Here is a 72,089-nt window from a genome sequence, read left to right as displayed (position 1 = left end):
CAGCCCATTCTCTTCCATCCTCCACACCACTTAGGATTTTCTACACCTGGGTCTACTCCTGGATCAGGGGTCTCATCAATTCCTCTGGACATATCAGCCTTCCCTTTAAACACACTGCAGACCATATAGAGGAAGCTTACCAGATAAAGTATCAGGAAAGTGGTCTCTTTAACATTAATTGATGACTATTAACATGACAGTAACATTGAACATGCTAAAAAAGTGACATCAGTTCAAAGGAGAAAAAAAAAAGGAAAGGCTGAAAGGCCTTACCCCCTGCTTCTCCTTTAACAAATTGGTGCAATTACTAATAAGCACCCAAAACATGTTATTGGAACTACGATGCAGGGTAGGACAAAGAAACCATAAACCATACATATCTTGAACCAACTCCAGTACCTTTGTAAACTCCCTATAAATCACTATCACCACATCCAGCAAAATAGCTATTCCAATCCATGCTCCTCTACTGTAAGAGCTACTCATTAGGGACAATACTGGAGCTATCTCTGGATAAGAAAATAAACCTAAGGACCAGAAAGGTATTAAAACCTCAAAAAAGCCTAGGGACCAGAGATACATGAAGGTCTCTACCCAGAGAAACTTTATGAATTCAAGCTACTGACTACTTTATTCTAATATAGAGTAAGTGAAACCAAAATGCAATCAGTACCAGTTTTTTTTCACATTCCTGAACCCCACACTGGGCACCACCAAGAAATGTATCTGTCCTGGTTTAAGGCAAATTTTGGAGGAAACTTTAAAAGGGGTCCCTCTAGAAAGCAGATTCAAGTGGCCCCTCTCCCCACTGGTTTAGGAAAAGATTTCCTTGGAGAAAAGTGGAAAAAAAAGCTGCTTATTTAACAAGCAAAGTATTCACAAACATAAAAAAAAAATAAAAAAATTAAACAATAAAACCTCTTGCAGTTCTGAAGATATAGGAAATTCAGAAAGTCCTTGTCATGGGGTGTAGCTCGGCTTGCTGAGTCTCTTATCAGTCCCTCTGGCGCTGGAAAATGCCATGTCCCAGGCCCTGGTGGGCCACAGGTGTGAGCTCCTGGGATTTGTCTGGGGTTTCACTCCAGAGTAGGACTGATCAGTTCCAAGAAAAAGAAGGGCCATAGTCTTGGGAACTTCTCTGCCTCAGCTAGCTGAAAACTAACTAAAAGAAAAGGAGAGCTGTCTTCCATGGTCCATGCTGCAGACAGCACTGTCTGTGAGAAGGAAAGCTCTTATCTCCTTGTTTTGAATACAGTCACCTCAGACATTCTACTGCTTCTCCTTCTCCCCACCTTCATTCTCAGATCTAGTTTTAAAGATGCAAAACTTATTTCTGGGTTAAACAGATGAATGGGGATACAACTGTCACGATCCTCAAGGTGGGATTTGTGATTCTTTTATTTGGTCTTAGAGTACAAAGGATTATCAGCAAACCAGGGACTTAAACAGCAAAACACACTTTATTGAGTGCTCATCAGCACTAATATGCGATAGAGGGAAAAGAGGAGAAAGCAAAGCATAAGTAAAAGAGAGTAAGATGATTATAGCTACCAACATCCAAGTCCACTCAGCCATCCAGCGACGCAGAGTCTTCTGTCTGTTGGGGAGATGTCAAAGTTTTGGGGTATATTTTACAGTTTTTTACAAAGCGAGGGGCACAAGGCCAAAACCAGAGGAGACTGATGACCACTGCAATGAGGCCCATTGCTCAGGGGGGCAGGTGTGGGGTACGAGTCTCTATTCAGCAGCAGGAGTGAGGGCAGCGTATCGTGGCAGCACAGCAAGCACACCTGCAAACAATCACTTGGCAAACATCCACCTCAACCAGGCCAGAGCCCCTGTACCAAGTTCCTTGTGATGTTCAGGGTCTTTCCTTGTGGCAGTCATGAGACAGATGGGAGAATCTTCGGACCGTCTCTTACAACAACTCAGCACCATAAAGTGCTCCAGGACACGCATTTATGACTGATGCAAAAAATGCATAACACATAAAGGGTTAAAATCTCTCGTTGTAATCTCTCTCCAGACACCTCTCAAAGTCCTGAACCTCAAGACAGGGATTGGGAGAAAGATGTCCCATTTTTCCAAGGGAAAATCAGATTTGAAACCATCTAAGGAAACTGAACATATATGAATTCATGGAACTCGACAAGATGCATCCCAGAGTTCTGAGTAAATTGTGTGTGTAGTTAGCAAGCCACTCTCCACAATATTTCAAAAGCCATGGCACTACATATGGTGATTAAAAAAGGGAACCATTACTCCCATTGTTAAAAAGGGTAAAACCAAAGATGCTGGGGATTACCAACCAGTCACGCTCTCCTCTCTGACCAGTAAGATCATGATAAAGATCTTCCTGGAAGACATGTTGTTGCATTATATTAGGAATGGTAAAGTACGACACAGACTCTCTAGCTGGGTTGCACAAGAGAGCAAGTTTTATTATTCCTGGTCTTCTTTTATAGACAGGTCTGAGAAGGTTTTACCAAGAGGTAACTCTCATTGGTCATTAAACTAACACATCACCATCATTGGTCAATTAGGAACTACATCCCTTGACTGTTTCTTGCAAGTAAACAGCGAGGATCCAAACAAGATCTGAAAAGGCTGTTTTCCATCTCCAAGGACTGTTCAGATTCCTTTTTATGATTTCCTGGGCCACATTTCTCAGGCCAGTGTGAGAAAGTTACGTGACTTGGTTTCACACTGACACTGTGCTCCCTGCCTGCTTTCTCGCATTCAGCATCCATAACATGTCAAGGCATATGGCTGACAGGGAGGTGAATAGAAACATCCAATATGATGCCCTTCAAAAAAGGGCAAATTAGGCCTGACTAGGCTGGTGATCTCCTGCAATGCAGTGGCTGTATTGGTGGACAAGAAAACAAACAACTAATGCCATATGTCTTGACTTCTGCAAGGCCTTTGACACAGTCCCACACAACATGCTTGTCACTAAATCATTGAGATAAGGGCTCAGTAGACAGACTATGTGATGCATAAGGAATAATTTGGATTGGCCATATGCAAAGAGCTGCAGTCAATGTCTCAACGTCCAAATGAAGATCAGTGATACATGGTGTCCCTCAGGGGTCAGTATAGGGCCGTTCAATGTCTTTATTGATGACACAGACTGTGGGATTGAGAGCACTAAGCAGTTTTTTAGATGACCAAGTTGAGCAGTGCAGCTGAATAGACATGAGGGAAGGGATGACATATAAAAGGATTTTGACAGTCTTGGGGAGCTGTCCCATAAAACTTCATCCAGTGCAATGAGACAAAGGGCTGAACACTTCTCCTATGAAGAAAACTGGAGAGATTTCAGGTTGCCCCACTTGAGAAAAAGAAGGCTCCAAGGAATCCTGATTATGGCCTTTCAATATAATAAAAGATGCTTATATGAAAGACAGAGAAAGACATTCTAAGATGGCCTGTGGTGACACAAGGGGGAATGGTTTTAAAGTGAAAGAGACTATTTTTCTCTCTAAGAAGAGACTTTTTATTGGTTATAGGGAAGAATTTTTTTCCTAGAGCTTTGTTAGACACTGGAACAGGTTGCCCAGAGAAACTGTGGATAATATTCACTTTTAACTTATTTATGTTTTATAAAAGGAAATTTTCAATTTAGCAATATTTCAAAGACAATTGTCTATATAAAAAATGGCACAGTTAGTTATTTTACTTACTTATTTTCTTCTTTTGGCCAAGATTTTCTGTGCTGATCCTCTTCAGCAGTAGATGTGGGCAGAGATACAGGAGCATTGTACAGGAAAACTGTATAACATCTACATTAGAATAAAAGCCAAAAATGTAAGCTAAAAATCAAAGATTTCTTACAAAAAGCTGTATTGAAATTCTGGCTGAAATTCAGGACTAGTAAGTCTTCACCACTAGTGTACAATTTTATATGACACATTACCATTTCTGAGGCATCCGAGAAAAGATAGTTAAGTCTGTCAATGTTTTAAGTTTTGTAACTAATACTTCATATGGCTTTAATGTAAATATGGACTACTTCATTATAGCTGCTTTTGTTCACACATAACTGCAGGCTACTTGTTTCACATGTTTTATAGAATAATCAGCATCCATCCTGTTTTCTCCAACCTCTGGATCTCTGTAGGACATGTTGTTTAACACAAACCATGTTCTGCAGAAGAGTACCTTGATAAATCTTATTTAATATGAAATATATTGTGTCCGTATTTTCCTGATCCTGTAGTGTATTTTCCCCTGTATAGTAATGGCAATATATTGTTGCTATGGAGTATGGTCATTTATTAAGGAGCATTTGTGCTGGCTGATCTCACTCTCTATGTATATTACCTAGCCAGTACAATATAGCATTCACAGTACAAGTACCTAACTGTCAACTATTGTTCATGGAGAACACCTTTTTTTGGGCATGTTCAAGATAAATTGCCTAATCAAAGGACAGCCTGCCAAAGAGACACCTTAAACAGCCAGATTTATCACCGTAGGGTAATTTAGAGGGAAAATAACAAGAGAGACACAGCATCAGAAAAATTTTACATTCAAAATAGGCAACCCTATTTCTGTCCCTGGCGAGCTTCAGCATAACAGGCTATCACATAGGAGTGTATGAAGTCATGGCTTTTGCATATATTTCTACTAGATTATTTTTATTTTTTTTTTTGGTGTAAGGATACAGAATATCTTGGTGACATGAAAGTTTTAAGTGTAACAAAGTTGACTTTATGGTCATTTAGTAAGGGGTGTCCTCAAACACAGGGGCACTTTTGAATATCTCTGTCATCATAAAGCAGATGGGTGTATTTATTTTGTATCTTCTTCTACTGTAGTAAATCACTGATGATTGATTGGAGAAAACAGTCATGGGAAACTTGAGCCACTGAAACTACTGACTTACAAAGAACAGAGCCTCCTTGGCCATTGTTCCCATATGTCACCTCTTTGCCTTTTAAATAGCACTACGCTTGGGTATTAACTTTAGCAGTCAATTGCCATCTTATTTGGTGCACTGGTTTTTCATTAAATGACATTTCGTGAGGAGGGAAGAAGCTACCCACAGAAACTATTTTCTGAGAGAAGCTGCTATGATATTCCTCTGTGCCTGGAAAAAAAAATAGCTGGCTAGCTCTGAGAACTGACAACCTAAAAGCTGGATCCACCTCTGTGAGATTCACATTTAAAGACAGGCAAGCCCAGGAAATCTCTCTTTTGCTTCTGGCTCTGAAGAGGTAACTGGGTGCCAGTCAGGCTGGCCCCACTCCGCTGCAGCCCGAGCAGCCTGGTGGGGCCAGGCTGGACCCTGCAGTGGCCAGGCTGGGGGAGGGGAGGCCATGGGGCCCCAGCCAAGGCTGGGCTGGGTTGTGGCTGCTAACATCTTGCTGACACAGTCCTGTCCCACTGCCAGCCTGCACCAGGATCCACTGGGCCCTGGGAGCAGCTCTGGGCTGGGCTAGGCCCCCTCCACCATGGCCTGCTTGGATGGGGGGTGAGGGGGTGGGTGTGGGCCAGAGACCAGCCATGTAGCCAGAGCAGCTGCCACTGGCCAGGCCCCCTGAGATCTTGGCACAGCCCCAGCTGTGAAATTCTCATAGGGTGACTTTACCTTTAAGATAGCTTTGGGAGCTAAGGAAGTTGAAGCTTCTGGTGGCTGATGGGAGTCTTTCCTCCTGACCAATTATCGGTCATTTCTAAGTGGTGACAGCAGTTTTGACCATTGAAAAGTGAGATCAACTTGTGAACACCACCTTAAGATGTAAAGGCAGAGTTCTCTTGCTGCCCTTTGGTTTCTGGCTTCTGAAAAGGTAATGAGGCTCTGTCTCGGCCTCCCCCCTGCCCTCCAGGCTGGACAAGGCTGCAGAGTGGGGTGGGGGGGAGGAGAAAAACGGAGCCGGCCAGCTTGGCTTAGTTTGTAGTTTCTGCTTCTGGACTGAAACCTGACACCATGAACACTTGCAGCTTTTCCAAGACTTTAATTCTTTTACTACCTGGATAAAACATACAGATTACTCCTTTTTCTCGGAGAGACAGAGAGAGAGACAATCAACATGAAGAAGACATCATAAAACCATCAAAGACAGTGAAGAAAAGAGTTAAGTTTTAGATGGGGAAGAGAGAATAAGGAGATGCTTTATAAGCTGAAATATTTTTCTGTTCAAGCTATGGAGATGGACAATAGTGTTCTGAAAAAACTTCTTTAATTCATGACAGAGTATATAGGGAGGAATAGAGTGTTCAAAGTGTGGATTTTGAGCAAAAGGTGGAGTAATTGTGATACAGTGAAGTGCTGGAACAGAGTGAGGCGAAGTAATAGTTGAAGATTTGTGGCTGTCTTGGTTCTAGAAGACAGGTGTCTGCTAGGGAGAGCAGGAGCCCTCCTTGGAATGAAAGAATGTAGACCCTCTCCCTCCAAATTATTATAAATTTGAAATCAAGGGGCTTTCAGGCAGAGATCTGGGGATAGGAATAACAACCACACAAACAAACAAACAATAACTACAGCAATAACAAGAACACAGAACCAGGGACCCCAGGACAGCTTTCTCGGCTGAGATGGGATGGGGGAGAGGTTTTGTTTTCACAAACCCCTCAGGCGGGCAGTCCTGGTGCTCCTGCAGGGCTCCGAGGAACACTCAGCTGGAACAGCAGGGATGAGCTGAGATCCTGGGCTGGTGGATGAGGTGGATCAGCAGCTCCACAGCGGTGGGTGCCACATGTCCTGGCAGGGCAGGGGGTGCGAGGCCGCCAACAAAGAGGGGAGAAGGAGAAGAAGCAGCAGCTCTGTCTGGGTGATGGTGAAATTCCCTTCTCTCCACTGCAGCAGCTCCGCGACCCAGCACACGAACGTTCTTCCCCGAAACCGAAGAAAAAACAGCCCAAAAACTGTCCCCACCCTCCTTTTCTGCCCCCTTCCCCCCCTGGGCCCGGCCATTCATTGTCCGTTGTCAAGCACCCCTAAGTACCAGTAGTTAGGTTGTCCTAGCACATAATGGGTAAAAATTCCCCAGGCAGGCCAGAAGGACAAAACAAAAAAAAGGGACACCTAACCCTCAACAGTGGCCTTGAGAAGCCATGAGAAAACTGTTTCCAGAGAAGCTCACAGAGACAGATGAAGAGAATTTTTGCCTTTGAATACCTCATCTTTAAAATGGCATCCCTAGACTCATGGCCCATACACACCTCAGAGTGATGTGAAATGGGAGGAGTGAACTGATGACAGATTTCCGGGCAGCTGGCATCAGAGAAATAGAAAGCTATAATATAAATAGTTTTCTTATGATAAACTCCATAGATTAGCAGAAGAAGACTTCTGTTTCTCTACAAAGGCTGATGAAAAGACTAGCAGGAATTGGGACTATTTTAAACACCAAAGTTTTAAAGTTATTTTTCTCTATATTGTCATGTGAACAAGGGAATGGTGGGTAGTGAGGAAGTTTATTCTGGTGTTCTTATTCTTGTAGTTTTGTTAATAAACTTTCTTTATTCCTTTTAAGTTTTAAGCCTGTTTTGCTCTTGTTCTAATACATATCTCACAGCAAGAAATAAGTAAGTTTTCTAGTAATTTTTTTAGTTACTGCTTTAAAACCACAACAGAAACCCATCACCGTGACTCCTTTGGCTACTGCCCGGGCAGAAACCACCATGACTACCCATACGTCTGGGCAAGATACAACTCTTTCACTGCACAGATGAAACTTGCAAAACACTGATCCTCTCTTGAGTGAGAGGAAAGGACAGATGCTGTGTTACACTAAGGTGTACAATAAGTGTTTTTTCCCTGTTGTTCCCCCCACTTGGCTCTGTAGATGCTGTGTTGCACTAAGATGTTACAGTAAGTGGTTTTTCCCTGTTGCTCCCCCTACTTGGCTCTGTGGTGTGTTGGTTCCTCCCTCTTGCCCTTCCCCTTTGGTTTCACCCCCTTGGCTGTAGCCTGCTTTCCCCATCCTCTTTTCCCTCAGTTTAAAAATCTCTGTGATTTTCCCCTTAATCTCTTTTTTCCCTGGAGTTCATTCTGTGAATAAACTAGCACAGTATCCTGGAAGAAAGAGCCTCCTTCGTCTGTTATCGCTGTCCATTGCCACATTTTCCCCCGCCCCTCGGTGGACTGGAGCTAGTCGGGTGATTTCCTGAAGCTGGGAGCTGAGGGATTATGGCAGACAGAGGGAAGACACTTAGAGAAACAACATGAAGACACCAAGGTCAGTAAAGAAGTCCCAGATGGAAGGAGAATGAGGAGATGCCTTTGTATTGTGCTGAAAGTTCTTTTGGTAAGGCCATGGAGATTGACTATGGTACATCAGGGACTGGAATATCCCCTTAATTCATGAGAAATTTTGGGGGGATGGAGTGCTCAAACTGTAGACATGAGCAGAGGCATCCATAATGAAGCAAAGCAGATGTGAAAGTAGCTCTGATCCCATGAGAGGCTTGAACAGAGAGAGAGTGATGAAGACCCTTTGCCCCCAGGGACAGAAGATCTCTGTTCCCAGAGATGAAGATGATCACAGAGATAGATGAAGAGAACCTTTGCTTCTGAACAGCTCATCCTTAAAATAATACCCTGTAAGTTGACATGGCCCGTTAACTCAGGCGTGGGATGTCTGTGAAAATGGGAGGGACTTCATGACTGCAGATTTTCTGGGCAGCTGCTATTCATGGAAATTAAAAAGCCACGAGAGAACTGTTTCTTCTGGAGACATCTCCATGGCATAGTGAGGGAAACTCCCCTCCCTACAAGAACTGATGAAATACTATTGTAACTGATTGAAAATCCCTGGTTTTGCTCTATGTTCCATGGGAAAAAAAAAGAGAGAGGGAGTTGTGGGGAGAGGAGGAAAAGTGTTCTGGAGGTTTTATTTCGATTCTTCTTATTATTTTAGTTCTGTTAATAAAGTTTTCTTTATGCATTTTAAGTTTTGAGCCTGCTTTGCCCTCCTCTTAATTAATATCTCACAGCAGAAAACAAATAAATAATTGCAATAGCTGCACTGGTGATTTTAGCCAGCGCAAAACCCACTACATTTAGTGCGTTGGCCAAGAAACTCAAACTGGCGAACCTAAACCATTAGATTTGGAAAAGGATATGGTAATATCCTAACTTGCTAGATATGGTAATTGTGATTTTGGAAGTCCTTAAAAAATATGATACTAATTGATGACTGCTGCATTTTCTGATAATAGTCTGTACTATTGCAAGTTCAGAATTCCTCTTTCACAGTGTTCAAAAACTGTTTTAAAAAATAGCTTTAGTACTCAGTACATCAAAGTTTGATAGATGTGGGGGAAGAAATGACATGCAGAGGGACTTTGACAGTCTTGAGGAGTGGTCCCATAAAACCTCATCAAGTGTGTCAAGGCCAAGTGTAAGGTCCTGCAGGTGAGTCAGAGCAATCCCCAATATCAATAAGGGGATAATAAGGAAAATAAGGGTGGGGGAGGAAGGGATTGAGAGCAGAGAATTGAGTGTATTGATCAATGGAAAGACTGTACAACTTCATTGAAGAATTCAAGATCAAACTGAATGGGGCTTTGAGCATCCTGATATGGTAAATGATGTCCATGTCTATAGAAACAGGGAGATGACTAGACAATCTTCTAAGCTCTCTTTTAATCCAACCTATTCTGTGATTCTACATTCCATGAGTTGGTGATCATACCTACAAGTAGACAACAAGGTGTATATAGCTGCATAATCTCTTTTGAATACCCATGAGTTATGAAAATAATGGAATTGCTTTACTCTTGTTAGAAGATCACAGGACAAGTGCAAACCTGTCATTTGACTAGAAGTGAAGAGAGAACAAATTTCTTTCAATATTCAGAAACAACCCTGGTTTTTGTAAGAGTTCCCGAAGAGTTCTGAAAGACCAGAAAAGCTGCAGTCTTCTTTAATAATGGAAAAGGTAGTTAAACCTTGGTAAAAGAATTACTCACAAAAGAATTCCCAGTTCCTTTTGTCCTCTGATCCAGATAGTTGCAAAATGATGTAACAGAATATACCAAAACCAATGCCAACAATCTGTGTTTTTGTTCAGGAAAAAAAAATCTGAGTTCAAACAAAATAATCATAGAGTTAGTATGATGGAAGTGACGATGGCAAATAAATTTGGATGTAACCCTACAAAATTTTAATACTGACCTGTGAAAATTATATTATTCTAAAATTGCCAGGATATTTAATGCAATATAAGATATATTTTTTCCTTTTTTTGGTTTCCCAGCAGATATTCTTTGGATGATTAGTTTTTGAGGATTCACTTTACATTCTTTAATAATCAGCCTATGATATACATACATAAAAAAATAAAACATGAATAAATTAATTTTGGAATACAGTTAGGCTAATGTTAATCTATGTCTTTGTAAATCCATATTTTCTCATAGTCTGGGGTATACACATTTTCTGTTGTTTTCAGTTTTAAAGTAGGAAATTTCCTGAAGTTTTCAGGTACAATTTGTACCGATCAAACATTTCCAAAAATACTAGGAAAGTCAGGGCTTCGAGAAAGAAGGGCCAATAAATATTTTGCAGAAATTCATACATATCTTTATGGCACACAAGACTCTTTTAGCCAGATCATAGCTGTTCCTATCTCTTTGGCCTCTCTCTGTATTTTTTACTTCCATTCATGAAGATAAATGGATGCAGGAACCAAGTGTTTATTTGGTTTATTTGGTTTCCTTTTCATGGAAGGGATTAATTAAAAAAAACCCCAAAAACACTAATAGATAAAATGATCTATTCTGTAGTTCAAGAGGGTGTGAAGGTAACCACTTTTGTGTGCTTTGATCAACTCTGTGTCCTCTTCCATCAACCAAATACTATTTAAAATTTCTTTCCAGCTATATTTCTGAGGGCAGCCTGAACATCACAACATTCCTGCTATGATTTAAAAAAATAAAAAATTGCAACCAGATAGATAATTCAATTTCCAATTAAAGGGGAGTGAACCTTTGGAAGGTTTTGTCACCAGAATAACAAAATCCAACAATAAGAAAATAATATACCAAAGAAAAAAAACATAACTTTGGAACTTTGGGTTTGGAACAGGACAGTGGTGGAGTCACAGTTGTGAAGGTGTTCAAGGAATTAATAGACATGGCACTTAACACCAGATTCTAAGTGAGATGATGGTGTTTGGTCAAAGGTTGAACTCAATGATCTCGGAGGTTTTTCTAGCCTAAACAATTTTATGATTCTGTGGTTCTACAATTCTCTGATTCTACTACAGTAAAACAGGACAAGCTTCTCTGTGAAACTTATGAAAGACTGCAATCTAGCATTCACTTCCTGCTAGAATTAAAGAATTCATATTTTTGGACTAATTGAGCAAAATCACAGTGGCTAAATACTAATTTCATGTGAAAATACATAAGTTAATGAGAATCAGAGCCTGAATGCTGTTGTATACACAGGAATTCTCTTTCATTAATACTTTTGTTGGTAGTGTCTTTCCCAAAATTCCAAGGAACATTCTTGTGCCTTTTTATGCTTATTTTCTAAAAGAATAATATAAATTTCCAGCCTTTATGATTCTGTGTTTCTGATTCTGGTGATTGTGCATTCTTCTCCCTTGGAAGAATTTAGCAATATAAGAAATTTATGTGTTTTTAGGAGGTAGAGTAAGTTTTACATTACATTATTGAGAGTTCAATACAGTTCAAAATTAAAGTGGTCTACCAATGCTAAGACAACATAAAGACAGGCTGAGCTAAGAATCTTTTTAAAAAAATCATAGCTTTCTTAGAAAATATTTCAACCTTTTCAATCTTCTAAATTCAATTTTCTTTTAAAACCTCCAATCTTTCCTAACTATAAATTCAATACAACTGTAGGCTCAAATTGTTTTCTTCCCTTTTCAGCTACTTTTTTGCACTTTCCAGCTCATAATTTGCATAATTTTAACCTTCATATACATCAGAAATATGCAAAATAGTAAAAAAAGAAAAAATTAAATACAAGTCAATATGGTCTATTTTCTATTGTAAGTAAAAAAACCCGGATAGCAGATGAAATGAAATATTAAATGAAAAATTTATTTTATAATGCTTACAATATTATAGAGAATATGATATATAATATTTGTTTTATAAGGTAGTATCAAATCTCTATTAAAAATGTGGATTAAAGAAGTTTTCCTTTCAAGAAATAGGAAATTTTTCTGAGTTGCATACACTACTTCCCATGGTTTATGAAAATTCTCATTGCAGGTTTTTGAAAAACTCCGGATCAGAGCATGATCGTGAACAAAGGCTGCCAAGATCATTTTCAGACAGTTGCCTTCAGCTAATCCATATTCTTTGTGACATTCTTCCTTCTTCTTTTTCTTTCCTTCCTTTTTATTTACTTTTCCCTTTTTCATTTTCTAAAATTTAGAATAAGGCTGGTAGCATAGATCCTGGCATAGAGTTTTGGTGGGGTGGTGTTTTTAGCTTGCTTTTCTCTGTTACAGAGAAATTACAATTAACTGCTTACCCCACTTCAAGGTATCCTTTATTTCCAAAGGCCAATATCGTTTTGGGAACCCACAAACAAGAATTACCTTACACAATGCAGGGGTGACTTTGACCTTGAGCTCTACATCACTGTTCTCAGCAGAAACATATTGTGCTGTACTGAGAAAATCAAGCAGCTTTTTAACCTACAGACATTTTTTTGTTCATATTAATTGATCCTTCACATATATGAAATGCAAGCCAAAGAAATAAACAAAACCCCAAAACAGTTTGATTTTTGGCACTATCAAATTTTTAGTCCTTACTGTTAATGATCAAATTAGATAGATATTCAATATTACACAAACTAAGTCAATAGTTTATCATCACTAATTAACTTTCAAAGTAGAAAAAGGGATACCATTTTTCAGTGTTGTTTATCAGCATCATTTTACTTTTCAACTTTGTTTTCTGAAGATATTTTCGGTACAGGGACTGCTAATAGGTGTTCATGTGTATTAGAGCTTAAGGAGCCAAGATGTTTTCCCATCAGATGGAGATGGACAGAAGGTGCACAGAAGTCTATGGTGGTTGCTTCCTTATTGCTAACTTCTACTCCTCCTGGAGGGAAATGTCTTGGGGAAATGGTAGTGAGAGGTAAGGTGATGGCCCTAATGGAGAGAATGCTATCAGCAATTTCATTTTCACCCTGCTCTTCTATCACTGCCAGTAACACAGCTCCTTGGCCCACCCAGGCTTTGTTCAGAAAACTAGTTTAATTTGTCTATATTGCCAGTTGCACATTTACTGGTGAATGCAGACCTTCTTCTCCAAAATTCTATTCCCAAGTAAAGAGCACAAAGAGACAAACTGACAGGATTTCAAGAAGCTCAGATTACACTACTGTTTAACTCCACTGGCTAGCATTCAGAGACCCTGACATAACACATATGGATAAGACTAAGAGGATGATCTTCTCTGTTTCTATTTTATGTTACTCATTTCTGTACTTGTTGATAACACTCTGCCTTTATAGCAAATACAGCTTTTAGAGGAATACTGCTGGAAGTGAACACTAATTTTTTAACATCACCCAGATACTGAAGAAATCAGCAACGCTGTTTAAAAGAACACTTGCTCCTCGCTCACCCCTTAAACTCAAAGAATTTGGTTTAATACTGTAATTTTGGATGTGTAGAAAAAAACCAAGTAATTTCATCCTATTTCACTCTAACATAAAATTGGCAGATAAGTTATGTGACTTCTTGGGAATTATAGTTCCTGTAACTGTTTGAAAACCACACAGATACCTTACTGCATATGTGAACAAGAGTGGTATTTACATATTTTGAAATTTTGCCACTGATTGTTATTTTCATATCATAATCAAACATATCTTCATGCAGAATCTAACACTGATAATTTCAATCTGCACCTTTAATAATATTCTTTGTGCAGATTTAATTGCTAAAAATCTACTAAATGAAAATTATGACCTACTGTGTTGTTTATTTTTCCAATCTGGTGGCCTCAAGCCTCTAATTATGTAGAAATTCTTTCTTCTTTCTCTACCACCCAGGAAACAGCTTTTTGGAGCTTTTTTCCTGGGTTGTCTTACAAATGCATCCAAAATATAACATGATAAAAACAATTATTGGACTCTTTTCCACCCAAATAAAGGGTTTTTTTTCATATCAGAATTCAAAGCAGAACTACATTATAACAGTCTTTTTCTTTCAGCAGCATTATACATAATATAAAGGGCCCTCTTCATTAAATATAGGCACACATATATAGCTATTAATACATATGTATGAGCAAAAAAGAACTTGCAATGCTATAGAAAAGTTTTGTAAACACTTCTATATTCTCTACTTAATACGTCTACTTATCTGTAAATGCTCTTCAACATAAACAAATAATTTTACTCTAATCAACAACTGCTTCTACTGAAAATACAGCTCAAGATTATTAAAGGAATTGCCCTTATTTGGGAAAACAACTGAGGAAGAGCTGTACTTCAAACTGGTGGTTAAATGTCAGGTATTTAACTGAGCTGGTCACCAAATATATACCAGAGATTCAGGTAGTGCTATATCTTTAAAAAAAAAAGTCTGAATTCTCTGCTCTCTTTTTCCTAGGCATGCTTATTAAATTTAGGATATTCACAGTGTGGAAATACTTTTTTGCGAAGTTTAGTTTTGTTAAACTCATGGAGATATTAAGAAAGGACCACAGATTGTTCATAGCAATTTAAATTCAAGGGCTGTCTCTTAAGGCAGGATAACAAAAACAAGGACAAAAAATTAGGTAGAAGACAGAAGGAAGCAAAGATATGGCAAAAACTTGCAGAAGAAAATAGAGATATACCACAACATTCCTAAATCTGACAGTACACAAATTGACAAGTTCATTCCGGTGAACTGCTATAGATAGTGTTTTTAAAGAAATGTAAAAACTTATGTTCTCCTCAATGGCATGGCATAAGAAGTCTAGCAGGGCTTCTTGAGTAAATAAGAGAAGCGAGTAACCAAATTTTACTTTTCTAAAGCTGGACTTGCTAATTTTTTAATGCGCCACTTGAGCTGGTCCTTTAAAAACAACCTGTCATAACATGATGACTTTAACTATGTACAGCAATAGCACAGTAACCAGAAGGAAAGTGGTTTGAAGGGATCTACAATGAGCCACTGACCTCCATTAAATTTACTCAAGGTATTTGTGGGAGACTTTAAAGTATAGGGTTTCCTGCTTCTCTCTCTCTCCCTCTCTCTCCCTCTCTCTCCCCCTCTCTCCTCCTCTCTCCCCCTCTCTTTCTCCCTCTCCCGGGACCTTATTAACACCCACCTCACTAAAAGAGGGATCTACCCCATCTGCTCAGGTGCGCAGGATCCTTAGCCTGTCTCTCACTGCCCTGCTCAGAGCTGGGCTGCTGCTGTCCCACCGCCATTGTTTCTTTGGCACTGCTCCAAGTTTTCCCTGCACTGTAGCCCCGCGCCCCCTGCCTATCGAGACGTCCTGCCGTCCTGGCTTGCTGCTTCTGAGAGTCCTGCAGGGGCACCAGGCCCGACTGTCCCAGGGGGTTTGTGAAGCGAAGCCTCTCTCCTGTCCCTTCCCGTTGGGGCCGAGCCGCCATCACCGCGTGTGGCCCCGGCCCGCGCCACAGCGCCCCCTGCCGGCGGGGGGGAATCCCTGCTCCGTCCCGCCCCTTCCGGCGGGAGCAGCAGCGCCCCTGCCGGCCGTGCCCGGAGCTGCAGTGAGGGGAGAGCGCCCGCGGCCGGGAGCGAGGCCTGGCCTTGTGCTCGGCTTGGGCCAGCGCCACAGCTGCTGTCGCTTGTTTGCTTTCTTGTACATACTAGTGAAGAACTGTTATTCCCATTCTTATCTTTGCCTGAGAGCCCCTTAATTTTAAAATTATAATTGTTCAGAGGGAAGGGGTTACATTTTCTGTTCTAAAGAAGACTTCTGCCTTAGCAGACGCCTGTTTTTCAAATCAAGATAGTGATCACAAGAACAGAAAGATCAAATTTATTGGCTCAGATATCTACTTTCACAATACAGAGATATAGGCCCTTTATAACTGAATATCACCAGTAATTCTGATGTGTATTAGCTTTCAGTACAATTCAAGTAGTCCCTATGCTATTCTGCATATGAAAAAAATGGTGAAAGTCAAACTGAAGTATAGAGCTTGAATCATCATGGACTGATAAGGTTCACTGTGCTTTCTTATGCTGAGTTTCAGACTGCTCCCACATTTTACAACTGCCTGGTGAATAACCTATACAACAGATTACACTTCTCATTCATTGACTCCATCAGAAACCAGTTTCTGTCCTCAGATCACCAGATCAGGACCACATTTCTCATCAAGAAACTTCATCTTCAACTAGCTGATATCCAGAATGACTTCATTCTGGGGATTTAAATATCAGTGAAAAGAATGGCATTGATTTTTGGGAGACAGTTTTTGGTGCCTTCTGTTAAAAGAAGTCACTCATCAGGCACTGCTATAACCTTTATAGGACTGTATCTGTCACTGATAGGTTACACTTAACAATTCTGAGCTCCTTAGAGCCCTGAATAGGAAGATTACACAAAGGATACAAAAGTATGTACCCAGGCCCCACCAAGGTAAAACTGAAAATGTAAAATTGATGGAATGGGATAGTCAAAATTAAAAAACAACAACCTCTCCCTCCTCCAAAACAATACTTCTCCCAACTCCAAAACATTTTCAGTTTGATAGTTAGCATGCAAATATTTTTCATCTGAAGTCTGATCAAACTTAGACAGAGAACTTTTGACAGAATATGCTAAAACAGAAAAGGTAAGCAAGTGGTATGAAAAAATCAAAATAGACAAAGTGTATAAAGAATGAAGATTAGAGAAGTGGCATTAGGTAGGTACACTGAAACCTTAAAGCTTGCCATGAGTATAGAGGTGATTAAAACTCTACATGGATCTGAAAAAAAGAAATGATATATTAAAAAAGGTGATAAGTTAGAAGGTATTACATTTGAGAATAAAATTACTACATACTTCTCCATCCTATGATTTGGAGAATGAATTTTCCCATACAGGGCTTTCTTTTTTAATTCAGAATAGAATGCTTTAAAGAAATTGTCAGCTACTTCTGACAAAATAACTATTGTATTGAATAAGTATTTCACATTGTTCTTTTCCTTTTGTTAAAATCATTCTTTTTTAGATAGTTTCTTTTTCTAGAAACCGTCTTTTTTTTTACATACTTCCCCTATACATTTGTATACAGACATAATTATGCATCAAGATGACAATTTTTCTTTAATTTGATGATTTTTTAATTTTATGCAATCAGTTATTTAAAGTAGTACTAATCAAGGCTTGTAGTTTCCTTTCTTCTACAATACATACATACACATGGGTCTTTCTACAATATTTGACTAAGTACTTTTGTAGTCATTTAACTGGTAAAGAATACCATTGTTGTTGTTGAATAGACTTATTTAATTTTTTGTCATATTATTCCTTATTCCAAAAATTTCCAAAATACAAATAAACTGAGTAATGGCTTGCCTGACATGATTTATAGTGCATAATATTGTTGACCAATAATGGCCAATATGGTTTAGAAACTATCATAATTTTCTCTAGATTAAAAATAATATAATAGTAATACAACTTCTTGCAAAAGAAGTTGAATTATTATTATTATTATTATTATTATTATTATTATTATTATTATTATTATTATTATTATTTTCTGTGTAGTAGATACAGAGAAAATTGTTATATAGATATTTCTAGAAGTAATAACAGAATCTCTTTCAGACCATCTTCTCAAGATTACTATTACTGAAGTTACAGACTTCTGGATGTTCAGATCCAGTAAATCATATGTAATATGCTACTTCAAGGCATAAACTACCTGATCACACAACAATATTTCTTTTGTAGTAGTCTTGGGGGTGATGCTTGACAAGTTCAACATGACCCATCACCGTATACTTGCAGCCCAGAAAGCCAGTTGTGTCCTGGGCTGCATCAAAAGCAGTAGAGTCAGCAGGTTGAGGGAGGGCATTCTGCTGCTCTGCTCTGCTCTTGCACACTTGCAGTACTGTGTCTATAAGGCCCACAAAGAGGGCTGAGCACGTCTTCTATGAAAAATCCCCCAAGATTTGGGGCTGTTAGCCAAGAGAAGAGAAGGCTCCACAGGGAACTTGTAGGAGCCTGCCATTGCCTAAAGGGAGCTACAAGAGAATTGGAGAGGGACTTTTGACAAGGGCATGTAGTGATGGGATAAGGGGTAGTACCTTTAAATTGAGAGTAGGTTTGGATTAGGTATTAGGATGATTTTCTTTGCTGTAGGGCACTGGAACAGGTTGCCCACAGGACCTGTGGGTGTCACAACCCTGGAAGCATTTGAAACCAGGCTGCATGGGGCTTTGAACAATCTTTACTAGTAGAAAATATCTCTGCCCATGGCAGGAGTATTGGAACTGGATAATCTTTAAGCTCCCCTTCAACCCAAACCATTCTGCAATTATACGATTCTATGCTTTCAACCTAGCCTACTTTTATGGCTTCAAATAATTCAGGACTGGCTTGCCACCTGCCTCTTCATACAATGTTATACACATTCTCTTTGTTCATGAGAAGAATGAGAAGTGTCAGCATAGGCATTATGATACACTTTTTAGGAACACCATAGTGAATGGACAGCTTTCCCGTTCCAATCATGAATGATCATGAGGGGTCTCTGCACAGCTCATTTCATGTTTTTCATTTTAGATGAGCAACATGAGAGAATCACCAAGTATTGAGCATAACGCTACCCTCAGTATTTCCAAATTGTCACTCTTTCTGTTACCTTTCCACTTCTACTGCATTTAGGACTAGAAAGGTGTCTTCAGTAAGACTTAAGAAATATCCAGTATGTGTCAAATTCTAGCTCATTGTATGCTAGATTGTTGGTACCTGTAGTTAAGGGGTTTCCTTGCACCAGAGCTCTCAGACAATGTCTTGATGACAAGTCATTCTTCAATAAGTGGCAAATACCTTTTCCGGATGCATGTGATGGGTTTAACTTTGACTCTCAGACTTTAATCCAGTCAGTCTTCCCTTACCTCCTCAACAGGACAAGGGAGAAAATAAGGTAGAAAAACCTCATTGGTTGACAGATCACTCACCATATGCCATGAAAAGAGACTCAGCTTGGAGGAGATTTATTTTACTTATTTTCCAATTAAAAATAAAGAGAAGCAAAGACAAAAACAGTAGGGTTTTTTTAGTGGAACTGGACACTTTTGCCTCCATCCCACATTTTTTCCAGGCTTAATTTCACTCCTGACTTCTTCACCTCTTCCACTCCCAAAGTAGCTTCTGCAAGAGCTCTCCATGGACTTCAACTTCCGTCAGGTCATATCCACCTTCTGTGGTATGGGATCCTCCGTGGGCTGCTTGAGAATAACCTGCTTTATCATGGTCTTCTCCATGCAATGCAGAGGAATCTCTGCCCCACCCCTGAAGCACCTCCTTCTCCTCCTTCTCTGGCCTTGGTGTTTGTAAGGCAATTTTGCTCACATTTGCTCACTCTTCTCATTTATAGCACAGCTTTTCTAACCCTTTTTAAAGCAGACTTTTCTGGAGATGCCATCAGATGGGCTGAGGGACTCAGCTGTGCTCTGCAGTGTATCCATTGGAGCTGGCTGGAACCACTTGTATTTGGCATGACCCTCAGCCTCTCTTTTTTAGAGGCTATCCTTGTAGCCTCCTCCTCCACTGCAAATAGCTTGCCGCATACTCTAAATGCTTTTGCAAATCCATGGTGTGTCACACCAGTGTAGTTTAATGTCTTATTAGCCAGTCGGTTAATCCTTTGATCCTCAGTCATTAGGACTAACAAAGTTATTAGTAAAACAATTCATAATCTGCATTTATACATCATCTACCTTTTATGAAGCACTATTTTTTTTTTGTCCAATTTCTTCAATTATTCAATTAGCAACATGAATTTGAAAAATATCTGGATAATTTACAGCCTCATTTGAGGCTGGAGGCCTATTGTTGAGGTACTTTGTTAAGACAGCTTGCCTGCTGCACCCTCTGCAATGTTTCCAGGAGCAGATGGGAGTAGATGGAAGTGTGACTCTCAAACTGTTCCAGTGGCAGCAACATCAGCTAGAGTTTGCTTAGATGCCTGCAAGAGCTGAGAGTTCTGAATCATGAGAAGTGTTGTAGCAATGTTCTTCACAGAAGACTTGGTATCTGCTTCGTTGTCTTACTGTAGTCTCCATATGGAAAGCAAGAATAAAGCATGTCATTCTACTCCTCCTAGCTCTTTTTTTTGCTCACCCATTGCAAAACAGTCCTTGATTAAGTGCAGGGTAACTGTTAGGTGGATTCCCTCCTATGAGGTAAGTCAAGAGCCTTTAATTATCTGTTTTCCATAATGCTGCATGAAACAAATGGAATGCGTGTTGCACAAAACGTGCTTAAGCAGAGTTAAACACATAAGTCTTTATTCAGATGCATCACTGATGATAACAGTCATAAATTCTAAGTGTGAAAGTAGTTTCTGTGGAAAACAAAAAAATTAGAAACAGAACAATGCAAGAGGAAAGTGTAAGAGGTGAGCTTCCCAGTGACAAGAAAAACACTGGTATAATTAACTTCTTCCCTGTGCATCCCCTCCAGTGTAGCAGGTGGTAAAGCTGAAGGTTATGAGAATGTTGACTTTTATCACAGATTTCCCTACTGCTGTACCATTTTCAGTGTGGTGATCTCAACTTGTTTGTAACTACCTATGATAATGTTAGTGTGGCTTACAGTACACTTTATCAGTCATGAGCACTATCTGCTGATTGTCTGTTACATTCCCTTTCATATGTATTATTAGATACTGCTTACTGCATATTTAAATTAATACCATATTGTTACTCATTAAATTTTGGATTTCTCCAATATTAGCTAAACTACACAAAGCAGTATGTAGGAAAAGCAAAGCAACAAAGGGCTGAGTTTCACATCACAGATATTTACTTTGCTGAAGAAACCAATAGCAAGAAAATGGGGATTTGCAGGTACAAGAAAAACAGCACAAGAACAACATGGGAGAAAAAAATGCACAGGAGTTCTGGAAAACAGTCACAACAGCTTGGTTAAAAAGCAGAAGAAAAGCAGACTGATGATTTGCAAATGGAAAGGCCCTTACTTCTGCACAGGTTAAAGTACTTAAAAATCTATCTATGTAGCTTTGAGAAAATACATATGGGCCTGGGTGTGATGCTAGCAGGTCTGAAAAAAACAAAGCCATTAGCAAGACAATCTCATGGCAAAAGTCTGTGGGTGGGAAATACCAACCAGCCAGTACAGAAAACCAAATATTTAAAGCAGTGAGAGTGTGAGCAGTGAATTAAGAGACTATTGGATAGGAGCAGATCAAAATAATATGAGAAAATTCCCTGACATTTTAATTATCAGAAACCTAAAAAAAACTTCAGCCTTTACATGTGATAGGACAGTATGGTTTGCTCCAATTATTTTCATAAGCATGAAGATGCCTGCTTTTAGATAATTACCTTGTATGTGTGTGTCAATAATTACAGATTATATTATTGTTCCTCAAAAAAATCTTATTATATTGATCCCTTTGACTTCTCTTCGTTGTCTGAAAAGATGTTTCTTATGATCTCTCTAAATGTTAAATTATTAATAATCTTAATTACTTAGCTAAATCACCAATAAATTTAATAATAAATTTAACTAATAAAATACTAGTAAAATTAATAATCCTTCTGAACTATTTTCTGAATCTTACTTCTGAATCTGAACTGGTTTAGTCTTTCTTATCTGTACAGACAAAAATGCCCATATTCCATATATTTAGGTCAGTAGTCTATATGTATAAATGAACCTTGCCAAGTGAGTATCACAGTGGCAACCCACAGTTTATTGAATCACAATTTAGGATACTTTAAAGTTTTTCATTGCACAGTCACCATTAAAGCACCATATTGTCATAGGAGATTTATTATGCAAGCAGGTTCTGCTGAGATAAAGTATTTTTCATTTCCTCAGGAAGCATACCTTTATAAATCCCTTTCCTGTGGAGATTTCCAATCTGCAGATCCAGCAATGTGGTGCATGAAAATGTTCTGCTCTGCCTGTCTGAACCCCTACTGACTCAACTGAGACTCCATTTCGGAGTACAGAAATTTTTACATGTGTCTATTTTGAAGACCAGGGGTGATACAATGCACAAATAGTACAGATAAAAACTGAGAGGATTTTTATGGAATAGCATGGCAGGAAAGATATCAGGCAGCTCAGTGAAGTACTCATCCAGCCTGTGGTGTTAGCTCATTTCTCCTGAAAATGAAAACATTTTTATTGTTCTTGATAATGACTTCCTTCACTTTCACTTTCCTCATACCCAAGGAAGTATGTGAGTAAGCACACAGAAACTGTAGAACATAAAAAACTTCTCCCAATGTTTGGTGAGGCTGGAAGGCTATTTGTAGCTCACTGTTCACCTAAAAAGCTACAGTATTAAAGATGGAAGCAAAAATTGGAAAAACTGATCATACGTGATGGTTGTTGCCATCATTCCTGATATCACACCAGATTTCTGCAGGGTAGGAAAACTGACAAAGGAAATTAGCCCCTTAGAGGTGACTTAGAAACTGCTTCTGAGCATTCACAGAGCTCAGCTAAGAGTAGACTATTCTTGTTGGGAAAAAGAAGCAAAAAGAGAGCACAAAGTCACATTTCAGCTGTGATTTTGTGCTGCTGTGGAGCCAGAAGTATCTTACTGAGGTTTGAGACATCATTAATTCCTCTCATTCTTTAATTCTGAAAAACATTTTGTCCTTTATCTCATTGATCTTGTCTTTAAATTTTCCCCAAAGAGCTTGACATGTTTCATGCTTAACCTGAGTATCTAAATCAACTTCAGCTGCTGCTAACACACTTATGCTCTCTCTTATTAACTTGGTTCTGGTTTATTTTCAAACAAAATATCTTCAGTTAACTTGCTAACTTCAAATATTTCTTCAGAAAATAAATATTTCAAATGAAAGATTGATAGTGTTTGCAAGTGATCAAACAATAAAGGGAAAAAAGTTGTGACAGGAAATACAAAAATAACATTCTTTTAAAGTCTCACAACATATGTATGGCAGGCCACATACCACAGCCTAAAAAAAAGAAGCGCATTTTCCTAATTAGGAACTATACAGAATAAATCAATTAGCCTAATTCCTGTTGTAATACAACTCTAGAAATTAAAAAGGTCTTGTTTCTGCCGAACATTTGAAAATAAAATATTTACTTTATGAAGTTAAATTAATGTAAATAAGAACCTGAAAATTTACATAAAAATTAAAAAAGAAAGGCATGAATTACAAGAACACGTGGTCTGAAGTTGTGCAAAAGCATAGCTATTGCACAATAACTAAGTGAATATTATTCACTTAATATTAATATTCACAATAACTAACTGAATATTATTCACTTACAGTATTATATTTATACCCAAAGGGACTAAGAATATCTATCTTCCCATATCCCTATGGATCCACAGGATGTTTCCAGAAAGGTTCAGTAATAACACTGCTTTTGGACGACTATTCTTGAGATAAATCATGTACGGGAAAAGGAGTATTTGCTAGACACTGGCCAGATTTTCCTCTAAAATTTAAATCTGCAAGAGGACATTCTCATCATGCAAACAAAATATAACATTCGGCATGCATTTTCTCTGTAGGAGCTGATCAGTGAGCATCACCACAGGGTCAGTCACAGGATAGCAAATGTAAAGAAGGATTATTTTTATTGTAAGAATTTTTTTGAGGCATTAATCAGATTCGGTTGTGTGTGGGATCTGCCTATGGGTGAACAGTGTTTGGTAGATTGGATAATGCAAGACGGACTCTTCCAGTGCTACCAGGTCAATGGCTCTGACCTTGCTTTGGCTGGTGATGGCTGAAAATGTTTTAATAAGGATTCTGCACAGTCATTTATGCAAAACAAGCTGATACTGTCTCTCCTGCTCCTTGAAGACAGAAATCTGAGTTAATCTGTCATCCATGTTATCCAGTGAATCATAAGCCTGTGTGGACAAGGAAACAAAAGTATCTCAGAGCTATCTGGGTTCTTCTTTGTGCATGTTGGCGAGGAAGGCCTGTGCCTCCCTAGCTAGTGCAAAACATTAATGGTCCATTAAAAAAGTCAAAAAAAGGGAAAATAAAACTAATTTGCAAGCATATTTTCATGTGTAACATTTTTAATTCTAATAGGTATTGAATCTATGTATGAACGTGGCACCTGAAAACAGACTTGAGAAACCTCTGGGAGTTTTTATCACAGAAGCCATCAATAAGCAATTGCTCTTTAGTACAGAGGAGGTCATAGCTATTTCTGTGCCAGATGATGATTATCTGAAGACAATCTGAGATGCTGAAATTTAATATTAAATGGACCCTGGAATATATAAGAATCTCTTTTTACAAGCTTGTAAGGACTTGTAAGGACTGGGAAAAAGTATATATGTTCTAATAATTTTCATTAACATATACAAAAAATTTCCAATAGCAGAGGCATTTGGTAAAATGTTAAGATGTCTTTTGGCCTGCCAGTGCCTAAAGGGGGCTATGGAAGAATTGGAGACTTTTGATAGGGACATGTAGTGATAGGATGAAGAGGAATGCCTTCAAATTGAAATACAGTAGTTTTAGATTACGTATTAGGAAGAAATTCTTTATTGTGAGGGTAGTGAGGCACTTAAATAGATTTCCCACAAAAGCTGGGCCCCATCCCTGGAAGTGTTCAAGTCCAGGTTGGATGGGGCAACCAGAACAATCAGTTCTAATGAAAACTGCTCCTGCCCATGGCATGGGGGCTGGAACTGGGTGATTTCTAAGGTCCCTTTTGACCCAACTATTCTATCATTGTATGATAATTAAGAAAACAGAATTACTTGTGTGCCCACAACTGTAAAACAAAACTAACAACAAACCAACCAACCAACCCAACTTAACAAAAAAACACAGAACAAAACCAAAAAAAACCAAATAAACAAACAAACAAAAATGAACCTAAAAAAACAAGTCAATTGTTAAATAGATTTTAAGTACTTAGAAAGGTGACACTTGCATAAAAGTATTTTTATTAAAGTGATATATCATTCTACAAAAAACTCACTCCACGGACTTGACACTCATGCAAGGACCAATTTTTCAGATAGAGATCTGAGAAGTACAGCAATGCTGAGAGAAATATAAGCAGTAATAATAGTGTGATTCTCATTTTCAACACACAGAAGTTTCTTGATGTCAGTCCTTTAATCAGAAATTCCATACAATTTTTGTAATATAGCAACAGAAAACTAGTCTGTTTCAGAGTGTATGTAAGATGGGGATGTCTTCCCTCTTAGACCTTTCTAATTATCTGATAAAAATATATAAAAAAGAAAGCTGCTTGGTTTAGATTTCAAAGAAGTCCTTATACTGCATTTCTAGCTGTCATTGGCCTTATTTGATCACTCCTAAAAGACGTCATCTGTTAGATGAAGCAGCTTCTGAGCTAGTCACATGCATTATCAATTTTCCCTTTTTTTTCAAAGATCGTGATGTTCTTTTTAATATGGTGACCTTAAACAATAAATGCTTTAGAAGCAGATTTTTTTTTCAAGTTGAAGCGCCTCAATACACAGACTAATGGTCACATAAAAAGTCCATATCCCTATTAATCCATTCTCAGCTTGGTGTTGAAGACATCTGAAACTTGGGAGAGGTTTTTTTTATGTGTCACTTACAAAAATTCCACAAAACACTAAAAAAAATAGGAAATAGAACATAAATCTAACAGAAGTCTCTTGCCACATTTTCTTCTCCTAACCATGTCTGTGTTTGTGATTTTGAGAATTTATTTTACAAAGTGATCTCATCTTCTTAAGAGATAATTGAAATCTTAAACCAGAAGCCTCCTTAACTCTAACTTCAGGAAAAAAAAAAAATGAAACAATTTTCTTTGCCATTTTATAAACATCACACATTTAAAAATTTACCTAATTCACTAAATACTTTTTAAAGCAATTTTCTTCTGGGTATTTTTCTCCATTAAGCGATTCACTTAGCAGTACAATATGGTTTTCTAGGCAAAGAAAGTGTGTTTTTTCTAGGAAAAACAAAGTGTGGCCTGATTTTACATTAGGTATAAAACAAGCAGTTTTCATATACATATCAAATACATATAAAAATATGTTTATCAAATACATATGGAAACTCACACCTCTGAGTAACATTTTTTTTTCCTTAAATCCATATAAATAAATACAAACAATAAGGTACCAAGATTTGAACAAATAATTTTGTATCTTTTTTTTTGCAAATGGAGTCATAGGGATAGGCAATCCCTTTCTATTATATCAAATCTGTCAGTAGTTTATTTTTTTAAGTTTTTTTTGATCAGGTTTTTTGCTGTTGATTTGTTGTTGTTCTAAGAGAAGAGAAATACAAAATAAAAATAGAAAAAGAGTAAGTCACAATTCACTTAATTTGTCAGTATATGCATAATCCTTGCAGATAAATTTATCACTGTTTTTTTTTTTTTGGTCCTGCTTCTATATATTTCTACCGTGTTATTTTCTCCTTGTAAAACTCTTCATATGTATATTTTTTATTATTATACTACAAATGATTAGTCAACAGAATTCTCTTAGAAGATCCATACTTACATTAATATCCATGTAGCAAACTTAACTGAGCAACAGAAGAGTGGTTATTTCGTTATTGATGTCTTTGCTGCATCATGAAGGCAGCAATTTAGCACTAAACTATAAATAGAAAAAATATAGTGGATGAAATTGGCTTGTCTTGTGTTTTTAATATTCCCTTCAGGGTAAAGTATGACATAACCTAATTACAGTGGTAGAGATTTCACTGCAGGGAAAACCATTGTTATTCCATTTGACAATCAAGTAATTATCTTCTCTACTGGATGTTTTACTGGATACTACTAATTAAGTCATTTACAAAAGTTTATTTAAAATTTAGGAAATTATGCTATTCTTATAAAAAGTTGGCCTTCAAGAATGCCAATAACTTTTTAAAAACCCATTCTTTTTGGTGGAGTTTTTTAAATGCTACCTGTCAGAGTGCTTACTTAAGCAGAAAGCACGTGTTCTTTCTGACTACATCACTGCTTCTTATTTCAGGGCACGGACTAGCAGTTCCTTCATTCTCCTTGGGGCTGTTAGGCTTCTGCTGAGTGTGCTCAGAGCGAGTACTTAAAAACAATAATAAAACTGATGACAGAGCAGAGTAAGAGAGAGTAGATGAAAATTGGAAGAGTTAGGGGGAGACAACAGGACTCAAAATTCCATTTAATTGTCCAGATGTTCCAGGAGAGGTGAAGGCCTAAACACAGTATCTCACCTTATGAAAGGATCTGCAAGCAACTCTAATCTGCATCTCTACTTGTGGGAGAATCTGCAAGCAACTCTACCCTAACCTTAATTTTTTGGTTAAAATTGGGTAATTGTGTACTCCATCTGCATCCTCAGCCTTTTTTTCTTATTTCCTCTTCAGTTTTTCCTCATCTGTATAAGAGATTTGCTCATTCTTTCCAGATTATATGGCCTCTAGAAAAGCCATCTGATTGTATGAAAAAGCACAGTAGGTCAAATCTCAGCCTGTTTCAGAAACAAGGAACTTCTCACTCATTAATTTAAGTTTATTTGGGCTGCTTATTATGAGTTAGTAATACTCTGTAGATTAGAGTTTTCTTTTAAATTCTCAGTGCTGTCCTCACCCATAATATCTTCTTGTTCCCAAGAACATACCTTTTTTTACCTTACAGAGAATACATTTTAAAAGATTATATCAAGTCAAATATTAACAATAGAATTTGCCTTTTAATTTCCTGTACTGATATCCTGAAAATCGACTGATACAAAATTAGGAAAAAAACTTTATAAAAACATCAGCTATATCTTATAAAAATATATCTCATATATAAACATACTTCAACACCCATTTCTTAATTTTATTTTTTCTGAAATATATTTTCTTATCTTACAACTACTTTCTCCCCATTACTGGAAATAAAAGTCATCACACTCTTCATTGTATAGACTAAAATAAAACATGAAATATTAAATACAAATATTAGAAAACAAAGTTGTCTTAAACATTTTTGCACCTATTTTCTCATTGTCAGAAACCTAAAGAAAGGAAACACGTTTCCATGAAAGTACACAATGCAAAGGGCTCAGTTAAAACCCTGACATAAGTACACAGAAGTTATACAAAAGTTATTTCTCACCTATATTTACTCCATAAGCACAAGGCATATAAATGCAATTTATTTTACAAATCTAATACACTTCAAGCAACATGAAAAATGTAATCACATGTACATAATTTATGCATTTCCCTAATGTAGCAAAATTGACATTGCAGCTCCTAGTTAAGTTAATGTGTATTTAGAGTTGTAGATAATTACCTTTTCTGGTTTTAGCTCTGTTGTGTTTAAACCTAGTCAAAACAAAATATACTTGGATCGAATTCGCAGTATTGAGTATAGCATTCCTTTGACAAATTATAATTGTCTTGCTACTTAAGTAAATGTAAGTTGAGGGTCTTTTTCTTTTTAGTATTGTGACTTAAAGATGAAAACATGCCTTTCTTACTTGGTTCTACTTGAAAAGGGCATGGAGCCATCACTGACAAAAAAGAAGAAAATGTTTAATCACCTCCATTTTACTCTAATGGATTAGGAGATTTTTGTTCACAAGTTTCTAGTACTTCTTGTTCAGCAGCTACATAAGACTTCAAAGTTAGGATAATATTGGAGGCCATTTTAAAAATAAAGAATAAAGCATCATGGAATGTCTGTCTCAAAACACAGAAATTTTCCAAAGACAAAACAGAGTATTTTTCAATATCATATTGCCAAGAAAAAGTTAAGTATACCATGTACAGGAGTGAAATAAAATGTATTACGACTCAAATTCTTTTTTCTAAAACAGCCAACTTCTGCCTTCCTCAACTTTTAAAAAGAGAGCTTTCTTTGTGCACAAGAGAGAATCTAGGCAGGTACTAGAAAGAAAACATCCACCCAAAGGTCTGTCAAGTTAAACCAGAGATGCTCATGTCAGACTGCTGCTGATACTGAACCTGTAGCTGATGAATCTGTTTCTTTTATGTATGTGTTATGTTCTTTCATGTGTCCTATATGTCTTTCATATGTGCAGAGAGGAGGGCTGCACCATGGCTTGGGTGCTGTTCCCTACCACACACTTAATTCCTGGGATGCATGGTTTCGGGAGGAAGAAATGGATGAATGTACGCCAAAAATGCATCATTTTGTACTATTTCTTCCTCAAGGAAGCTTCCAGAACCAGCACTGTGGACCCTATTCCCTCTCTCCACTGCTGCTCATCCCCCTCCTGTCCTTCAGGAGGGTGTGGCTCTGGGCAGTGAATGCAGCTGTGCCTCGTGGAGTGCATGCACCACAGGTAGTGGTGCCAGGAGCAGCCACAGGGAATGAAGCAGTGGCAAACCAAGTCACACTGAGCCCAGCCAAACAGTGCTGAGCACAGCCGAATCACGGACACGGCGCCAAAGTAGCAAACACTGACAAAAGAGGAGCAGTGCAGCATGGAGTCAAACCCCAGGGGAGTAGGCAGTGCAACACAGACAATCCAGCTTTTTAGGGGTTTGCCTGTCATTGTGTTTTGCTGTCTCAGGCTCAAAGAGTGGGAACACTGGATGCAGACAGCATCTGCCATCTCGTTTTTATCTCAGGAGGCCACATGGTGCATTCACCATCTTGTCTTTGTCTTGGGAAAACCTGTGTCATTGCCAAGCTGTAGGAACAATCACCATCTTAATCCCAGTGGCTACAGGGAATTGTCATAATGGTTGAGCACCTCTTTGTGTGTGAATCACCTCTTTTTTTTGTACTCTTATGTTATCAATATTGTTGCTGTTACTGTCCATTTCTCATCCCATTGCTGTTTTCAGTAAATCATTATCTCAACCCACAGTCTTTGCCTTAGTTCCTTTCTCACCAGAAGGGTGTGAAGGGAAAAGGGAGAGGCTTATTTAGTGTTAATTTTCCAGCTGTCTTTGAATCACCACAATATAAAAGCAAACCACAAATCTCTGTGCTTCTAGGTTCTGTATTGCCTAATTCACTAATGAGTTTCACTGTAGTTCCCATAGTATCACTCACTTTATTTAAGGTCTGTCCTATTTCTCTTCAAAACAACAAATATGGCTGTATGTAGGGTAGATTAGTAACTAGTTGAATCTCATTTTCATTCACCTATTAACAGGTTTGTGGATATTAAATAACAGCAGTCAACTTCAGAAGTAGGTTGGAATACAAATTCTCTACTACAGATCAGGTAGATCTAGTTCTTATTCTCCAAGTTAGCAGACCCTTGAAAAAAAGCCACTTAAATTTGTGGTAAAATTAACATTGTTTTAACCTTTGCAGTGAGATACAAAATGCTCTTTCTTGAGGATTTCCTGCTGGAAGTCTAAACAAGTACCAGATAATAGCTAGAATGTGTCTGAATGGTTAGAGGCGACTTCAACATTGGTATCAGCATGGAAAAGCTAAATAATCCTTAATCCTTTAAGGAAATACTTTTCATGTGATACATGTCATGATCATTCAGGGTGATAACTTGGTATAGCAATGGTAACTATCCCAAGTGCAACAGATCCAAGTCTGTAATGTACCTTGTGCACATTCCTCTAAGGTAGCTGCCAGTTCAGACAGTGCTTGAGACTGAACCTCCATCTCAAAAGCTGAAAGCGGAAGACTCCTGATGAGCTGGAACGGGTAGTTGAGAACAGTAAAAAGAAAAAATAAAATTGCCCATTAATATAGTGTTTTATGGAGAAGATATATGGTTTACAAACCACATCTCTTGCAAATCACATGTTCAGAAGAAGTGAAAATTTGGGGTGGTGATAGGGGAACAGAAACAAAGGATAATGAGTTCTAACCTTTACTCTACACTGCAAGGTAGTATTGGCAGTACTGTGATATTTTTAACTCTAGTTATTTCTCAAAATTTATAGCAGTTAAAGTATTTTTTTTTATGAAATCAAATTCTACTAAAATGAGCTACAGCATCTGGAAGTCATGTATATTTAAATGGTATAACAAAATAAAGTAAAATTAAGTGAAATTCTCTATTTATCTATTTATCTTCTAGTATATAAAATGGACAGCAATGAATATAGTGGCAGCTATGCTTAGGCAAACACATCTTTAAGGGAAGGCGTAACATTCATTACTTCTGCTTCCAGCTTATTCTTTATAGCTCATGTCATATTTTTTGTAGTGAAACCGATCGTACTAAATATGTATGATAAAACCCCTTATCAAATATAAGATGTGCATTACACTCTAGAATTATTCTGCTTAATTTTGCAGCAGTAGGGAATTTTTAGATTAAAAAAGATTGTTTCCTACAGATTCTATTGCATAAGTTCATGTAATCAAAATACTCTTTTTTCAATAATATGACATTTACACACATTTTCTGTGGTTTCTGTAGTTTATTCTCTAAATGCGAAACATGGAAAAATTATAGTGTCCAAGTCATTTCACTGCAGCCACTGAATGGCTTTGAAATACAAAACAGGTTCTATTTACTTTTATCTGTATTTCTGCATTTTGAAAAATTAAGTAAAGTCTTGTTTAAGGTACCTCTCAACTTTCAAACTTCAAAAGATCAGACAGTTCTGCTGATGCCATCAAAATACAAGGAGTAGCAATTACAGCAAAAATATGTAGTGGTTTATTTGCAAATACAGTGATTCGAGGGTTTGGGGGGTTGTTGTTTTTGAAGTTTTGGGGCTTTTTAAAAATTTTTAAAGGACTATAGTTTTAAGCAAGTACTTCTAAAAGTTATATTGAAACATAAAAAAAAGAATAAGTAAGAATTCAGAGCAACACTTTTGCTCCCCTTTCAGGTTTTTCAAACTTTTTGTTCTATCAGTACCCAGCAACTCTTGCATGCAAGCCCTAAGTAGATTTTAGGTACTCATCATTCCTTCATTCTTTGTAATAAGAGTCTGATGAAACTAGAGAAAAAGTCCTCAAAAAATATATTATCTAAAGGACATATTTTGCCTATTCTCATTGAGGTTTTTTTTTGTCATTCTTTTGTCACTGAACATGATCTGATACTAAAAGTAAAATGTGTAAAATATATTTGTGATATGTACTTCTATCATGAACAATATTGTAGAAAATATCTCATAAGCAACCAGATCTTCTTAGCTAAAATCACAAATAATTCATTGACACTGTGTAGGAACAACTTCAGAGCATACAAGAAGCTTTGCCTGCCCACAAGTAGTGAAAATACAGTGAAATACATTGCTGAAGAGTCATGCAAAGGCCAAAAGTTTATTGACCAAAAAAATTAAAAATATAGTCACATTCATCCTGTTGAGTTACACAAGCATAGAAAGTCCTTACATTTTTAGTTGCTGCAAGTTATACCATGGAAAGATCCACACTTTCCTTCAATATCTGCTTCTGATTGCCATCAGTGATAATATACCAAGGTGCTCAGCACTACAGTGCTAGTTTTCTTTCCTTAACCTGCTGTTATTGAGAAGCAAGTTCTGGCTGCTCCCCATGGGAAGGAAGCCTGGAGCTGAAGGCAAATGCAAGGCTCCATTGACATGGATCCAAAGCACTGAGACTGCAAGTCAGGGTCAGGGCCAGAGAACAGGACCTCGATTCAGGGTCAGGGAGAACACTGATTAAGTGACAGCCTGGTAAGGCTACTGGGGTAAAGTAAGTCTGAGACCAGGAGAAAAAGCCATGTCCGTGGATTCAGGTTGGGTTGGGACTGGGGAGATACAAGAACAAGAAGCCAAGTCATTCATTATTTTAATGACATGACAGTGTTGTCTACACATTTCATCAAGCAGGTGGAATTTTTTTCCACAAGGTGTCCTGGGGTGACTTTATGATGCTTGTATTCCCAGTTGCTTTGTTTATGTTACATATTAAGTTCTGCACATTTAAGGCTGGTTCTGAGACCAAAGGAGGAAGAAGCTGCAGTTTGTGTTCAGAAAAAGCCCTCACTCCTCTGCATCCTCCTCCTGGACTGTGCTTGCAGCATGGACAGACAGTGGAACAGAGCTCTCCCTTGCTGTTAGCTAGTTTTTAGCTAGCTGAGGCAAAGAAATTTCCCAGTTTTTGGGTTGTTTTTTCCTTTTCCTTGGATCTGTTGAAACCTGCTCTGGACTGAAACCCCAGCCAAACCCCGGGAGCTCAGGCCTGTGGCCCAGCGGGGCCTGGGCCTCAGCACTTCCAGAGGTGAGTGAAGTGAGTGAGCCGAGCTACACCCCTCGACCTGGACTTTTCTGTATTTGACATATCATTGAACTGTGAAAAGTTTTATTGTTTAATATTATTCAATTTCTGTTAAATAAACAGTTTTTTCCGCTTTCTCCAAGGATATCTTTTTCCTGAACCAGTTGGGGGAGGGGCAGCTTGAATTTGCTTAGGGGGGGGACCCCCATTTGGAGGTTCTCTCCCAGATTTGCCCTAAACCGGGGTACAAGGGTACAAATACAGCTAAACAAAATTGAGTTCATGGCTTTTGCTAAAATATTCCTTGTGGTGCATAATAAAACTCTCACTAATAATTAAAATCAATGCATATATGTAATTAGAAAACAACAGTCAAATCTGACATTAAAAAAAAAGAAGACAGTTGATAGAACTAATTGCCTTCATTAATATCAAGACAAAAAGACATCTTATCCCAACTTAGACAATATTTAGTGAAAGTTTTTATTTTAGAACATAAACGCTCCTGAACTAAACATATTTTTATGTAAACTATGTGACAGTTAGAATCCACTATTTTTCTTCCCCTAATTTTTATGGGCTTATGCACTAAGACCATACATATCCATCAGGAAGTACCGTACATTTTGTATAAGTATAAATTAAGCTGTAATAGAAAGAGTAGAATTAAAGTGTTTCAAGCTCCCCCAAGCCTTCTGTTTTATACATACTCTGTGCTCATCTTTACCTGAACATCAAGCCATTATGATGAAATAGATATAAGTTTCAAACAATTGTGCTTTTTCACATCAAAGATGCAAATTCATTATTTTCTATGAAATCCAGCCAATAGAATAAGTTATCTCTATAATATGACTGCATAGACTTAAGAAAAGAATGAGATATTTATATCACAACCCTGTAAGCAAAGAGATGTTCTAGTGAGCTAGAAAAATCTCCCAAACAACCTTCACAGAAACACATCAGAAAAGCTAAGTAGAACTGCCTATCTCAGGAAAATCTTGATTCTGAGGGAGTTCTTCAAGAACAAGTGCAAAAGTGATTAACTGGTTAAATTCTTTTTACCTGTTTTACAGCCTCTGCTTTAATGACCTATAATGCATATGATACATATTATTGTGCAAGCAATTACATTCAGGCAAAAAAAAAAAACAAAAAAACAAACCCGTTTCACTTTTTTAAGAAGTCTTTTAAATTAATTATGTTAATTTATTTTAAGAAATATCAATAATATTAATACCTCCATTGTTGTTTCATCATCTACAGTAAATTAAAAACTTATTTTCTTTCCTGGTAAAAAAAATACAAAAATTGCCTTTTTTTACTCTGAAATGCATTCAAAGCTCAAACATATTATCAGTTTATATAATTTTATCAATTAAATTATGCAGGACTCTGCCTGTAATGTGATAACTTGAGCATCACTATCTGTTCAGCAACTTTGACACTACATGCTTGGTAATTTGGTAGAGCAAAAGTAAAATGGTATTTAATCAATCACAGTCCTTGTGATTGATGAAGTAATCACAAGTGTAGACCTGGTCTCAGTGTTGGGTTATACCACAAGTTATCATGTGAAGGTTTTTGAGTATTGCTTCAATGTTACATGTAATCATTACCAAGCAGAGTCTCTAGAATCCAAATATCAAAACTAGGAATTAAAGCAGATGTCCAGAGTGAATTTTGGAACAAAAATAATTTTTCAGATAGCAGAATAGGTGAGTGGAAGCTAAGATTCTCACTGACTTCAAGAATAAACAGATTCACATGGGTTGTATTCTATATTACAAAGAATGAATGTGATAACTGAAGTACTGATACTAATTCCTGTACTCATTCTAGAACAAATATAAGGGAGATGGGCTGCAAGTGAAAATGGATTAGGAGGAAAAAAGAAGCGAAAATGGAAAAAGTAAGACATTAATCTTCAAGTTAGAGCATGCTAGGCATGGAATAATATATGACAAAAGTGTACTCTTTTTTCCCCTAGGGATAAGTGTCAAGAGTAAACCAAGCTAGTGAAAGCATTATATTTCTCATGAACTCACTTAAATGCATTGTTTGGGATGTTTGTTGTTTAGAGACTCACAGACAAGGGATATATCTTGAGAGACAGGTTTCCTGCATGGATACAGGTTGGTGTAGTCATTAAACAAGTAAAAAAAGCCTCAAACAAGTGGTGAACATTTTGAAAGTTTGAAGAAACAGTTAAGATGTTTTGGATGTGCTTATATGTTTTCTGTGCCATGTTTCAGAAAACATAAATAAATTTAATAAAAATTGAGCACAAGAAGGTGACATTGCAGCATCATGGTGCAGAGAGCGACAGTAAAGTAGTAGGTCTGAAAGAAACAGAGGACAAAAATGTGCTGTAGTGAATAGAGTATTGTACATCAGCTAGGATACTGAGACTGTTAGTGCTGAGCAAAAATGACACAACATCAAGCATTTTTCTACTCCTCAAACCATCCTATCATCGAGGAGGGTGGGGACACAGAAGAAGCTGAGATATGACACAGACAGAGCAGCTGACCCCAGCTGACCACAAGGATGCTCCATACCATATGACATCATACTCAGCAATAAAACATGACAAAAAAGAATGGAGGGGGGACATTTGGAACTGTGGCATTTGTCTTTCTGTGTAACTTTTACATGTGAGGGAGCCCAGCATTCCTGCAGATGGCTGAAAACCTGCCTGTCCATGTTACGTGTTGTTTTTGTTTGCTCACACAGATTTTCCCGTACCTATTTAACTGTTTATCTTAACCTATATTTTCTTACATCCACTCTTCTGATTTTCTTCTCCATCCCACTGTGGGGGAGTGAGTGAACAGCTGTGTTTGGCTTACCTGCTGGCTGGGGTTAAGCCACAGATTTTGTCTAACCTTGTTTTCTCTTTCCTCTGCCTATGTTTCCTTGGTTTTGTACTTTTTCACCTTATTAAAAAACCCATTATTAAAAATATACAAAGTTAATTGAATCCTTCCCTTTAAAAATACTATTTCTACTCTAAGTTTACGTAAAGAGAACCATTGTAAACGCTGGTGTTAAGAGAACACATCAGTGAATTTCATTCTTCACTCGAATTATCCACCTTCAGAGGAAATTTAAAACCCAGAATTCCAGAAAAAAAATACCAAAATAAGTTTTTAGATCCTTCACCTGCCTTTTCATGGCTTTCTATCACTGTTTCTTAAATTACCAGTCCATCAAGCCTTTTTTCCCATTGTGGTAGTGTGTAATTGGATAGGTACTCCTTCTTCATGTGTTACTTTCTAACGGTGAGCATGGGCAAGCTTCTTAGGAAAATTCATATACTTATTTTTTGAAAGGTGAGTCAGGAGAATGATAGTGGAAGTTACTTAGTTAAAAATAAATATCCAAATCCCAAACCTCTATTTCAACAATTAGGAAAGGTTTTCAAATTGTTGATTTACAAGGCCTTGTAAGAATTTTGTATTTTCTTACAGTTGGTCATTTTTGTAAGCTTGCCATTTTATAGTAAGATCTATAATAACTGCTCTCCAAAGCTGCAAAAATGATGATGCAGATAAACTAAGACCATGTATTTAATATTGATTCCATTGTTAAAAAAGATCACAGCATCACAGAGACATGAAATTACTAATATTTTAAAATTAATTTTATCATAAATCACAAACAGATTCATCATCAGGAGAAATGACAATTCTGTTCTCTATGAACCACTTTTTCTCCTGAAGTAATTTAGGGCCACTGTGGCTTGTCATTGAGTAAGTGTTTGGGACCTGGGAGTGCGTTCTGTGTGAGGGAGGTTCACCATCGTGGAGGGACTGACAAGGAAAGTGTCACTGTGAAGAAAGCAAAAAACAAAGTACTTTCATGAAATTAATAACACTTTTTAGTTGCAAAGTATTTTCAGTTACAAAGAAAGAGGGAGTTTTAAAATTTTTTATTTAATATTTTAAGCATGCTAGCATGACATTTAACTGGACATATTGATGAGACTTTAAAGTTTCCTAATTCTCCTGGCCATGGAAACATTCTTTTTCTGTCTTTTAGTTCCATTTCAGTACGTTCCAAATTTTACTTCTACTTTCACATTATATTATTTTGTCAAGATTTTGGTTGGTTTTGTCTATTTGTAATAAATTATAGTTACTAAAAATCAGGTATCAGTTAAGTGCTGTTAGCTTGGATTTGTTTTGTTTAAAAAAGCAGAATTTTTTTTCTACTCTGCTATACTATTATGCCCATGCATGACCCACAGTGATATTTTCCACCAGCTTTTCCATCAATACACTTGATCAATGTACTCTTGGGATCTGTTTGATATTGCTTACAGTTTCCCACGCATGCTGATTTTCGTGTGTGTCTGTGGGTTAAAGACTTAATTTTTTGTATTTTTCCTGCAATATATATTGATATTTTTAATCCATAACAATTTAGCATTTGAATTTGCTGCAACAATATTATTGCTTCTTTCTTTTCATTCTTGCTTTTTTGTTATCTCCCATCTAGTTCAGCTAGAGGTCTCTTGGAGACTTCCTGAATAAAGGTCAAAGGCTTGGCTTTAACTTTGTGACCTTTAAAAGGAAAATGTCTCTTGCCTATTGTTAATTAGAGTATTTGATGACACCAAGATGAGCAGTGCGTCGGACATGCCTGAGGGATGGGATACCACTCAGAGGGATCTGAACAAACTTGAGAAGTGGACCCATGAGGTTTAATAAGGCCGAGTGCAAGGTGCTGCACCTGTGTCAGGGCAATCCCCAGTCTCAGCACAGGCTGGGGTGAACAGATCAGAGCAGCCCTGGAGAGAAGGACTTGGGGGTGCTGGTGGGTGAGAGGCTGGACATGACCCATCCATGAGCACTCCCAGCCCAGAGAGCCAAACGTGTCCTGGGCGGCATCCAGAGCAGCGTGGGCAGCAGGGCCAGGGAGGGGATTCTGCCCCTCTGCTCTGCTCTGGTTAGTGGTCCTGCTCCAGCTTTGTAATGTTCAGGACAGGAAAAAGTGTTGAAGTGTGTCCAAAGGAGATACACAAAAATTATAAAAGGAATAGAATACCTGTCCTAGGGCTAAGAGTGTTGTTTAACCTGAAGTAAAGACATGTTCTGTTACTATATAAAGGCAGTTTAAAGAAGGAGCAGACTTTTTGCTAGGACCTGTATCAACAGAAAAAAAGGTAACAATTTTAAACTAAACTGGTGTAGATTCAGACTAGATACAAAGAAGAATTTTTTTTTCTTTTTATGAATGTGATGAAACATTTGGACAGGTTACACAGAGGTGGTGAATGGGCTCAGAGCAGCCTGATCTAATTGAAGATGTCATTTCTCATTGCAGGGGAGTTGGACTAGAAGATCCTTAAAGGTTTCTTCCAACACAAATCATTTTATAATTCTCTGATTCTACAATTCAATAACTTGATCCTATGATTCTTGATTTTTGATTCTATGAGTCTTGGGATTCTCCAAGGTTCAGTACTGGGGCCAGTCCTGTTCAATAACTTTATTAATGGCCTGGTCAAGGGGATCTAGTGCACTCTAGTACATTTGCAGATGACACTAAGTTGTTGTGGTGGGAGACTAAACTGCAAAGGAATCTGAACAGGATGTATGAATGGCTCAAGGCCAATGGGATGATGTTCAACAAGGTGAAGCACTGGATCATACACTTTGGGCACAACAACCTCATGCAATGTTACAGACTTGAGGCAGAGTGTCTGGAAAGTGGTCGAGCTGAAAAGGGTCTGGAGGTGCTGTTTGTTGGTGGCTAAACATGAGCCAGGGTGTGGCTGGCAATGCCATCCTAGCCTGTATCAAAAATAGTGTGGCCACCAGGACCAGGGCAAGGATTGTTCTCCTGTATTCAGCACTGGTGAGGCCCCATATCAAACAGTGGCCACTCAGTTCTGGGCCCCTCATTCCAAGAAGGTCATTGAGGTGCTGAGATGGCTGCAGAGAAGGGCAACAGACCTGCTGAAGGGTCTGGAGCAAAAGTCCTGTGAGGAGCAGCTGAGGAAGCTGTGGGTGTTTAGCCTGGAGAAAAGGAGGCTCAGGGGAGACCTGAAAAGAGTGATAAGGTCCCCCCTGAAAGGAGGGACTAAAACTGCCTGAAAGGAGTGTGTAGCCAAGTGGATGTTGGCCCACAGAGAACTAGGGGAAGTTCAGACTGGATGCCAGAATTTTTTTTTCCCTGAACATGTTTTCAGGCATTGGAACAGCCTGCCCAGGGAGGTGGTGAAAGGCACTGTGTCTGGCAGTGTTCAAGGAATGACCAGATGTGGCACTTTAGTGCTTTAGATAAGCTAGTATGGTTGTGTTAGGTCAAAAGTTAGACTTGATGACTGTGGAGGTCTTTTCCAATACTAAAGATTCTATGATTCTTTGGTTATGCAGTTCTCTGGTTCCATCATAGTAAAACAGAACAAACTTCTCTGTGAAGCTTACGCAGGGTTGCAATCTAGGGTTTTCCTGCCGCAATTAGAGAACCCATATTTTTGGGCTGAATAAAATTATTGTGGCTGAATATTAGTTTTGTGTAAGTACAAGTAAGTTAATGAGAAGCCAGGCCTTCAAAAATTCATAATTGTTGTATGCACAGGAATTCTGATTCAGTAATATTTTTTTTGCTAGTACTTTTCTCAAAATTCCAAGGAAGGCACAACTCATGTTTTTTTTCCTTCAATTTTCTAAAAAGAATAAAGTAAATTAAGCTAATAACAAACTCTCTTAAGGTTGGACTAGTGTTCACTGCCTTCTCTGATGCTCTTTTTGTCAGGTAGCCAAACAACCTTTGCATTATCATTAGTAGTTGTTGGAAAAAAAATAGATTAACAAGTCTTCTTGTCTATATTTTTCAAACAAAAGGCCTTGTGTATATAATGAACCAAATCTCTAAACTGACTTGACATGAGCTACATGTGTTGAAAGGCATTCATGTAAGTACAAGATATATATAATTTCAAAATTCACTGTCATGCTTCCTCAGTAAATTTTCTACTCCATATTACTGCAGTTTTCTTGCAGTGTAATATTTCAACATGATGGATCTATTTCACTTTAAAATATTTTAAATTATTTTTGTCTTTTTCTTCACTATTAAGAAAAATAAGCTATTTCATTAAAAAAGTAAAGATAAATCAATCAAATTCCTCTGTAGGGGTTGGAAACTAATTTTGATAAATCCTGGAACATTTTTTACACAATAATAGAAAGGCAATTATACTTTTCTGTAATGTGTTCAGTTACGAGGGTAATTGATACCTATTGTGGCTCATAGTTTATATAACTGTGTCACTTTCATTTACCTTTTTGCTTCCAAACTTTATTTGTATTTGAAGAAGATAGTTCTGTAGATTGTGAAAAATTAGTGAAGCAATCATGAAGGGATGAAATATTTTTGACTGTTATGGAGCAATAATCTAGTACTTCAAGGTCAGACATGACAAGAGTCAGTGGCACTGTATTATTATCTTTATTATTGATCTACTAATACAAAAGAAACCCTGACCTCAGATCTCTCTCTGAAACCCAATAATGTTTTTTTTCCAAAGATGCACCGAAGTTTGAGCATCTTGCTCTGATATGAGATTAATGATACCTGAATGGCTTAGGTATACTGAAAACTTGCTAAAAGAAACAGGATTTGAGATGCCAGTGATGTCAATGTAGCAGGTGCTGCTCCAGGTTATTAGGGAAAAATCACCTCTGATGATGAAAGGGGTAATGGGTTATCCCTATTTAAAATTTATTCAGGGTATGATTTTAATAGTGATTCCTAAAGTTACTACTGAATACTTCCTCTAAGTCTATATTTGCAGATGACAGGTGTTCTTCACAAATTACTCCTATTTTTCACTCTATTTCTTCATGAAAAAAAAAAATACTGTTTATTCTTGTTAATATTGTAATATTTTAAAGTAGTGCTAAAGAAGCACATTTGTAAATGAGCGTACTCTGTAGAATGAGTACACTATGGGGAAAAGGTCTAAAAAAAAAAAAAAATCTCTGTCTCAAGAACAATAATATTTACCTAGAAATACACCAGATACTGTATATCAAATATTTTCAGCCTCCTCTGCTCCAAAAATCCCTCAAAACCACATGGAATCCTCCTTTAATCTGATTTTAAAAATACAAAATTTTCAACAGCTTTGAAAGAAATAAGATTAATTGAAATTATCAAATAAAATACTGTTGTATCTTTTCTTTGCAGAGAGAGGCAATTTTTAATCCTGTGAGAAAGGCCCCTAGGTTCAATGTGGCACTGTTTCTGCTGCACCTAGTGGTGTGTGGAGACAACACGGATTCAGTGGCCTTCACTGCTGCAAATACCACACCATCTTATGCAAGCAAAGAACTCACTGTCTCTTGATGTCAAAAGCTGCCAGGCTCCAGATGTTGGCTGGAGTCTGGGGAGCCATTTACAGGTTATGAAGGTTGTCCCACACCAGTCCTGGTCCTGTGATTTCTAGAGAAGCTAAGGATTAGCACTGATACAGATTCACAGCCTTATCTACATGAGGCCTTTAATCTTTCTGTGTTTAAAATGCGTGCATTTAAAAACTGAACAGTAAGTAGTGCCTTCTCATTTATCTATCATGTCCAATATTCCTTTGTATTTTGACATGGTTGTGTGGTGCTTTGTACAACAGGATTCCTAATTGGTTTCAGTGGGGATATAGAGACACAGGGCAGTGAAGAGGCACTGAAATGCACAAACTTTCAAGGAAAATCTGCCTACTGATAGCCACAGATACATGGTCTTATCTATGGGAGCAAACCAGAACACTGCTTTCTGGGTGTACTAACAAATTAACAAGACCTATATAAAGTCAGAACCTATCAACATGAGCCACATTTTTAGTTTGAGTAAAGGCAGAACTAGGTACTCCAGTATTTGGTGGTCAAGGACTTCACAAAATTCTCTGCTACGTGAAGCAGGCATACCGAAAACTTTTCCGTAATGGTAAAATAAAATAAATAAAATAAAAAATAAACATTTCCACAATGGTGCTAAAAGCACTAGATACTCATGTAATCTTCAAAACATGCTTTTTACCGACAACCCCACGATAATATGGAACCCTTGAAATGTCAAAATGAGTAGTTGTTCTTTTATTTTAAAGGTTAGTCTGTACACTTCTTCCTACCTAAAAGTTTTCTTGTGAGAAAACATTCTTCTCAGAAGTTAAAGCCACTTGAAATACAATATTTATTTCAGTGTTCTTCTTGCTGTGCAATAAGAACACTGAAATAAATATAATGAATATAAATATGATGAAATAAATATTGTGTAAGAAGATCTTCTATTACCAGAGAACTTGTTAGTCATGGTACGCGAGAATTCATGGAAGCTTAGATTATGTTGGTTTTTTTTGGTTGGGTTTATTTTAACAGGAGACTTACTCCCTTTAAGCCTCAAATGAATTTTCATATGGTTTGATCCCTTCTCTCACTTTTAAGTAAAAGGTCATATAATGTCCTAATTATTTACTCAATTTTAAAATAAGAAATGAAACAAAAAAAAAAAATGTATTTGGAACAGAAGAAAAATTTAAAATTACTAGAGGGGTTTTTTTCTTTTAAACATTTTAATTATTTGATTGATTTTTTTTTTCCCTTTTTTTGTACGCGCAGAAGTTCTCTTCCCTACATTTTTTTCTTTTTTTCCACAATTGAGTCTTGATAATGTGGCTAAGCTGTAGAGAAACAGAGACACTGTTACAACCCAAAATGTTACATTATAATGTTATAAATATAATAGAAGACTTTCAGTAGTTTCCTAAAACAGTCTTGTTTTCTTTTTACTGTCTGTGAAAGTATATAAAACGATGGGGAAACATGAACAGTGAATTTGAGTAGAATTACTTTTATTGCATCCTTGCAACTTTTACACATGAAATTCTCTATGTATTTACCAGCCTGATTACAAGAATGTGTTCTGCTATTTATATTGTATTACATAAGACAAACTTTGCATCTTCTAAAGATCTGTAGCAAAAATAATTTTCTTTTTACTTTTAGAAGGTACAGCACATGGTGAATAAAATAAATTTATATTACTAATAGAATTGTCTTGTCTATTTAAAAATATATTTTTCCAACAAAAATTGGTGACTGGCTTAATTGCAATGTTCATATCCATTTTTACTCTGATTCGGCTATGTAAATGAAACTAGCATGAAAAATGATGGATTACTTTGAATGTCACAAGCCTCAAGGATTAAGTCAAATATTTCCATTAGTTTTCCAAATAGAGCACCCTTCAAAATTTAAAAACTTTTCTCAAAACATAATTACAGTTTTCCAGACACCAAAAATTTTTAATTTCTCTGCAGATGGCAATAGCTGAAGTAAACTGAGATAATTCCTTCCATTTCATTTCTTAGGAGACCACTTCCAATTCATGTCATGAACATCCTGTGTTATGTTGAAAGTGTACTTCCTAAGTAGCAAACCTGTTCAAGATCTTTCTTAGGAACGGATGTTTATGAAGTTTCACTATAGCCTTCCACTATGAAAGAATCTTAGTCTTACTCCCACTGTCTTTTCTCATCCCACGGTGTTCTGAAGAGCTGTCAGGATCATTAAGTACACACAAATGATGCCGGATGTTTGGAGATCACAATAAATAATATTGACTTTTTTTTTCCCTCCAGCTACAACACAGTGGACAGGGGTGTGACATTTCTTAGCTGATGGGAAAAAAAAAAGTTTTCTACCATCAAATTTCATTGGCAAGTCTGAGTAGAACAATTTTATTAAATTTTGTGCCAAAAAAATTTGTTATGTAAGATCAGTATTTCTGTTTCCAAATAGTGCAAATCAGTTTTAGAAAGCTTAAAATCCTTCAATATATTTTGGTTTTTTTTTTTTTAATTAAGCCCTTTGACTAAAGTAAAAGTTCACAAACTGGCAATAAATAAGAATTCCATCATACTCAGAATCTGTTAAATTATTCATGTAAGTTAAGAGTAAAAAGTATACCTTATTTTTAAAGATCCTAGTGGATTATCAGCAGTAAGGCTTGTGAGGCTGTACAGATTCTCAGTGAATGATAAGTACCACAAACTTCAAGTTGTTAGTAATTTAATCTGACCTCTTTCCCTCAAAAACATAATGTTATAAGTGAAAATAGAGTAGTGATGAGTAAGTAGTTCCAAGCAATTAGATTCATGCTTTTAGGTTGTTTAGTAATAAAAAATGTCAAAAGCAGATCAAAATGTACTAAATCCAGTTTCCAATAAATGGTTTAAATTTTATAAGGAATCCTCCCAATTTGTAACATTACAGGTAAAATGTTCACATTAATTGGGTCAACAACAAAAAATACTATTGTTAGAAATGTTTGGAAATCAAAGGATTGTATCATGGAACCACAGAATGTGCTGAGCTGGAAGGGCCCCATCAGGATCATTGACTCCCCAAGTCACACCATCTGTCTGGAGGACTGCTCAAACACTTCCTGAACTCTGTCAGGCTAATGCTGTGACCACTTCCCTGGAGAGCTGTTCTAGTGCCCATCCACTATCTGGGTGAAGAACCTTTGCCTGGTATCTAATGTAGTTGCCCTGTCCCAGTTTCATGCTGCTTCCTTAAGTCATGAGAGTGACAAGTTTGGTACTTGCCCATCTGCTTCCCCTCATGAGGATGTTGATATTTATCTCTGTTGGATGAAAAAGCAGCAGAAAAATCTAACCAAGATTCTGGGTATATTCTTCTGCCTTGTGATTAATCTTTAATGTCAATCGGTATTTGTTTTTTCTGTTATTTTATCCTGATAAACTTTTTCTCATAATATGTGTAAAGGTTCATGAAGAATCTGGGCTTCTTGATAAGGTAAGATTTAATTACTTTCATATCACTGGAAGAATTTCTTTACGTAGTAATGGAGAGGTGCAAAAAATTTACAGAAATATCTGTATCCTCTTGCTCTCCTTTGCATCAACTTCTGCAGAAGTCCTATAAATTGACATAATTTAAAATGCAGCTGAGAAGAATGTATTTTCTAACAAGTGAATTCCATAGAGTTATGTAAATACTGTGGCATTTCATAAGATCTATTTGCATAGGTCAGCAGCCATTTCAGGTCATATACAGATAAGATAGGAGAGTAGCTGAAGTAATTTTGTTCTTGTTTCATTTAAAAGGCATTACACATATATGTATGCATACAGTGTTGCAAAAGATTCTTTTTGGCCTTTATATACATAGTACTTAGCAGATGGTTTTGCCTAATGTGTATGGAGAATGAAATAGTACTCATTTATCTTAGGCCCTTCAAAAATAGTGAAAAGTATTACATTAAATAAGACCAATGCTATGTTTTAATTTCAAGTACTAGGGACAGGCCTTAGATTTCTTTCACAGTACACAGAGTGGTAGGAATGATTGTAATACGGACTGTGACTACCATCACTGTATCAATTCTTCAATGAAATCTTTAACAGTAATTTCACATATGGCACTGTAAAACCTAGAAGCCCACATAAAAGAAGTGAGAAATGTTAACTCTCTACATGTAGCTAAGCCTCTCATGAAAAAACTAGTTCCATACTGCGTGTGACAACCCAGTCCTGAGGGGAACAGATGCTCTGCATTTTTCAGGCCCTATAAGTTATGCCATGCCATAATAATGTACCTGAAAATGCATGGAGCAAACACTGTCTTGATGCACTCAGGTTCTACAGTAGATCAGGCTCCATCATCTCTGGGTGAGTCAATAAATGGAAGATAACCTTGAATCCTGAAAGCAAGGCCAAGTTTTCACTGTGCTTTTGAGCCCACAACAAAAGTACGAATAAAAAAAATAAAAAAAAATTAAAAAAAATAATAATAATAAAAAAAATCTTGCAAAAGGATATTAAAGCTACTCTAAAAGATAGTAATGGAAAAAGAGGATTGCAGCACTTCCTTTAAACTTCAGAATCAAATATTTTTTTCCTGGTTTCTTGATTTTTTAAATTCTTCTTCCAAGAAGATTAAAGAGAAATCCAAAAGGTGCATTCCAGTTGCAGTACCTACCCTTCTTGAGTACCTCCAGATCTTGACCATTGATCATCCTCAAAATCTTCCAACTTCATTTGTGTGCACATATGCCCATTCACCCAAATACAAGAAATTGACTACTCAAATGTTCATAGGCTAGACCTTTTCTAAAAACTCCCATGAACTATAGAACTTAAAGAAAGAATGCTATAAGATTAAAATTATGTGTCACAACAGTGTGTTGTAGTAAAGGTAATTACAATGTTACAGCTGAGTTTCATTTTCAGAGTCTTATGATCACAAAAATTATTATAACTCTTGATTATACCCTCTGCTGAATCACCTGACAAGTGTAATAAATTATAAAAGTGCATATTTTTTATGCCTTCTCTAAAGAAAGAAACACCAAGAGGAAAAAAAATCAAAACCCCAGAGAGTTGCTTTTAAATGAATTGACCACCCTCTCACTAATTAACTCTCCTTAAGCCCCTCTTTTATTTCTAGCCCATATGTCAGTGCTAGTCTTTTAATTATCAAATGGTATGTAAGCCTTTTGTGCAGTATTTTTAAGCTTCCAGAGAGCTCTGCCAAGCTGCATCATGCACCTTTTCCTTAAGCAAAGATAAAGAGGCCTTATAAGAGACCTGTTAGTCCTGCTAATTAGTTGATGCTTTGACACTCTCTCCCTAAATGCCTAACCGTTTGTAAAAGATATCAGATCTTCCTTCTGTATTCTAATGTACTTTCCATCTGCATGGCCACTGGCCTAAACCAAAGTAAAACATCTATATAATCCTTTGAACATTTTCAAAGTACTGAGGGAGCAAGATGAAATGTGAGTAAATCTACAAGCAGACTGCTGTACTCCAAGCATATGACTACCGTAATGACAAAAATATCCTGGACAGGTTGGTGATATTTGAATGCTGAAAAAATGAGGGTAAGAATCTGTACAAGCCACCGAAGAAGCAATTTGTTTTACCCTCCTACCTTTTATTTAGGCTGAGAAAAATCTATTAAGATATTTTTTCAGAGTGAAAGTGATGTGCCAAACATAATCATGACCCTAGCCTAGCTGCTGTGAAATGCACATCCATGCTTGTAAATAAAAGCTTCAACCTATATTCAGTCCAATTACTCAGGTATCTGGGTCATCATTTCATCAGAGTCAGTATGGCAGTGTTTCTGCCCAGGACAGTTTGAATTGTTCAAATCAGATTGTCTGTAACAATGCACAAAACAGCTAAAAGTTCATCAAAAGATGGATGTTAACTTATATTGTTCCACTGAAGTCAGAATCATCAGGAGCTATGCTAGTCAAAGTTCTTGTCTTACCTTTTATTTTGAAAAAAGAAAAAAAATAATGTGAAGCCAATGTCAAAAACAACAAGAAGACTAGGTAGGAAGGACATGGTTTGCCACAAAAATACTTCTGTTTCTTCCTTTCTCTACCTATTTTTATACCCAAAATAATTTTCATAAATATATATATATAACTGGCTATGTAGCTTATTCAGAAGAAGGATGTCTTGGGAAAGTATTTTTTAGAATATAGAGCAGAATCCAGAAAGTTTCATATGCAGGCAGAAGGGAAAAAAAGACAGAAGTATTTAATAAAACAACTATTTTATACTGTCTTTTTACCAAATCCTTCTTGCAATACACATGCTAAACACAAGGACTGCACTTTTACTTGCATACACAGAATTCCATGGTAAAGGGATTAATCTAAATTAGCATATTCATTTTTTTGAGCTTTAAACATGTCATTAAAGTTGTCTGTAGCTTCCAAAGCTCCACAGATACAAGTGTACTGGGAAGAATGATCAGGTTAATGTGCAGCTCCTGGGAAAAGTTTCAGAGGAACAGCAGGAGAGTTACTATGGTCAATAATGTTCCCTAAACTTCCCGGCAAAAGCATAGCATTCGGTGGCTGCTGCTTTTAAATTCTGCTATGGTAAATTTATTTTTGGCTCCTAGGATCAGAAGTGATACAAGGACGGTCAGATAATATATCTTCAATGAAGAGTCGGCCTTCAGGAAAGCTCAAGAAATTCTTCTTCCCATTATAATGGATCATTTTACCAGATTTGTACATCTCAGTATATTCAACAGTATGGTGACATTTGATTTTTGTTGCTTGAAAGCACATCATACACCTTCTTCTGCAAAGATATTCAGAAGTCTACACTTTTTAGAAATTTCTTTTTTATCCAAGATTTCATCAGTGGAAAGCTCTGATTTAAGATGAAATATGAATACTTGCAGGTATGTTCGTTCACAATACTGACATACAAGATAAGGACATACAAGGACATAAAAACCCTCTAATCAGTTTTTGAAGGTTGTCCTTGTATCAAAAGGACCAAAGCACAGACTTTGAAAACTACAGCTCTGCAGTTGAAAACCAGTGTTTTCAACAGACTTGAAAGATCCTGAAAGAATAGAAGATAGCAATTACAGGACTGTTAGGGATTTTTTTCCCAAGGATACATTATTCAGATAATCTTCTAGGTGACAGTACCAAACTCACTAACCAAAATGAGCACTTGTGCTCAAACACAGATTAATACAAATTGTTGTCAGGCATGAGATCTTAATGAATGTAACTAGGAGATTTAAAATAGCAGTTTAGAATTATGAGAGATAAAATATTCAATAGTAAATAACATGAGCACGACCCTTTGTTATACTTTTGATCCCAAGAGGCTTAAAGCAAAATCTTCCATTAGTCAAGGGTTAAAATATAAAGGAAACAAGACCAAAAATACAGTCTTCTTGATCAGTCATCCACTGTTTTCATACAAAACTGTGCCATCTCTTCTGGCTCTATGTCTTATGCTATTTTGATTTGATTCCAGTTACTCAATAGTTCCCCTGATTGTTTTCTTTTTACTTCTTTTATTGCCTATACTCCCCACATATATACACACATATAGTTTAGTCATTTGTCTGTCCTCAGTGAAATGCTAATCTCATCAATAAGAACAAACTGTCTTTCATGCACCATCTCCTCAACACAGCTAAAAATTTGATACATTGTCATACCAAAACTGTGCAATTATTTCTTTTCCAGAATAAAAAAGAAAAATTCTACCTTTGTCATTCTGTCTCAAAACAACTTTTTTCGTTCTACTAAACCATTTTTAGGACAAGGAAGACTAGACTGGCATGTGATATGCTAATTTGGACAAAACATAGAGGTGTAAAATGACATGCTGATATTATTCATTTTTCTGCACAAATACAGAATAATGAGCCTTGAATTATTCTGAAGTTCACCCTAATCCTGAGTTATTTCTCCATTTTGAGGTATTCAAGGTACATGCATTCAAATGTGAATATGATGGTGTTATTTGTGGTGTTATAAAGACAATAAAAATAAATAATTGGAGAACATTTCTGACGTCTTGTCTACTGCACCCACTTGCAAATAGCATGTGCTTCTTTCATTAAATCCACTTCCCTGATCACATAAAGTCTGCTTTTGACATAGATAACTTTTTAAGTGATTTTGCACCTCTGTTCTTCCTTCCATTGGTATGACTTTTATCTTCCCTTTTGTTTCTGCTTTAGCCCTTATGTTTTGTTCATATTTATTTCTTCCTCCACTCCTAGACTTACATTATTTTCCTATTCCCTCATACCTTCTAATGATTTACAATGTATTTGATTCTCTTCCCTAGTCCAGAGACTAAGAAAACTTTCATTTTGTTGCTGGCCTTTCTCCACTGGTCAGGGTATTACACTACTGCTTCCCTGTACCCATCAACTTCCAAGCACTTAACTTAATATTCTGCTAGGTCTCACAGTCCCTGCATTCCGTTAAATAAAGCATGTTCTTTCACCAGCTCTGTAAATCTCCATCCCTAGTGTCCCCATCATAACTTACCAGAGGTAGGCAGTCAAGCTTAATATTTCAGTCACATCTGTGTCCAGGGACATTTATTGCCCCTTGTCATTTCAACTCCCGAGTGTTTTCTCAGGAGTTATCGTATCCTAGCACCTTATTGCATCGTAGCACCAAAAAAGAGGGCTAACTGGGAAGCTGTGTGCCAAAGATGACCATAGACAAATAGTCAATGAGTCTTTCTCACCATGTGACGTGATCCCCAGAGAGTGAGTAGCAAGCAGAGTTCAAAAAGTAAAAATTCTCAATTAAAAAAAAAAAAAATAAAAAAAAATAGCCTGTTCCTTCTCAATGAAAAATTCTGTTTGCTGAAGGATTCATTCTTATCTAGGTCTTATGTCTCAGTTAAACTAAATATTTGCAAAATGCAAGATTCTGCAATCCTGCTGTATTATATTTTCTCATAGCATTGTACTAAAAATAAAAAATTAAGAAGTTGTTGCAAGATTATTTCTGGTCTACATAATTGAGAATTCTCACAAAAATATTATGCAACACACAAAATCACAGTAAGTCCTTGAGTAGGCTATTATATAGTTTTAGGAACATATGGTCAAGTTCACATGGATAAGCCACCCTACTGACCTTGAAAGTACAGAAAAAAAGGATTTAAACAGAGGAAAAACTAAGTGTGTATATGCCAGTAGCTTAATATCCTTAAAATTAACTATAATATGATTTTGGCTATTTTCTATCAATGATTAGAGAATTGATTTCTGTCTCCCATAAGAGACTGTCTGACTTTTTGGCTTAGCATTTCTGCAGAGTGCTTTTTTGACCAAAGATTACAATTTAGTCTTCCCAGAAGGTCAGATACCTGAACAAACTGCTCTTTGATCAGACAGATACTACCTGAGAGCTTCAGATCCTTTCTGTTCTGAATCTGATGTACCCTTCGGCACAGGCCCCAGCGTCTGCAGTCCTCCTCTAGTGGGCAAAGTCAGGATGCAACTCCCTTTCCTACCTCTGGTTCTTTGTATTTGAAAGGGCAGGGCGGGGCAGGGCAGGGCGGGGCAGGGCAGGGCGGGGTGGGGCGGGGTGGGGTGGGGTGGGGCGGGGCAGGGCAGGGCAGGGCAGGGCAGGGCAGGGCAGGGCAGGGCAGGGCAGGGCAGGGCAGGGAAGGGCAGGGCAGGGAAGGGCAGGGAAGGGAAGGGAAATTTACATTAGAAATTTTAATATTTCAGTGAGAAACATAAAGTCCAGGATATAATTTGTCAATAATACTAAAATTGTCTAAATTATGAGGGAAGAAAACAGATTTAGAGGCAAATATATATACATTATACTTGTTCCTAATTGTAAACTAATAATTTGTTATAGTACAGGTTATTTACCAAGTTCTTCAAATTGCTTTTTGTTCCTTACTTTTTTTAATGGACTGAACTGTGATCAGTTTTTTCTGGACTCATAAAAACTATTTTACCATACAGAGAATATGAAACTGCCATTTTAATTCACCAAGTTAAATGTTATGAAGTAAAACTATTCTTTCAGTTTTCTCTGGTAAACATAAATTACTGATAATAAAATGTGCTGGGTAGATTTCTAAGTAACAAATGTCTATAAGAAGCATTTCTACACATTCCTACTTTTTATGATGCTTGAGTTAATTTATCATATTAATATTTTCAAGTGCTGGTTGCTTGCAAGGCTGATTTTTGGATGTAAAAATAAACTTGACTGAGTTCAAGCACTTAAGTCATTCAGTTGCAATTACAATCAAACAGACATTTGTATATTCAATTTTGGGTGAAACACAGCAGCATTTCTCAATGGACTCAAAATCAGATGACATATAAAATTAAGAGTATATCAAACTGGGATTTTTTACTATTTATTATTAGTATTCACTGAATTATTCTCCTGCTATAGATAAAATAGTAAAATCACCATTAGAATTTTTTTAATCTAAATATTCAAAATGAATGCACACATAAAACACAGCCTCCACAAATTAATGCATGTGAATCATGTAGATTCAGAAAAATATTGTATATTAATCTTACAGGTTCAGTATCTCATTTTATGATTCAAGGCTCTAAGGAATAGATTTATCATTAATGCTATGTGAACTTGGAACAATAGATCCTAACTTGGAAACAAAACAAAGCTTTTTTTCCACAAGAAACTCTAAGTTGCATGGTATGGTATGTAACATGATAAGAAATTTTACAGACTGTTACATGCTAAGAAATTTTACATAGTGTAACACACAGAAAGACCTTGCAGTTGCCTGACTCCCCGAGTCTGATGTTTTTATTTGTTAAAGGAAACACAATTTTTTTTTAAAAAAAAAAAAAAATTATTATCAAAATGCTTTTTTACTTCACAGCAGAGGATTGCTCTTTTGTTAGACTAAATCTTAGAGAACCATTATTAAAGCATCATGAATAGGCTACCTTGTCTTTATGGTGTAGAATTTTGTTCAAAACATGTACAGAGAACTAACCTAAACTTTAGGATTAAATAAGATGTTTTCAAAAGAAGCAGAAACTATATTTTCACATAACTTACAGTAAATGTGCCAAAGAGGACAAAATCTAGTCTAACTAAGTAAGAGTCACAGTAACATCCCTGAAAACATGGAAAATAGAAATTCATAAGCAATATAGACTTAATCTCATGTTCAGTTAATTAACCACTGTAAATCAGTCAAGAAATGTGTCCTTTTCTAATGCACTTATCTGATTTTGGAATTAACTCACAAAATGTCTCTTTACCTTATGAAATGGGGAATTTACTAGGCCATGGATCTGACATGGTAAGTCTAAGAAGAGTTCAACTATGACTAAGGGTTAAGAACAGAGAACCACGTGCCAGTTTTTGGATTATTGTATTTGAACACAAATTGTATCTTCATTAATATAGAATTTTGAAATTATTTCAGTGTAATAGATCTTTTGCTGAAACACTTAGGTTATTTCATTTTTGTCACAATATTCATTTGACAAAAAACAATTTTTGATGAAAACCTTCCACATTGCTGTGATATTTATCTAACTCTGGGAAGCCTCTAGCCAATGGAAGTATTCCACTGCATTGAAATTTTATCAATGAATAAAAAAAAAAAATTAATTTTTATGATAGGTTTTCTGTCATGGATCTAGGATTTTGCATATGGAGCTTGTTACTTAAGAACCTACTTACCACTTTTCCTTATGGCACAATTTCATTGTTACATGCTGGCTATACCTTTTATTTACATGTCAGCTACTGACGGGATAGGATGTTCATTATGCTTTGGTCAGATTCTCTGATCACTAACAAATTAAAAAAAAAAAAAGTAGTCCTTGGAAGCAAGTGAAAAGGAAGATAATTTCAAATGGTGGTGATGAGGAAAAGGAAGGGAAAAAGGGAGGAAGTTTCTGCTGACTTACTGTCACTGCCATAGTACACAGTTTCACTAGAGAAAAAAAAATATGAAAATGATTACTCAGTTTGAATCAGATTATTCAAAGAAAACAGCTGCAATTATAAATTGCCATTTAGCCTCAAAATGAGATACTGAATTGCCTATGAAATTTACTGCTGGAGGGTCAGATATGAAGAAGCCTTTCCCCCTTTTTCTGCCACTTGAAATAACTAATCAAGATATGCTCATATCTTTAACCAGTTAAAATACATAAAATGCATAATATTTTATGTACTGCTCTGCACAGAAAATGTAAGCAAGAAGGCTTTGATAGGAGTGGAAAAAGCTTAGCAGCTTCTGCACTCTTAGTATAACCACAGCCCCTGGTAGTCTTCAAAGCTCTTTGGAAGTCTGAATAATTTAACTAGTATCACAGTGAGTTCATGCACTTGCAAAACACACTTCTAAAACTGGTGTGCTAACATTATTCACATAAGAAGCACATGCTGACTTTGGCCCTTAATGTCCCATGGCTATAATTTGGAAGAAGGACAAGACTACCCAGGTTTATCTCTGGTTGTTTAGCTCCCCATCATCAGGAGATAGCAACTATGAACCCAAAAGTTTTCTTCCCATCACTTCTTTCTCCCTCCCATCTGACATTAGAGAGAAATTATGTATCTGATTATAACAACTAAATTCATAATGGTTCTTATCACCTGAAGTGGAAGCATATAGCTTATATAGATCATTAGAAACTGTTAAGAAAAGACACTATTAATTCTTTAATACCATGTCATGCAGTGAAAGTGCTGTAAAATATAAATAACCAGATCTTTGCAAATTAAATCCTGTTCATACATTTTCAAATCTGCTGTACATGTTCTGCTGACATGTACTCATTTTCTAGGTCTGACATTTGAATTTATTAATTTTCAATATATTAAAGATAGTATAATGTCCACAAAAGAAAAAGCATGGGAGATATAAGTATAGTCAGATATTTTAATTAATGTTAGACTGACCTTGGAAAAAGTTAGAAATGTCAGTTTTCTCTCTGTGAGCCAAAAAGAGACTGAGTTTAGTCTCCAGATATAAAGGCATGCAATTACGATTTGTTTCTTGAGATCAAGGAAATTTATAAAAAAGTGAGCCTTCTTCCTTCAGTATTCATGAAATTCGTGGGCTAATACTGAATTTCACCGACTGTCATAGTAATAAAACTCCTGATCCTAAATCCATAAAAATCAATAGAGGCATTGATTCAGACACTACCTCTGAGCTTACATCATTGCAAAAATTATACCAGTTGCCACTTTCTCATCTAAATTGTTGTTCTAAATTGTAAGAAAAAAAAAAAATTGAGTAATTAACCATGTGATAGGCTACCAATAAAATTGCTTTAGGATAGCTTGAATTGGCTCACACTTAACCTTACTCTTTTAATTGTATACACAATTTTAGTGTGGCAATGCTATTTTCTTTTGGTGCATGCAAAGAACCTTCAAATGGATGGGATTATTGAGTCTTTATGAGAATGCTGTTATTTAGCTAACATAGTAGCAATTTTCATTCTCTGTACATTGCATTGCAATGGCATCAGGCCACTCTTTTTTTAAACAATGTAAACCAAAAGGATGTTAGTACACAGCAAGAGAAAATTACAGTAGGACAGGAATACTCTGGTGACTTCATTGGTCAGAAATTGCTCAGTAACAGGTCCACTGCTAGGCTGTACCAGATCCTTTTATCTCACTGCTGTTCACATACATTCATCACAGGCTTCAGTTCCATGCTGCTAGAGTAACAAATAAACTAATAAAGTAATAAAGTAAAAAGACGTTTTGAACGGATATATCAAGGCACTTTTTTATGTCTGTTTTTCAGACCCATTCACATTCCTTGTGCCTACAGCAGCACATGAGGTCTTACAAGTACAGCTGCAGAGTCACCATCTGAAACTGAGGAAGTACTCACTGTTTATTAATTATTATTTCTTTGGATTTCTTAAAAGTTTCTTTCTCAACTTTGCTATAAATAATTTCCAAGACATTGAACAGAATGGTAAAAGCTAAGTTGCCTTTTAATCTGCAATAAAACTGCTGCTAGTCACTAGCAACATTAATCTATGATATCTTAATATGCTACGTATAATTAGAGTTAATCTTCAAGCATTTAAACCATTAAAAACTGCTCAGTCTGTCAATTGAAAGCTCACTATTAATTTATAAAGACTTTTGCCAGCAGGAAAATGGTTGTAATTCCAACAGGAATCCTCCAGATAGGGAAATTATAAAAAATAGCAGAAAAACCTCATCATTACAGAAGAGACTCTTATTTCTGGGGAAAGGGAGAGAGTATGAAAGCAGAAATGAAATTTGACTGTCACCATGCCCTGGGAGGAGTTTGAACAAAGTTAGCTAGGTTAGGAAAATGGAGTATAACCATGTCTATCAACTTATACACAGAGGCAGATTCAAAATTAGTTGGCTAAACTAGGTGCTAAATTTACTTTACTTTCTGTACTCTCTTAGAAGTGCTATATTTTAAATAAGGCTAGGTATTGCACAGGGGAATGGCACTGGGCCTTTTGGGCTGCATAAGACAAGGAATAAGGAACTTTGAAAGTTGTAAGGTTGAAAATATTCTATATGGATTGTGCAAAAATCTAAAGAAAAGTAGAGAAGTAGATCTTAATTAAGCAAGATATTTATATGTTGGCTTTATGAAGAGGTATCAAATTATTATGAACACAAAAGAGGAAGAAGAAAAGTAGATCAATTAATATTTCTCTATGCAAAATATAAAACACCAGGGAATACTTTTCCCCAAGAAAAACTTTTTCTCATAAGGAATAAATTAGTTAAAGCCACAACAGGGAGGAGGAATAGCCACAATAAGGAGCAAGGAAGCTTTTTTTGTTTAAGTATCTGTCTCTTTTGATCTATTTTAGCAATAAAACACAACTGCTTTCTGTTCCTGTCATTGCAACTAAGTGTGGCAAGACTAAGAAGAACTCCAGCCTATGTTAGTTTATCTATAACCCCCAAAATGGATAAATTAAATGACAGTTGTAATACCCTTTCCAGAAAATAAAACATAAGGTTCATATTAAGCTGAGAACAACTTGATTTGGTTTTTAAATTCATCACACAATAAAAAGAAATGAAGATACATTGACTAGAGTATATTGCCTTCATTAATCTCTTCTGAATATGAATCAGCTTTACCTTAATAATTACTAAGTGGGCCTTGGTCAGCATGACTTTTTCATAACAACTCCCTCATTAACATCAGAAATAACAGATGGATGATCTACCAATAGTAAGGAATATGCTTTGGGTTTTCTTGTGAGACAAGCTGTATGATTCCACAAACACACTGTTATTAGTTTGTGGAAATATTCTCACTTCTGCAATGTCTGGCTTGAAAAAAATACAAATACTTTTCTAAATAATTACAGGAAATAACAAATGTAAGTTGCTAGTGCAGGCTATATAGGCCAATGTAAAAGTTATCAAGGTCATTCAGCAAGAATTGTAAAAAAAAGTATCAGCTGGTTTTTCATTTCAATTTCTTAGGAGAGTAATTCTGCTTACTCCTGTTTATCACGCACTAATATTCGGAATGTAAGACTTAAAGATATGAATAAAGAGTAGGTAAGCCATGAATTTAATTGCACAGGAGACAGGGACATTATTCTGGATTCGTCCAAATCAGCAGAGCCATAACTCCAGGCCAATGCCGGCACAATATCAGATCTTAAAAATTCTACTCATAACAGTTAGTTAGGGGAGTGTCTTGAAGGTAATTGCAAGTAGCTTTATTAATAATGAATGCTCCTTTGGAAACCAAGTAGAAGTACATTGCAGTACCATTAGTTATGCTTTAGGTATCTGCTTCTGGTATGTAATGTGACTAATTTGGTTTGTTAATTTTTTCTTTGCTTAAAGAAGTTATTAAAAAGTGCGTCTCAGAAAAAGCCTAAAATTATAGCTATTATGTGTCATTTACCTTCAGGTCATAAAATACTCAAATCTGTTTATGTCACATATTTATATTTAGCATATATACAAGTATACAAATATAATAAATTAATTGCATGCACATACACATAGTATACACAATATAAATATATAGCAAATATATATTTGATAAAATATTTTCAAATTTAGAAAATAATCTGGGAATGTGTACTTTAGAAATACAAGCATTGACTGTTTTTCTAATACAGTCTTTTTTCATAACCATGGTAAATGAATAGCATTGACCCTGAAGCCAGATATTATAAAAACACGTTAGTTCAGAGGACTTTTTAAAAATTTATTTTAAAATTTTTGGTATTATTTTGGTGACACCAGTTCTCTGATTTTGCTGGTGTGATGCTGCTTAGAATCAGTTAAAAAATACCCAATGGAAGAGGTTGTCATCATCTTTCTCCTTTATAACCTGAAATATTTGCCCTGTTGATTATCTGCTGCTTTTCAAGCATCACATTATAAATTTATTTCACGTCATGCTTTATCTACACACCCGACCATCATGTACAAAAAAAAGTCTCATCAGTCATGAATGAGACTTCGAAGATACTCTACTAAGAATTTAAGTTCTGTAAAGATACATGTATTTAATAAATTTGAGATCTATTAGTCACTATGAATTAGTAGCCTGATTGACTTATCAGAGAAATCTGGGACTGTGTTTATATGTAAAGCAAGTTTATCAGTAGCTTTAGCTTTGCAGTGCAGCATTTAGCCCAGTCAGGCATAGTTGTAGTAAAGAAGTTTAAGCAGAAGGATGTATTAACTTACAACATAAAATATAATATTCATTTTGCTATTTGTGTTGTAAGATCTTCAGTGTAGTAGGACAGAGATACCTAAAGAAAGATGCTTATACAATTAATTTGCTTTTGATTTCATAGTTTGGCTAGTTCTCAACAATAATATAAAACAATACAGATATTCACTACATAATTCACAGATACTACACTGTGTTCCATCATACATGGTAAATTAAAATATTCCATTAATTAAACAAATTTCTGATGCCATAAATCAAAGCACACTGTAAATCACAGTAAGTGAAAACAGAATTGCAATTACATCACATTGATTAAGTAGAGACTAGAATAGTAAGATTTATCATATTTAATGGGCAGAGATGATTATGAAACACATAGTTTTGAGGTTGGAATTTTTAGATGTTTATATTCTTTTTCTGAATTGCATGTATAGAGGGTTTTTTTACTTCAAGGCACTCTCAGCACAAAGGAAGACATTTTTAAATCTAAATGTTTGCAAACTTTTTACAAAACTAGTTATTGCACAGTGTTGAAAACAGATACCAGGGTCATAGAATCATATTCATGCTATGGCAGTGAAAAATGTCTGTTAAAATAAGTGTTATTTACACTGAGTATGTTCTCTGTTTACTCCAGTCAGGACCTACTTTGTGCTTTATTAAATAAACACAGCAAAGTGGGAAATGTTCGCTCAGCAGAGCAGCATGATGGTATGACTTTCAGAATCATTTCAGGCTGTTGTATGGGTGTATCTCTTTAAGGGTATGTCAATAATGGAGAGTGCACCCAAATTAACCAGTCAGTTTGAACAATGTAGCTGGACCACACAACAGGATTTGTATTAATCAAAGTATTTTTAGTGTTTTTAAATATGGATGTTTAAATGTGAAAACTGTCTGAAGAAACGTACAAATGTGTTCTTACTCTCATTTATCATTTTCTTCTGGGCACCTATTTTCTTTCACACAGGACTGACAAATACTGGAGGATTTCTGTGTATCTATGTGGTGTTGTAATGCAAAAATCTGACTTATGACATGTTGGCATATTAAATTATGACATCCATTACTTTTGTTCTCAAAATTCTTGCTGAAATGAACAGACAGGAAATCTGTTTGTTTGGCGGGTTGGTTGCAGCATGTCTCAGGAGTCATGTTGTAAACTTTTGGTTTGAAGTGTTCAGAAACGTTACTTGTAAGGTTTCTGAGCTGTTCAATTGAAATCTACTTCATGTAAGGAGTTTATTACAACTCTTTTTTTGTTAGATATTTATAAGCTGCTGGAATTTTGTATGACATTAGCCTTAGCCATGTGCTTTATATAGTTAGATGTGTGTTTCAAGATCTTCTTGAAAGTTTTAGACCTGAATTGCCTTATTACTTTCTGCATTCCCCCCATATTCTTTTTGTCTCTCATATGTACCTGGCTAGCACAGCTGGAAAATGACCAATATTTCTTTCCTTAAAAGATGTTTCCACTAGTTTAGAATTGTCCTGCAGTTTATTATTAAAATTAAACGAATAATTTCAAGGTGTCAGCCTTATTGAAAATTATATTTAGTCAACACAATCTTGCCATACTTTAGAGCAGGATTAAGGGAAGCAACCTTGCTTTCTTTACATAACTGCTAACATTTATTTAATAAATTTAAATATAATTAGGATTTAGACTTGAAATTTGGTGTAAAGAGAAGAATGTGCCTTTCAGTAGCTCATCTCTGTGAAAAATCTGTTGACATCTGTAAATTACACAGCTCTGGATATTCTGTTTGCAAATATTGAAAATTTTTCATGACTGAACAGCAGAAGTCTTTAAAAAAAAAAAAGAAATCTACCATGAATACACCCTGCTAACCTCAAGATTCAGTGTATAACCACCATATATGCTAGATGACTGAGCATTCTTTCCTGTAAGTCAGTAATTAAGCAAACTTTTCTTCCAATTACTAATTTTGCCAGCCAGGAGCAACTGACACGTCAGGTGCATGAACGCAGACATGAAAATCGCTCTCCCAAGAAATTCCCAAAGGCTGTTGTCTGGCTTGTAGCCATGGGAGGAAACAGAGAAAGCCACCTGGCTGGAATACAGCAGGGTGATGAGCTGGACTTGTCATAGTAATGACACGAGTAGTTGGGACACTAGGACCGAGGGAAAAAGAGGGCATATTTTATGAAGAAAAGCTGGTGAACATGGGAACAAGGGTGTATCTTAATACACAAGTTCACAGAATCACAGAATTACTGAAGCCAGAAGGCACATCTAGAAATCATCCAATTACTTTGGGGCGCTGTGACTGAGACGCACTCCTCCTGTTTGGGGTAACTGAGCTTTGGTCCAGGCAGGCGCTGAGGCCTAACTAAAGTTAATCCTGTTGACTGTGCTATCAATAAGACAGCACCAAGACCCCCAAATGGTTTGGCTGCATACTAGACTGACAAGCATCCGAAACTTAATGAACACAGGAAAAAATCTGTCAGAAGGACAACCACTTTATGCTAAAATTACCTGCAGGCACCAGGGCCCATTGAGCACTCCCTCCATAGCAGCTGTCTGAGTGGTGGTGATCCCCAGTTTCTGGGAGATTCCTTACCTGGCACAAAGATATCACTGTAAGTGACATGTTATGCATACATGTGACGTTTAAGATATGCATTGTAAGTTTATAAGATAATATTTCTATCCCATATTAATTTTAATTTTAGCAAATGGTATTATGTAGTAAATAGTATTGATTGCCAATCTGTAATTGTTAAATGCTTTGCATACCTAAATTTACTGATTAGAAATCAATAAACTTCCCTTCCCTCGTTTTCACACAGACCTTTATCCCAAAAATACCCATCTCTTATCCTGCCATTTTGAAAAGAATTTATGTGCATCATAATTTCAAGCATGTGTTCTCTATTTTACTGTAACAGAGCCAATGTGTTCACACCCCACAGGATGAGCTCCAAACATATTTTCTGGACAGTGTTGACAAAAGTTAACACCTGTGTCAAAAATAGCTATTTGGAAAGCTGTGCTGAAGCTTATATGCATAAATTCTTCTAACCCGCCATTGATACTAAATAGAATCATAGAATAATAGGTTTACAGAATTGCCTGGGTTGGAAGAGACCCTAAAGCTCATCTAGTTCCATTTCCTCTAATATGGGCCAGGAGAGTTTCCACTAGACCACGCTGGTCATAGCCCCATTCAACCAGGCCTGTAACACTTCCAAAGATGGGAATAATTTTACTGGACAATTTGTTTCAGTACTTTGACATCATCTGAGTAAAAAATTTCTTCCTAACATCTAATCTAAACTTGGCTTCTGTAAAGTTAAAATCATTCCCCCCACTCCTGTCATTATCTGCCTGTGTAAAAAGTCCTTCTCCCTCTTTTCTATAAGTCCCCTTAAGGAACTGGAAGGCTTCAATTAAGTCTTCCTGAAGCCTTCCCTTCTCCACACTGAAAAAAACCAGCTCTCCTTATCCTGTCTTCATATGAGAGAAGTGTTTTTGGTGGCCTGCTTCTGCACTTACTCTAATAGACCTCTGTCCTTCTTGAGCTGTTGACCTCAAACGTGGACACAGTATTCTAAGTGGGGTCTTACAAAACCAGAGCAAAGTGGGAGAACCACCTCGCTTGATGTGCTGGTCACTCCTTTTTGGATGCCACCAAGGATAGGTGTGGCTTTCTGTGCTATAAGCACACACTACTGGCTCGTGTTATCCTTTTCATCTATGAGGACCCCCAAGTCATCCCTTCCTTCTGTTGTGTCAGCTGCACCACTCAGCTTCACATCACCTGCAAACTTGCTGAGTGTGCACTTGGTCCCACAGTCTGTGTCATTGATGGCGATATTAAAGAGCAAGAGAGAGCCCTGAGGGACCTGTCACCATCCTCCACCAGCCTCTCCAGTTCCTTGTCCACTGAATATTCCATTCATCAAATCCATGTATCTTGAATTTGGAAGGCTGCTGTGTGTGGGATTGTACCGAAAGCCTTACAAAAATCTATGTAGAAGATATCTGTCGGTCTTCTTTTGTTAACAATTGTCATCACTCCATTGTAAGAAGGCCACTAGGTTGGTCATGCATGATTTTCACTTTGTGACACCATTTTGGCTGCCTTGCATCATTCCTTGTGTTTTATGTGCACAAGGATCTGCTCCATGATCTTCTCAGGCACATAGGTGAAGATCACCAGGCTTTGAGTCCCTGGATCTTCCTTACTTCCCTTTTACATTAATGGAAGCAATGTTTCATATTCCTAGTCACCATATACTTCACTTGACTGCCATGACTTTCCAAATATAATGGAGAGAGGCTTGACAACAACATCAGACAGCTTCCTCAGGAACCTGAAATGCAGGTCATAAGGTTTCTAGACTTAGCTTTAACACAGATTTGTGGCTATGTTGGTTTTGCATGGCCTGGTTTCTGGTAGTTGGGATGCCAAGGAGGTGGCTTCTGTGTGAAGATGAAAATCTTCTGATTTTGATGCTGAAACTTCCACCATGTCCATCAGAGCTAATTCCTGACTGTTCTGAAGATGGACATGCTGCTGGCCAAAACTGGACCAATCAGAGAGGCTGGGAATGCCACTGTGATGACTATTTAGGAAGAAAATCAAAAGAAAGCAGGCATGTGCAGTTTTTTCTAGCCAGAGAAGAGGAGGAGGAGGTGAAAAGATGTAAGGGAAACAACATGGAGACACCAAGGTCAGTGGAGAAGGAGGGGAGGAGATGTTCCAGGTGCCAGAGGCACAATTCCTTTGCAGGCCATGCTGAGACCATGGTGAAGCAGCTGTGCCCAGCAGCCCTTTGGGGTTCATGGGGATGCAGAGATCCACCCACAGCCCATGGGGGCGGTGCCCATGCCAGAGTGGGTGGAGGCCTGGAGGAGGCTGTGATCCAGTGGGAGACCCATGGAGAAAGAGGGCCCTGCTGCCAGGGTGGAGCAGCCTGTCCTTGGAGGGCTGCACCCCATGGAAGAGCAACCCACACCACAGCAGTTCTGGGAGGACTGTGTGTCTGTGGGAGGGACTCACATTGCAGCAGGTTTGATGGGTCTGATGCTCGTGAGATTGGAGCCACGTTGGAGAAGTTAATGGAGAACCCTCTCCCGTGGGAGGGATCCCATGGTCTCACAGAGGAAGAAGGACTCCTCTCCTGGAACAATGGAAGAAAACCTTGGGTGATGAACTGACCAAAACCCCCATGCCTTGTCTCCTGTACAGGCAGGAAGGAGGGAGGGATTGCAGGAAGCAAAGGTGTCTTTAAGGACTTATTTTACATTTTTCATTATCCTCCTCTGACTCTCTCAGTAGTAAATTCACTTTGTACTTTGAAGTTGAGCCTGACTTGACTTTGGAGTGGTTTTCTCCTGGTCTTTATTTCAACTCATGAACCCGTTGTTAATTTTTCTCTGATATGCTCAGCTGTGGCAGGGAACATGTTTGGCCAGTTGTCAAACCACAACTGTGGCTTTTCAGCTTCATCAGATGATCTCAGACCTGTTCTTTGGTTCTAGCAGGAGGGAATTCACTCACCCAACCCCTTACCGGAGGATCAGAAACTGGAGACAAGTGAGGATCCTGACTGCCAGTGGAGGCGAAGAGCTCACTCAATAACACAGCCTTTTCCATATCAGGATTGCCCTTCTTACCTCTCATTTATAGGGAAGGCATGTAAACTTGGAAAGAAAAAGAACTATATGACACTTTGACAACTTGAAGATTCAACTCGCATTCTACAAAAATTATAAGTGTCTACTGTTGACTTGCATAACTGTCATGAAAATATGCCAAGAGGTCACCTTCCTTTAAAGTAAACCCAGAAATAATAACTTCCTGAAATAGCACATTAATGTTCTAGCTGTCTGCTGATCATAAGTAAAATTAAGAGCAATAAATTCTACAGATTAACAAGAGGAGGCAAACAATAAAATCTAGTTATCTTGAAGAAGGATTTTTCAACTTAGCAGCTGAATATTTTAACCTGTTATGGGTAAGTAATACACATTTTTATATATCATTATATTGATGTATGTGTATCTTCTGTATTGGTATAATGAGGTTAGGACTGCCTGATTTAATCTCCACAATAAGGAGGAGACTCAGATAAGCTCTTTTTAGAATGCCAGTGGTTCCCCAGTAAGGTAAACAGAGAAATGTCCTCCAGCTTCATTTATGTGTGTTGTTGAATTGCAGCTGGAAAAAATGTATAGTATAATAACTACCACAAATCAAAAAGAGTTCACTGGTAACTCACTGATTCTGATCTGTCTATATGCACCACTAACATGGAGAAATAGTCAACTTAATTTGCTCTTTTCCTGATATATGCCCTTATAAATGCTGAGGGAGGTTGTGCGATCTGGCGGATGATTTGAAGGGTGCAATTATCAGTATTTAGCAAATAGAAAATGTATGCTTAGTGTGCAGGAAAGTGACATAGTGTAGCTTAAAGCTCAGCCCCGTGGTGAATAGCTGCCTTTTATCAAGAGGGCACTGTACACAGAACAACAAATCTTGGTAAGTGAAGCATAGGATTTTCTGAAGAAAGAGTAGAATGTGAAGATGGGACTATTTTACAACTAAAATATTTCTACATTTAAGTCAGATAAAAATATTTTATATCACGGTTGTTTTCACTTTAGCACATATAAACAGAAATAAAAATCAGCTTTCCAGGGAAGCCAAAGTGGATTAATCCTATCCATTCAGTAACTTTTTTTCATACAAAATTATCCAAAGTCCTGTATAAAATGCTATCTTTTTTGTTGTGATAACGCCAGTATAAATAGCAGTGATTAAATTCTGTGTACTGCTGCTTTTAAAGTAAACAGAGTTCAGTTAAGTGGAGGAACTAAAAAAAGCAAAGAGTTTATGAGAGATCTTTTGAGGGATGGTGCAAGAAAAGTATACTGAACAAACAAAGAAACACAAAAAACAGAGTAAAAATAGTAGTAATAAAATAATGGATGTGATAAAATTAAAAGAAAAATTATTTCCTAAAGGATGTGATGAATATCACATCATAAATGATCCAAATGGGCATGATTAAAGCAATGCCAAGCAATATGCAACAAAATTGTCTCCTTTTTAAGAGTTTAAACCTGAATTTTTCCATCCTTAACATCTCTGATGGTAACATAAAATATGGAGAACTTAAAGTTATGTGATGATAAAACTCATTTCCACACAAGGAGCGGAGGAGAGGAGCAGAGAGAAACAATGACATTAATATAACCAGCCCCATGAGGGATCTTAGAGGCACCACTGAGATACTGTACTACTCCCTGCACCCCAGGCACCCCACCTGGCTCATCCACAGAGTCCATCCAGTCAGCTTCCAGCCCCCTGGACTGGGGGACATCCAGCACTGTGAGGCTCTGGGATCTCTCCAGGTCTCTCCACAAACTGAGGGGTCACCACTTGGGGGTGTGGGACACTTCATGGGGTGCAGGGAGTAGCACAAGACTCACTGTGGGATGTGAAGGGGATGCACCAGAAGCAGCAGAGGTGGTATTCAGGGTTGTTTGAGGAGGAGCGAACCTGGGAAATATGAGGGCAATGGGAATACAGACAGCCAGAGACATGTAAGCAGGAGCTGGCCAGTGTACTCATGGGGCTGTGCCCAGCACCTTATTCACGTTATCCACCCTATCTTTTCTCTCCTGTTTCTGGACTAGGAACTCTGTTCTATATTGCTGTGGGAGGGGATTGTGGGTCAGGGTCCATGTGTCAGCCCTGTAGCCAGCACAGCTGTCTGTGCCTGTGTGTTTTCACCAGCAAATGCGCAGCTCAGGGCCAGGCTGTGCATGCCTCTGAAGGTGAAGCACAGGGGTGGTTTGGCTCTTAAAGGGACCAAGGGTTCCAGCCTAGGACTGAAGGGACTGTGATGCATGTCAGCTGGGGGACCTGGTGGCTGGTGTGCAGGTGTACAAGTGTGCATGTGTGTGTGTGTGTATGCATGGGTGTGTGTATGCGTGTGACAAAGAGACGTAAGGACGCAAGGAAAGTCACTGGAGACTGTGTCTAAGCTGCTGGGAGATTCACATTCACGCATGTGTGTTCCTCCATGCCAGCGGGAAACATTGCCATACCTGTGGCAAGGATGAAGCTGCAAGTCCTGTCTGTGTCTCTGAGAGTGCTGTGCCTTCTGCCTGTTTGGATCTGTGCAGTTTGCTCTGTTTATGTGCAGATATGCACACTGTGTGTGCTTGTGTATGCATTAGTGGTACTATATGTTCAACCTCACCAGCTTTCTCCTTCAGTCGGGTGAGCACCTGTGAGAGCTGTGGAAGGTTTGGCACTGTCAGCATGCCAGGTTTGACAATCACTATCAGAAATGTGTCAAAACTCTTCAAAAGTTGGGAGCTAAGGGTAATGATTTTGGAACATTGTTAGACCACACTTTCAGGGCGGTCTTTCACATGTTCATTCCAGATGAATAATATTTAATCATTAACAGAAAAATAATTGCTAAAGCTGGTGAAGCAGAAAAATGAAGCCATTATCTTGCTCTACTGTCTTGAAAACATTAAATATCAGGAGTAGTAGTGTGTGAAAACAAACCAAGTAGATCCCTGATAACATCTTCCCAGGAACTCGAAGGGAAAAGGAAATAGGAACATCCTTTCTACCTCCCTTCTGATCTGTCTTTCTTGTTCTCATTGTCATTTTCTTTCCCACAGCTCTAGTCTTCTTTAGTTTAGCTTACATAAAATACAGCTTTGACCTTCCCATGCACACAGTGACAATTTGAAAAATGGATCCATTTTGCTCAAATGAAGTATCTGATCACAAAATCCTTAGTGAAGCAAAACTCCAATTGAATTCAATGGGTTGGAGGAGTGGTGGGACCACTGAAATCAATGCAACCTTGTTTTGGCATGTCCTATGAAGCTACAGTACATTTTCCCCACCTATCCCACTAACAATGCACTTTTCTCAATTTTCAAAATGATTGACTCCTGCCCACAATAATGTTTCTGCATTATTCAGAAGGGACCAGCACTATAGCAAAAAAAAAAAATAGAATAAAAGGAAGAATTGCTTCCAGCTTGATATAATTCTGAAAATTTTATAGCCAAGTAAATTGCTAATTTCATTTGTACTTCTCATGATAAATAAATGACAATTCTTGAGTATTATTTAAAGTAATGTAAATTATGTACACTGACCATTCCTTTTCCTGAATATAAAACTGATGTCTATAACCAGACAGCAAAACAAATGTAAAGATATGTACCCTCTTCTTTCTCCACATTATACCAGTACTTGTCTCAGTTGATTTACTCCTACAGAAGAGTTCAGAAATATAGCAGCAATCTCTGAGATGCTTTCTCTGTCATATAGCATTTAATCTGTTAGTGCCAGACAGGAGTGTTTCAATTTGAAAGGTGTTTATCTAAAAAACCCAACAAAATCACTGATTTGTTAAGAAGAAATTCCAGTTTTCTTGTTTTAAGAGTGGCAGGGACAGACACAAGAGCAATCCAAGGAAACAGCTGAAGATTTGTTTGTCTTTGTAGAACAGGATTTTAATTTCAGGAAGAATTTGCTCTGTGATTGAGTGGCAATTTAATTCAGTAAGATCTGTTGGGCTTGAGTTTAAAAGAAAAGAACAGAACAAAAAGTTTAATTAATTATAAAAACAACTGATGGTCCTGCAAAATTGGAAAGTAAGCTCAATGATCTTAAATTTAAGCTGAAAACAAATGAAGAAACTACAAAATAATACTCATACTCTAATGGGAATACAATTAGAGATACATAATAATTGTGAAAGGATGGCAGATAGTGTAATGAAGGGGAAGACATCTGTGTGGTCACAGTCAGAAGAATCTTGTACTAAAAGAAAAAAACTCCTTCAGACACCACCATGTTTCTCCCCTCAGAAAGTCAGCCTCACCTTTGAGTCTCCTATAAGTTATGGAGCAGATCCTCCTGGAAGCTCTGCCAGGTCATATGGATGACAAGGAGGTAATGAGACACAGTTGCATGCTGTGATATCCCACACTGGGACACCTCAGGCACAAATACCTTTTGTGAAGGCTGATGGCCCTGTATGACTGAGTGACTGCGCTGGTGGATAAGGGAAACTGGTGTAATCTGTTTTTACTTCTGTGAGGCTTTGACAAAGTGCTCTTCCCCACAATATTACTAAATTTGCAAGACAAGCAGATAGATTGTTCATATGGGTAATAAGTTGGATGAGTGGTTGCTTCCAAAGAGCTGCAGTCAATGGCTTAATATCCAGATGGAAATATTGGCAATGAGTGCCCTTCCTGAGGAGGACACTGTGTGGGGATGAGTACAAGTTAGCGCCTTTGTTAGTAACACAGACAGTGAGATTGAGTGCATCATCAGAAATTTTGCTGACGACACTGCAAAATTGGCACTGAGAGGTGCTGCTGGGCACCCCTGGGGGAAGCAATGCCATCCAGAGGGACCCTGAGAGACCGGAGATATGGTCCTGTGCAAACCGCATGAAGTTCAACAAGGCCAAGTACAAGGTCTCACGCCTGTCTTGGGGCAGTACCACAATAACAATATGAACTGGGAAGTTAATGGGTTCAGAGCAGCCTTGAGGAGAAGGGCTTGAGGATATAGGTGGATGTAAAATCTGGCATAAGTTAGCAGTGTGTTCTTGCAGACCAGAAAAATTACTCTGTCCCAGAAAAACTGTAGCCAGCATACCAGGGGAGTTGATTCTGCCCCTCTATTCTGCTCTGCTGAGCCCTCACCTGGAGTGCTGTGTCCAGTGCTGGAAATCTCAGCACAAGAGAAATGTGGGCCTGTGAAAGTATGTCTGAAACAAGCTGTAAAACTGATCAGAGGGTTGGAACACCTCTTCTGCGAAAAAAGACTAAGGGAGTTGGGGTTCTTGCTGGAGAAGAGCATGACACCTTATTGCAGCCTGCACAGACACCTTATTGCAGCCTTTCAATATGTAAAGGCAGCTTTGAAGAAAGATGGAGAGAGACCAGGGCCTGTACTGACAGGTCAAGGGGCAACAAGGGGCAACATTTAAAGACTGAAATAGAAGCTTTAGATTGGAGCTAAAGTGATTTTTTTTTTTTTTTATTTTTTTTATAAAGGTGGTGAAACACTTCATCAGGTTGCTCAGATATTGTTAATGCTACATAATTGAAAGTGTTCAAGATCAGGTTGACTGGGTCTTTGAGAAACCTCACCTATTGAATGATCTATGGCAGAGGGATTGGGACTAGGTGATCTTAATAGAGCCTTTCCAACTCAATTCATTGATTCCATGGTGATTCAATGCTATGATTCCATGTTATACAAAGAACACTGGAATTAAAATATTTTTGTAACTGTTCCATGAATCATGCCAATAGAAGTAAAGAAGATGCACAAAAGGAAAACAAAACAAACAAAGAAATAATTATATTCTTATTGCATCCTTTTCATTGCACTTACATAGTAGCTGATTTTATTCAAGTGAAACAAGAACACAGCCTTCTCATTAAACTTTTGAATTCCATCTGTGAAGAAGATTTTCACCACCAAAGATTAATGTTGTACAGAAAAAGAATTGATTTTGACAATTTTTTTTTGCCCTGACTCTTTGTAGAATCCATCAGTTTATCCATCTCCTTGAGTTTATGAAGCACATTGTTGACTGTGATGTGCTGAAAGTAAAACTTAAAAATAATTAAAAGAGTTAATTTTTCATCTACTAGTGCATAGATTACCCAAACCTTAAATCCATTAGATTAAATTATATATGATTTATACCCACAGTTTTAGCAAATAATGCAATACCATAGGATCACATGACAATTCAGGCTGGCAGGGACCTGGAGAGGTCTCCAGTCTCAAACTGTGCCCAGAGCAGGCTTAAATACGTGTTTAGGGGGGACTGCTAGACTTAACCTAGTCAAGACATGAAAGTTTCCAAGTCAAAGGTGGATAAATGTCCCTGGGCTCTGGCTTCACCTCTGGACTGGTTTCTTGTTATCCCCACCTAAGAATTCCATGTTTCAACTTGTGCCACCTACATCTTGCCCTCGCATCATGCATTGCTTGAAGATGCTTTGCCTTTGTATACTTCATGCCTTCCCATTCTTTTTGGTCAGTGCCAGGGATGCTCCCAAAAACATCCTTTCTCCTGTTTGAGCCAGCCCTAATGCCTTGGCCTCTTTGCAAAGGATAAGGGCTTCAGCCTCACCTTCTCAGTGGTCCCCCTGAACCTAGCCCAGATTGTCAGTGCTTGTAAATACTGTATATGCTGTTATCTTCTATATGCCTGTGTATCAGCGAATTCTTCAGCCTCTCTTCAGCAAACCGATCTATTTGTTAAGTCAGATTGTCTTTTGGATCAGAAAAAAAGGCAAGCAGACTCTTAGTTTTCAAGCCTTTTGATCACAAGGCTATGGTTGAGAAGGTGCATGGAACAGACAGCATGCTACCCAAATGAGCAAAAACTACCTCTGCTAAAGCTTACTTAAGCCCTGCTCTAGGTGATTCATTGTGCTCTGCCTTGCACTGATCAAAATAATATTCAAGTAAATTTGTGTAAAATATAAAAGAAAGGCCTAAGATCTTAAAAAACGGAGAGTGATGCCCCAGTCAACTCGCTTGGTAAGAACTTTGAAAAGGCTTACAGTGCTTCATGGACTCCATGTTGGACACATGGGAGAAATACCAACAAGATATTATCAAGAAGTCAAACCAACTTTACTGGCAAACATTACGAAATCAGAGAACTTTGGCAAAAGGTTTAGTACAACGTCCAATCAACATAAAACACTTCTCACAGCATTAACTTGGGTCATTCAACCTTGCAAACTGTAAACTCATCTGATGTTAAGTTATTCAAAATACTCCAAGAAGAGGGAATTGGAAGGAAAAAGAAAGAGAAAAAGACAGACAAGATACATAAAAACATACATACAGCTGCCAACTTCTGTGTTCTAGTGGTGTTTAGATACAAACTCCAAGAAGAAGGTAGGGTCAAGAAAAGCATAACAGTCTCCTGCTTGCCCTTAAATAACCCCCAGCCTTCATGGCCTTCCCCCCAGCTGGGACTTCCAGTCATTTGGCCACTCAGAAGCTGGGCTAGGAAGAGTAGAGCCCAGCCTCCAGTGCACCAATGATTGGCAGGCACTGCAGGGCTGGGATACAGGCTCTAGGGCTGGTCACTGTCTTGCCAGGGCACGCCCTCCTGTATACACATGTGCATCCTAAAATGTCTTGAGGCATCAATCCTTCCCATCTCTGACAGTGAGACATCGTTAGAGTTCTTTCTACAGAGGACTATAGGAAAACAGTTTCAGTGGGCAAAATTGTTAGGGATGAAATAGAATATTTAGTTTGGTCTGAAACTGAGTAAGTCTCTTTTGGATGCCTATTTAGAAACAATTCTTTAAAAATTAAGTGTGGCTTAAAGTAAAAAAAAAATAAATGGTATGAAACATCAAGAGTTTTCAATTGATTGCAATTTTTTTTTTAAATGAAAGTTTTGCGTCTGAACAAGCATTTGCACCATGTGCATGTCATAGAGTTAACATTTAACATTAGAGTAGCATTTTTCCTTCCCTTTATTAGGAATAGTGTGGATGGCAGGACCAGGAAAGTACTTGGCACAGATTAGGTTGTACCTTGAGTACAGTGCCTAGTTCTGGGCTCCCCAGCTTAAGAAGGATGTTGAGGTGCTGGAACATGTCCAGAGAAGGGCAACAAGGCTGGGGCACGAGTCCTGTGAGGAGTGTCTGAGGGAGCTGGGGTTGTTTAGCCTGGAGAGGAGGAGGCTCAGG

At 37.4% G+C, this 72,089-nt stretch overlaps 1 long non-coding RNA gene across 1 annotated transcript; it reads right to left on the bottom strand.

Moving 5' to 3' along the window:
• Positions 1–43,112: 43,112 nt before the first annotated feature.
• LOC111940793 (uncharacterized) lies at positions 43,113–51,113 on the bottom strand. Its single transcript, XR_015280432.1, has 3 exons — positions 51,010–51,113; positions 45,901–46,005; positions 43,113–45,221 (listed from the first exon to the last, which is right to left on the bottom strand). It is a non-coding gene; the product is annotated as an uncharacterized LOC111940793 (long non-coding RNA).
• Between the last annotated feature and the right edge of the window lie 20,976 nt (positions 51,114–72,089).

The sequence above is a fragment of the Cyanistes caeruleus genome, chromosome Z (genome assembly GCF_971803275.1).
Source record: "Cyanistes caeruleus chromosome Z, bCyaCae1.hap1.1, whole genome shotgun sequence".
Classification (NCBI taxonomy): Eukaryota; Metazoa; Chordata; class Aves; order Passeriformes; family Paridae; genus Cyanistes; species Cyanistes caeruleus.
The sequence above is the reverse complement of the archived record's forward strand: the minus strand, read 5'-3'. Positions and strand labels throughout refer to the sequence as shown.